At 40.6% G+C, this 70,738-nt stretch overlaps 6 protein-coding genes across 13 annotated transcripts in view; 4 read left to right on the top strand and 2 right to left on the bottom strand.

The window, feature by feature from the left end:
* Positions 1-10,383: 10,383 nt before the first annotated feature.
* Positions 10,384-12,299, top strand: LOC307026644 (complement C1q-like protein 2). Its single transcript, XM_079662196.1, has 4 exons — positions 10,384-10,657; positions 10,778-10,831; positions 10,939-11,067; positions 12,007-12,299. The coding sequence occupies exons 1-4, from the start codon at positions 10,594-10,596 to the stop codon at positions 12,288-12,290; spliced, it is 531 nt and encodes a 176-aa protein (XP_079518322.1). The 5' UTR covers positions 10,384-10,593; the 3' UTR covers positions 12,291-12,299.
* Positions 12,300-16,752: 4,453 nt separating this feature from the next.
* LOC307026432 (inactive pancreatic lipase-related protein 1-like) lies at positions 16,753-29,264 on the top strand (the record flags this gene model as incomplete). Its single annotated transcript, XM_079661819.1, has 12 exons — positions 16,753-16,759; positions 16,912-17,063; positions 17,574-17,693; positions 18,695-18,829; positions 19,680-19,788; positions 20,019-20,138; positions 21,067-21,183; positions 22,913-23,031; positions 24,454-24,496; positions 25,665-25,779; positions 27,978-28,145; positions 29,147-29,264. 12 exons carry the CDS (start codon positions 16,753-16,755, stop codon positions 29,214-29,216), a joined length of 1,275 nt encoding a protein of 424 aa, XP_079517945.1. The 3' UTR covers positions 29,217-29,264.
* Positions 29,265-31,678: 2,414 nt separating this feature from the next.
* On the bottom strand, positions 31,679-32,589 carry LOC307026194 (complement C1q-like protein 2). 2 transcript variants are annotated; one of them, XM_079661384.1, is made up of 3 exons: positions 32,568-32,589; positions 32,329-32,457; positions 31,679-31,977 (listed from the first exon to the last, which is right to left on the bottom strand). In XM_079661384.1, the coding sequence occupies exons 1-3, from the start codon at positions 32,584-32,586 to the stop codon at positions 31,694-31,696; spliced, it is 432 nt and encodes a 143-aa protein (XP_079517510.1). In that variant the 5' UTR covers positions 32,587-32,589; the 3' UTR covers positions 31,679-31,693. The 2 variants fall into 2 exon arrangements, with proteins under 2 accessions (XP_079517510.1, XP_079517511.1); XM_079661385.1 differs by having other exon boundaries at positions 31,679-31,965.
* Positions 32,590-34,950: 2,361 nt separating this feature from the next.
* On the top strand, positions 34,951-62,966 carry LOC307025932 (polycystin-1-like protein 1). 4 transcript variants are annotated; one of them, XM_079660936.1, is made up of 10 exons: positions 34,951-35,394; positions 35,584-35,677; positions 52,399-52,505; positions 52,632-52,731; positions 53,309-53,482; positions 53,572-53,606; positions 53,688-53,806; positions 60,259-60,363; positions 60,728-60,864; positions 62,268-62,966. In XM_079660936.1, the coding sequence occupies exons 1-7, from the start codon at positions 35,066-35,068 to the stop codon at positions 53,752-53,754; spliced, it is 906 nt and encodes a 301-aa protein (XP_079517062.1). In that variant the 5' UTR covers positions 34,951-35,065; the 3' UTR covers positions 53,755-53,806; positions 60,259-60,363; positions 60,728-60,864; positions 62,268-62,966. The 4 variants fall into 4 exon arrangements, with proteins under 4 accessions (XP_079517062.1, XP_079517061.1, XP_079517063.1 ...); XM_079660935.1 differs by having other exon boundaries at positions 60,728-62,966; XM_079660937.1 differs by lacking the exons at positions 60,259-60,363; positions 60,728-60,864; positions 62,268-62,966 and adding an exon at positions 53,939-54,641.
* LOC307025931 (uncharacterized protein) lies at positions 38,204-52,304 on the bottom strand. Of its 4 annotated transcripts, XM_079660931.1 has the most exons (13): positions 51,817-52,304; positions 51,561-51,623; positions 51,334-51,375; positions 51,037-51,099; positions 50,811-50,852; positions 50,531-50,593; positions 50,324-50,386; positions 40,332-40,373; positions 40,036-40,098; positions 39,842-39,883; positions 39,246-39,308; positions 38,938-39,066; positions 38,204-38,531 (listed from the first exon to the last, which is right to left on the bottom strand). In XM_079660931.1, exons 1-13 carry the CDS (start codon positions 52,061-52,063, stop codon positions 38,248-38,250), a joined length of 1,206 nt encoding a protein of 401 aa, XP_079517057.1. In that variant the 5' UTR covers positions 52,064-52,304; the 3' UTR covers positions 38,204-38,247. The 4 variants fall into 4 exon arrangements, with proteins under 4 accessions (XP_079517057.1, XP_079517058.1, XP_079517059.1 ...); XM_079660932.1 differs by lacking the exons at positions 50,531-50,593; positions 50,811-50,852 and having other exon boundaries at positions 38,233-38,531; positions 51,817-52,078; XM_079660933.1 differs by lacking the exons at positions 38,204-38,531; positions 38,938-39,066; positions 39,246-39,308; ... (1 more) ...; positions 40,036-40,098; positions 40,332-40,373 and adding exons at positions 47,816-48,153; positions 48,463-48,591; positions 50,104-50,166 and having other exon boundaries at positions 51,817-52,268.
* Positions 62,967-66,016: 3,050 nt separating the features above from the next.
* pdia4 (protein disulfide isomerase family A, member 4) overlaps positions 66,017-70,738 on the top strand; it is a 10,395-nt gene continuing 5,673 nt past the window's right edge. Inside the window, exons 1-5 of the mRNA XM_079662276.1 lie at positions 66,017-66,289; positions 67,367-67,556; positions 67,652-67,857; positions 67,951-68,089; positions 69,640-69,845. Of these exons, the coding sequence (XP_079518402.1) occupies positions 66,214-66,289; positions 67,367-67,556; positions 67,652-67,857; positions 67,951-68,089; positions 69,640-69,845 (817 nt within the window). The 5' untranslated portion in view covers positions 66,017-66,213. The remainder of the gene's footprint in view (positions 66,290-67,366; positions 67,557-67,651; positions 67,858-67,950; positions 68,090-69,639; positions 69,846-70,738) is intronic.

The following is a 70,738-nucleotide window of genomic DNA, read 5'->3' as shown; positions in this document are numbered from 1 at the left end:
CTCTGGAGCAGAGAGAGGAGCTGTGGATTATTGTTATGGTTATCATACAGTAACAAAGTATTTGTACATTAAAAAGTATTTGTACATTAAAAAGTAATACAGTACAGTGTTACACTGTAATGAAAAAAAAAAATACCTTGAATTTCAGGCGGGGCGCGGGGCTCCGTTGGCAGGGCGCAGCGCACCGCCAAGACAATGGTAGGGGAAACACTGTGCTTGATAGTACGAACTGGCCAGCATGGACTCAGCCGACCAGGATTCTGTGCGGGCTGCTCTTCAGAGTCAAGGGAGGAGGATTTACCACCAAGAGGAGGAACTTACCGGGCTTCGCCAGGAACTAAAGTTGATGGCCGAGAGACAGGAGTCGGTTTTGTCGTCTTTTGGTGGGCAAGTCTGTTATTTGGTCGAACATGTCCAAAAACTATTACTCCAGCCAAGTCCTCCAGCTCCCCCATTGCCTGTTTACCCAGTGGATCCTACTCCAGTCCAGTCTCCAACTCCGACCCTGTCCCCTCACCTCTCCTGACCAGAGCGTTTTTCTCGGGATTCCATTGATTGTCAGGCTTTCCTGGCTCAGTGCGCCCTCCACTTTGAGCTCCAGGCTGCATGCTACCCATCTGAGCGCTCAAGGGTGGCATACATTATCTCCCACCTTTCTGGCCGAGCTGAGGCTTGGGCGACGGCAGAGTGGGTGCGAAAGTCTCCTGTTTGTGACTCCCTCGATCTCTTCTCTGAGACCTTCACCAAGATCTTCCAGCACATCCCACCAGGGCGGGAGGCCGCCAGAGCACTCGTTGGATTGCGCCAGGGTAAGTAGAGGGTTTCTGACTATGCTATAAAGTTCCGTACCCTGGCAGCGGACAGTGACTGGAACCAATCAGCATTGTTTGATGCTTTCCTTTATGGATTATCACATTAAAGGATCAGTTAGCTCCTCTTGAGCTTCCAGCTGATTTGGACTCCCTAATTTCATTGACTATTAAAGGTCCCATGTCATGCTTTTCCGGATATTACCCGTCCCCTTGTGTGTTATGAAGGTTTTTATGCATGTAAAACCCTCAAAGTACACCCTGTAGCGAGTAAAACTCTAACACAGAAAATACCTCCCCAAAACGCCTCGTTGGAGATACGTCACTATCCATTGATTCTTCCGGGTAACTCATGATGTCATGCGTTACCCGGAACCAAATGGACCAATCCGTGGAGCCGTTACGTTAAGCCCCCGCTGATTGGTCCAAATTGACCAATCCACGGACTTCCTCACACACACACACACACACACACAGTGCATGCAGCTCTGCTGATCTCTCCTCCCTGGCTGCAGGCTGATAACAGACAGTTGGGATCGTGGCGAAATTCTCTCTGCAGACCCATTCTCTCTGCAGACCCATTCTCACAGCGTTTATCAACCTTTTTCTTACTCAATATCAAGCCACACTTATTGTTTTTACTTCGGCTGTGTGCTCAGGGTGAGTTTGGCTGTGTTTCGCTGTCACTAAACAAGGAAACCACACCTCCACGGAGCTCAGCGCAATTCACAACGTCCCGACCAATCAGAGCACACTGAGCTCACAGGGAGGGTGGGGGCTGGAGCTATTGGAGCTACAACGAGCCCTTAAAGGCAGAGAGTGAAATTAGGTGAATACACGTAGTTTACAGAGATGCTGTTTGAGAAACCAAAGTGATTTTGGAAAATTGCACAATATAAATCTATTCTAGTAGACCTCAACAATGGAATTATGATCAGTGGAAATGGCCATGACATGGGACCTTGAAGATTGACAAGCGACTAATAGAGAGGAAGAGAGAGAGAGACACTGCGATTCTCTACATCCTTTCCTCAAGTAGAAGTACAGATACTCGTGTTTAAAAATACTCTGGTGAAAGTAGAAGTACTGACTAAACTTCTTTACTCAAGTAAAAGTAAAGAGGCTTTGAAATGTACTTCAGTAAAAAGTACCCATAGTTAGCAGCTGTTTTAAAGAGTACCTGACCTCCCTTTCTATTAATAGAACAATAATGTCATTGTTAGCTAAAGAATGTTTCCATGGTGAACAACGGTAACATGACAACGTTTCCATTGGTCCCTCTTCTTTAGAGAAGACCAGGAAATGATGGATACACGGATCGTGTTCAAATCAATAGGCACGCAGTGACTCTAAATAATAATGATCACGCCACCAAACACACATTCAGACTAAAGGAACCAGACTGTTTGGAAAATGTAAGAAGTAGAAAGTACAGGTATTTGAGTTCAAAATGTAAGAAGTAGAAAGTACAGGTATTTGTGTTCAACATGTAAGAAGTAGAAAGTACAGGTATTTGTGTTCAAAATGTAAGAAGTAGAAAGTACAGGTATTTGTGTTCAACATGTAAGAAGTAGAAAGTAAAGGTATTTGTGTTCTAAATGTAAGAATTAGAAAGTACAGGTATTTGTGTTCTAAATGTAAGAAGTCAAAGTAGTCCGAAAAATAAGTAGTGGAGTAAAGTACTGATACCAGAAACATGTACTTAAGTACAGTAACAAAGTATGTGTTCTCCAATACTTCCCACCTCTGCAGTTCAATCATCTATCTTGAGACTTTCATCCATGCATTATGAAAATGTAAATCAAGACTGAAGACTTTCATATCTCACAATATAACATGTATTTTATATATGAGCTTGTTTTATGTTTATTTTATTCTCTTTGACTGTTTTTAAATGCCATTTCATGATGTGTTTCTGCTGCACTATATATATTTTTGTATGTTGTTCATGTTTGTAGAGCACCCTGTGTTGAAAGGTGACCGTTAGTCCGTTCTCCAAACCTCACCTGTTATTTGGTCACGTGTTTTCTCTCGGGTCACAGAATATAACGGGTGACAGAACTAATCAACACACCTGTTAGCATTAGCAGCGTGTTCACCATAAGCCTTTTTAATCGTTTTCACCACATCTAACCGTTAACTGACAACACCTGGGGCCTGTACTACGAAGCTGGTTCAACCTAACCTGGATATGTTTGAGTTAGCCGGTTTGCCTAATCCAAAACATACGCACTGCCGCTAAACTGTAGCTACTACGACGCTGGTTATCAAGTGGATCGCTCAAGCCAGCCGTGCCCTATCTAGTTACTGTAGGTGCGCGTGTAAATATATGAATCATATATTTCCTTATCTGAGTCAGCTGAGCCGTATCTGGCCGAATATATGAATCATATATTTCCTTATCTGAGTCAGCTGAGCCGTATCTGGCCGAATATATGAATCATATATTTCCTTATCTGAGTCAGCTGAGCCGTATCTGGCCATGCAACACTCACAATGTCACATACTGTATGCAGAAGTATTATTTTAAGCAACACATTACAAAACACCCGAGTCAAATGTAATTAAAGTCAGATCGTGTCTTAGACGGGGCATATCATAAACCTGTTAATGTACGCGTTCAAACACTTTTTCTTGGACCAGCTGTATTCACCTTGCAGGTGCAACAGTACAGTCCGCGGCATATCACATCATAATGTATCATATAATGTGATACATTATGATGTGATATGCCGCGGACTGCACTGTTACTTTGATCCGGTTATTTATGTTGTGGCAGATATTTAATTAAGCTTTCTTAACGCTAATGTTATAATAGTCAGATTGCGCTGAAGATGGGAGGTGATATTCTATTCAATTTCACGTTCACACAGTCTGTGATTTTTGCCGGACGTAAAACGTTAAAGGAGCGAAGTCCTCCGACTCACACACACACACACACACAGATATATTGAAACCATCATCTTGTGATCCACAATGAGCAGTAAAATCTGTCCTCTTCGTGTGTGTGTGTGTGTGTGTGTGTGTGTGTGTGTGTGTGTGTGTCCATGTGTGTGTCCATGTGTGTGTCCATGTGTGTGTGGCTGTGTGTGTGTGTGTGTGTGTGTGTGTGTGTGTGTGTGTGTGTGTGTGTGTGTGTGTGTGTGTGTGTGTGTGTGTGTGTGTGTGTGTGTGTGTGTGTGTGTGTGTGTGTGTGTGTGTGTGTGTGTGTAACATGTATTTTATTTGGAACTTTTTTCAAGGGAAGCTCCTTTTTTCAAACTAAAGCAGGAGTAGCAGTGAGCTGTTTTCTCAACATTAAATATAGTTTTTTCCGTCTCACTTGTTCCCATGTTGCCAGGAGGCTCACATCCACATGCCCTCTGTAGCTGTGTTTGAGCAGCAGCTCCACAACCTCCAGGACGATAACGGAGCGATGTAATAAATATAGTACATTAAATACACAGTCAGCAAACTGACCTGCAAACAGAGAGAGAGAGAGACTTATATTTCTACAGCAGTCAAAGCATACACAGGTAGATTATTTTAAAGTAGAAACCATGCTGTGGCCTTCCACAGGTATGTTGGTTTAAGAGCTGCAGGTTACTTTACCCTTCATTGTGATCTTGTGTGCATTGGTGTGCGGCCAAGTGTGTGTGTGTGCATGTTTCTGTGTGCTTACTGTATCTTAAAGTTGTGCGCACGCCAAAAAGAAATCATATTATGTTGATAGTTATATAAGACCCCCGCTTGTGTCCGAATTAGATTAAGTACCTGCTAAGAGAATGATTTATGACCCCCATAAACCTTAATCCCGCCTCCAAATCCCTTTGAAGTGGCACCTGTCACTCTGACATCTGACCTTTGACATCTGACCTTTGACCCTCTTATCTTTTACGACTTGTTTGTTTATAACTCTGATAAGGATATTGCACTATAGGGGGGTGATAATACTTTATCACCCCTTTGATGTGAAACCTGTTAGTATCTTAGTAGTTCATTATTTGTCAATGATAAAACCAGATAGTATGACTTGTTTTGGTCACCTGTGTTGGTTGTATGACCTTCTATAAGATATTGTTCTTTAATAGGGGTAAATATTACTTAGTGACTCTTTTATGGTAATTACATTTTATTGTTTAATTACTTTATTAACTATAAGGAAGCCCCTTTGAAGTTGTGTTTCCCTGGATGATGGAAATAGTCTAAGTGCCATGTTAGGGGGACATTACGGAGCTCAGGAGTCCGCCCTTTGAGGCTCTTGGAGCGGGCAAAGACAGGTGTATTTACAGGTGTGTTTCCTTGGTATTCAACTCAAATTCAACAAGGTCCAGTTAGAGAACATCTCCCCATGCAAAGGCCAGGAACATCAAAACGTCTAAGTTGCTTTATGAATTAGTGTGATATATATTGAAGTAGCCTGTAGCTTTATCAACGTATGCATGTAATCAACAACTGACTGCCAATCAAATAAAGAAAGTAAAATTCAAAAACAACAATATTTATTGTCAATTAACATTGAACTATACAGATATACAGTAAATACTGTGGATATGTGTAATGTTCCTCTCGGGCTGCATTTAAAAATAAAATAGGAGAAAATAAATAAAATAGCTTTTGAAAATGTGTGCATCTTAAAAGTGATTAATTTTAGATAAATCAAATAAAGTGTAGCAGCAGCTTGAGTTTCCCTTTTTCTTTGTTAATCGTTTCACATCATGACTTAACTGTTTCAGCCGATTATAGAACAATATCAGTCTTTACACATCATAACAATTGAACAGTTTTAAAGTTTCTCTTTCTTTCCCTCTTATATTGCAGTCCCTCACTCACTTTTTTTGTATTCAGTGCGAGAATTGAGTTTGAGCTTGTCCTGCCAGGACTTTAAATCTGGGCTGAATCAGGGCCATTCTCATACACACATGCACACTTGCTCATTGGTTAGCCTGGAACAATATTTAGTTTTGAGTTTTGATCCTGGTTGACTGATCATATTGGGCTCTGAGACTGCTTATTTGTTGTGACCTCAGTTCTGACTTGAGAGGGAATGTTTGTGTTTTGTCTCACAGTGGCGTTTTGGCACTTTTAATGAGCGCCACGGTCTCTGAACAAATGAGACACACTGGCTCTGTGCTCCCAGTGGGCAGCATGAACATGAATGAGTCTGTCCACTCAGGGTTAAAAGCTCTGTTCTCACTGTCCACTTTCCTCTTCTTGGAAAGCGCCATGTGTCATTATGTGTCTCTCCCTGTCTGCCTCTAAGACGCCTGTTCACTCTCCTCTCCGCTTCTCTCTGCCGCGCGGCACGCTCTCGTCTCTTCTTCTGTGTTTCTCTCCCTGTATCGCTCACTCCTCTCTTTCGCCCCCTGTCGGCGGCGGTTAAAATAGAATCGCCCCGTCAAAATTGAAATCCCCTGTTAATGTATTGATTATAGGTCCGGCCGGGTCCGTATAGGTCAGCGTCTGGATCCGGACCGCGGTCCGCCTGTTGCCGACCCCTACACGGTATAAGTGTCATGTTAGGGGGACATTAAGGAGTTCAGGAGTCAGCCATTTGAGGCTTTGTTAACATTAATGCTTTTCTTGCTTTTGATTGTGTTACTAAGATACTTTTAAATACACTTTGCTCTCAGCAAACGGCTCTGCTTCTGTATGGCGGGGTCTAAGACAGATCACAAACTACAAGCCAAAAGCCTCCCCCTCCATGAACGACCGACGCCTTGCAAACGATCTGAATGACTTCTACTGCAGATTTGAAGACAAAGAGTTCAGTCCTGACACCATCCCCCATGACACCTGGCAACAGCTTCAGTCTCACACCTCCACATCCCCCTCCCCTTCAGTATCTCACTCCCCCACACCGCTGACCTCCCCCGACACATCAGACTCTCTCTCAATCGATGAAAGGGATGTAAACAGACTATTCAGAAAACTCAATACCAGAAAAGCGGCTGGCCCGGACAATGTCTCCCCCTCCACCCTGAAGCTCTGTGCTGATCAGCTGTCTCCTGTGTTTACTGACATCTTTAACACCTCACTGGAGACATGCCACGTCCCAGCATGCTTCAAAACCTCCACCATCATCCCGATTCCCAAGAAAACAACGATCAGTGTGGGAGAGGTGCTGACCATAGTGGAAATAAAACTGTGAACCAAGGTGTAGTCATGAAGCTAAAAAGTTATTTATTTACCAATGTTTAACTGAATGAATGACATAAAATCAAACAATAACAAGATTTTTATATATGGAATAAAACACGCAAAAGTAATTTCTAAAAGAAGAAGAATAACATTTGATAAAAGACATGTTGGAAATAAACTAGTGTGCTCACATTAAGAAGCTTTTTAATGATTTAAAGGATTCTACTGACTCAGTGTTACGTTGTGTTTTGTTTCACAGTGTATTCGATCTCTGCGTGGCGTTACGCTCGTCCTCCTCACCATGAAGAGTGTCACCGTGCTGAGAGTGAACTCCTCTGACTCACTCCTCACCCGCTCACTCTGCAGCCTCCTCTGGCCAACGGTAAACACAGAGAGCAGAAATACCAGCAGCATTTCAGACTAAACACTTTACCTTTACACTTTATCCTATTAATCCACGGCATTTCGTGTTATAGTCACAACATTTAATCCATTGATTCGTGTTCACGGGTCGGGTCTTCGCGTACGCAAACTGAAACAGATATGCTCAAATCGAAAAAGAGTTGTTGGCAGTGGTCTTTGCATGTGTAACGGGTCACAACCGTAAGCGACCTATTATTGATCCGGAAACGACAGCGAAGCATCTGGGTGTCTTTTCTGGCATTTATTCTGAGAACAAAAACAATATGCTCTTTACGTCCGCGTTGCACATCCTCAGCAGTGCTCACTTCAATGTGTCTCTAGTATTTATTTATACATACTAGTTTATTTATGCAATGAGAAATTATTAAATGACCAAGAAAATCTTATTTTTAAGTAACTACACAAAATACAAACATACCTGAGAACAAAAACAATATTCTCTTTACATCCGCGTTGCACATCTTTACAAAAGAATAGAAAGTACAGTCAGAAAGTGTTTACATATAAACAAAGACAATGACGCAGATCGCGTCTATTTCACGCCAAAACCACACCGTAGATATCACTCAAAAATACAATTTCTTACGGTGGAAACTTAACAAAATGGGTTAATAATATACCCAAATTGACACTTAACAACATACATCACTTTCATAAACTCAAATAGCCGGTTTACCACACAAAATTGTAATGAACTACTGTATAACCCAATTCGGTACCACTTTACAATAAGACTACCCTTATAAAGGGTTTACGAATAGTTTGTAATTCATTTATTAATTAGGTTGTGAACACGTTATAAATCATTAATAAGCTTTTATAAGACATGAGATAAACAGGGCAACTGTGACCGGTTGCTTGCCAAATAGTGAGCCCACATTTATCTGTTCTGCTAAGCCTTATATTGGCTACTTAGCTTAACTCGTCTTCTTCATCAGCCAGCATCCTTGGTATCTGTTGCTCACTGAGTGGATTCTCCCCCCTTCCATCTTGATGTTTCTTGACATCTCTTATGACCATTTATGAATGAGTTACAAACATTTATAACTGCCAAAAGGGAGACTTATTGTAAAGTGTAAAACACATTCCCATTTATTAATGAGTTACTAACATTTATAACTACTGAAAGGGTGCGTTGTTTTTAAGTTTAATACACATGTCCATTTATGAATGAGTTATAACATTCACGCTTACCTAATACACATTTTTCACATGAAATGCAAAGTAAGATGCAAACGAGCCAAGCAAAACATTTTATTCACACATGAAGAAAATCAGGACTCAAAAGAATGACTATTTAGTATGACTGATACACATATTTAAACATAAAAGCTTTTCTCAGACATAAATGAAAGACTTGGTAAGACATAATGGTACTCAGACTGGAAAGACTTTGTGTATATCCTTGAACAAGCGTCCAAGCAGTCCATCAGGGTGAGCAGAGCCAAGATAAGATGACCATTCAAGAACCTTGAGGTGTTCCTCCAACAAACTCTCTGTACGGTTTCATCTCAGTCTACAGACTTGTCCTTTGACGGTCGACCAAGGTCTTTCTATATGTTGGGTATGACTGCCAGTCTGGGGGTTCACAAACCACCTGCTGTGGTTTATGGTGTAGTGGTTGTAACCCATGTTACTCAGCACTCTCCTGTATGCCCCCCACTCATCACTAATAATGCCACTTCCTGACTTAACATGCCGTCTAATCAGAGGGACAAGTTGGCATCTTGATCGTTTCTCCACTAGTTTCAACACTAGTCTCCGCCTTTTGTCTTTAACTCCCATCATTCCGAAGACCCATTTCTTTCTTCTCCAGGTATGTCCAAAGCATCCACACAAAAAATAAATCATAACATCATCTTAGTTAGCAACAAAATGCACACAAATTACAGTAAAAATTGTTGCACATCATGTTTCAAAAGGCCATACTTGTTTATTAGGTGCATTGTATAACATCATTTAAGGATAATTATACAGTAATGGTCCATATGGCTATTTGTTTGGGCTTTCTTATACAAGAGAATACAGTCTATAACTGCCGAACATAGGAACTGGGTACAGTACCTTCTCCCAGATACAAATACTCAAATAAAATAGTTTACTTTATTGGTGTTAGCAATGCTTACTATTTATTTGATACCAATTTGGTAATACAATTAATAAAAAGAACAAGGTTTGGGTTCGTTCTTCAGATATGACTGTCACGTTACACTCCCAGTCTCGATGAAGCTGCTTGAGCCAGACATGCGTCATCCACAAGAGGTGAAAGCCCAGGCTGTATCAAAAACAGTGCTATGATAAGTCAAGCCGACCACTACAACCTTTGATGGTAAGCTGGACAGAAGGAATCGTAGGCACATTCTGCCTGTAGCTGAGCCTGTCCCGTCACACCCCACTATAAGTGACACTGATCATCAGGACACAGGACTTGAGTTTATAGAATGTAACACACACACACATGAATCACTGAACAGTGAACACATGAAGGATGATGTTCACACAGCTAAACTGTTTACAGGACACGCTCAGGCCGTGCTATCAAGCCTAATCCCAACTACAGAGACTGAAGCTTTGTCATGTATGCATAAGCATACCACTCGGAGAACAATGACTCTAAACTGTTAGTTCAAACAGTTATGCTATATTGAGACTTAAAGTTTTGTTTCACAGTGCAAATGTATTCTATTTTAGTAACTTACTTTGTTACTGTAGTAATTACTCAGTGAATTGCTCCACTTATTCTTTGAGATAGCTTTTGTGTTTATCAGTTACTAAATGCACACATAGTTTTATCATGGGTACATTTGCAGCACTTTGTAAGTTCTGTCATATGTGCTCAGTATAACAGTTGTGTTTACTACTGTAGGAAGAGCTAAAGAAAGGGGATGAAGAGTATTCACATTCGGTCTCTGGTGTCCTTCGACAGACACGGTACCTGAATGTAGGGACCTACAGGGGTTGATCCCGTACCCAGGGGGTTGTCTAGTTATGGTTCTGATAACTGCCATGTGTATGTAGTATGCTCCGTCACTATCAAGGTTATTAAACCAAGTTCCAAGATAAACATGACTTGTTTATGAGAACATCAAACAATGTCCAAGGACGTTTGGATTATTTTGATATGTGTTATCAAAGAAATCTGCTGGATTCTCATGGCCTCGTCAGCTGTTTAACGTGTATATAAAGACGGGAACAGAGCGAGACGTGTCACACTTCTCTGTCTGAACAGCGATATTTCAGAATGAGGAAAGCTGCAGTTTTGCTGCTCTGTCTGCTCTGGACCGGGGCTCAGGGTGAGGATGGAGGTAAGCTATCTGATTTAAAGTGAACTCTTTAGTGTGGTAGAAAACAGGTGTCAAACTTTCTAATATGTGATGACGGAAACTGAAATAAACTGAGGATGAAAACCATATTTTACTCTAAAGATTGGATGAGCTCCAGTGAAAAGCAGGTGGTGGAGTTCCACGCACAGAACTCAGGTAAGAAACAGAAACTATTATGAAGAGAAGTATTGAATAAGAATAGAACTGGTGTACTGATATACCAGCAAATATCAAACTCTGCTGCATCCTCCTCTTTCTCACAGCCGGTCCTCAGGTGGCGTTCTCAGTCGGTCTCAGTGACGCAGGAGTAGTCGGACCCTTCGGCACTAACAGTATACTGAAGTATACTAAAGTCTTCACCAATATCGGCCAGGCCTACAGCCCAATTACAGGTACTGAGCACACACACACAAACACACGCACGCACGCACACATTCCTTTACAGTAGATGTGTGACTGTAAGCTTTCTTAAGAGTTTTCTTAATGAAACCATTAAAACATCTCTTAGTTTTCCTACAGTTGATCATGGTAGAAAATAGAACAAAGTCAAGAGGCGCATTCACACCGCAGTGCTTTTTCCACAAAGGTTCATCAGAACTTAGTTCATCAGAACTCTTTAGTTCTGATGAACTAAGTACAGATCGCGTTCACACCGGAATAAGTTCCTGGGGGTGGATTAGGCAAATGAAGCCGCTGACGTCACTTCTTCTTCTTCTGCTTTGGGTTTACTGGCAGGTCGCAAACAACTTCACGGCGTATACTGCCACCCGAAGTCCCCGGCCGGAAGTCCCCGGAGTTGGGGACTGGCTTCAGTAGAAGCTGCTGGGACTCCCAGCAGCTTCTACTGAAGCCTTCAGAGTAAATAACCAGAACGCCGACACCTCCTCATCTCCACCGCTCCCATGTTTTATTTTGTGTTGCCATAACTTAGTCTCTCTGCGTTGGGCTAATGCTAATGCTAATAATGCTAATGCGAGGATAATAAAATGGCGGCTTCACAAAACTTTTTGGGAGTTTTACGGGGCGTGGTGTGCATTCCGCCCAGCCAATCAGACACAGGAACCTTTTTCTCCCACGAAAGTCCCTGCTCTCTAGCAGGGATGGAAAAGGGGATAAAAAAGGTTCTCATTAACTCATTTTAGTTCCTGCTCTTTTTGGTGTGAACGCGACATTTCTGAACTATATTGGAACTAAAGTGGGAAAAGTACTGCGGTGTGAACGCGGATAATAGCTCCTACATGCTCCTTATTTAAAAAAAAATAAAAACATCCTTAAGTCCTGCTGGAGCACCAGAAACAATCTCTCCTCACTGATCTTCTCCTCTGATACAGGTATCTTCACAGCCCCCGTCAAAGGAGCCTACTACTTCAGCTTCAACATGTGGGGAAGCCGCTTTGTATCAGATACCGCTCTTGAATTCGCTCTCAACAACGTGATGAAGATGAGGCTTCAAGATTACAATGATGCCTATGGCTTTGTCTCTGCGTCTAACTCAATGGTTCTTCAGCTGGAGAAGGGAGATGTTGCCAACATCGTTCTGCCCTCCAGCTTCAGCGTTTATGATGAGTTGTTTAATCGCATGGTTTTCAGTGGATTCCTACTCTTTCCTCTGTGAAGCCCACTCTAAAACAACCACTGCATTAAGTTTCAACATGACATATTAATAAATAAGTGTGTTGACTCAATTGATATAGTTGTTTGTATTGGGGAATCTTATGTGTGTTGTGATGTTTGTGCTGGAGCCGCTTTATCCAAAACAGCACTCCGGTTAGAGAGTTGACACGGAGACAGCTTCCTGTCTCCGTCACACAGTCGTTGGACTTTATATTAGCTTAGTTTGTTCTGATCATCAACACAGAATACATCATGTTTAATATGGAATCACATACAGGATGTCGAATGGGTTTGATGAGGATGATGATAATGATAATGACAACGTAGAGTAGAGAATGAATGGTTTCTGAAAAATACACAGAAATTGAAATAAGGTTCACATTACAGACTCTGGTTATTAATAATAAGCAACAGCAATGCTAATTGTTGCTGAAACACATTAAACACGTTGCAAACACACACATGGCTAATAAAGGCTAAGTTAGTATCTCATCCACACACTATCACTGAATAGCTTAACTTAGCTAACTAGCATTAGCTCAATTTCTGAACAACATAGCAGCTAAAAACGGGACATCAATAGACTCATCAACACACTGACTCAGCAGGACACTATGCATACAATCTTATAACATTACCAACACTAAAGATCTGCATGCTCACATTCTTCATGAATGCACTCTCTCTGTGACGGTGATAATTATGCATGTGACGATGCGACCGCAATAATGTCCTGTAATGAACGCACATGTGCAAACAGCTTGAGGACCCGCAGCTACTTTAGCTGTCCCTAAATGTGCCTGACTAAAACATGAACGGCATAACGCAGATCAAGGAAAACAAGGGGAATTTACAACAGCCGCCCCCAGAATAGCATAGCTATTATGTAAAACAGAATCAATTCCCTAAGGTGCAGCAGAAGTCCCTGGATCAGCATCGTCGTCCGGCAGAGCTGGTGGCTGCACAAGGCGTGCCACGGGTCGCAGGTACTCTTGTCCCCAACCTGAACCTCAGCCGACCGGATGCATCCATCAGCACTGGCATTCAGCTTGATGACCCTCCCCACTGGCCAGTGGGCACGTGGAAGCTGAGGATCAACTATCATCATGACAGTACCTTGGAGAAGACCATCAGTGTGCTGCCGCCACTTCTGGCGGACTTGAAGGGATGGCAAGTAGCTTCTGATGAACTGCACCCAGAAGTGGTCAACCATCATTTGACAATGACGCCACTGCCTCTTGCTGAGGGTGTCTGTAGCGTATGATACTTGTTGAAGGGAGGTATCCCGCCGCCCCATCAGCAACATGCTTGGCATCACAGGATCTGGATCTGCGAGGTCTGATGACACACAGCCTAAGTGTTTGGCATTTAAGATACCTTCCACCTCAACTAACAAGGTGAGGAGGAATTCTCCCTGGAGAGACTGAGTGCCGATCGCCACTTGTAGAGCCTTCTTGACCGATTGTATCTCGCGCTCCCTGGCACCACCAAAGTGGGGAGATGCTGGAGGGTTAAAGCGAAACTTGATCTGTTTCTTGGGAAGTTCCTCTTGCAGTTTGGGAATCATTCCAGCAAACGCCTCCTCAAGCTCCCTAACTGCTCCCCGGAATTTGTCCCCTGATCTGAGAGAATTTCGAAGGGGGTGCCTCGCCGAGCGATGAATCGCCTCAAGGCCAAGAGGAAAGCATCTGCATCGATGCTATTAAGCAAATATAACGTGCAGCTGAAAACGTTTTAAAGTTGACCTATCATGCTATATTTGAATAATATAGTGTAGGACCATACCTATATATTATACTTATATATTTATACTTTTTATTTTTCAAAATACCAAACAGATCATGCATTTTAGCCATTCCTCATTTCGCTCAATTTAACACTGTCTTTTCATGGGCTGATTCTGTGAGAACAGCACCATCTACAGGCCTGGCATATGTACTACAGCGTCTCCAGCGCTTTTGAACGGCAATGTCCCTGGCTGTCTCCTCCTGATTGGTGGAGTTGGCCCAATAGCCGTAGCGCCACTTCTGTGACGTCATAGAAGTGTTCAGATCTGGATCAGTCTGTATCAGATCCGTTGCAGCCCCTTTTTAAGAGATTTGGGTATGGAGGAAAATAGAGAGGGTTGTGTTTTCTGACACTTGGTGAGTTCCCTGACACACCGGGGACACATGTTCATGTATAAAAGACGTACAAAAGTGCATTTTGCATGATAGGTCACCTTTAAGAATAGTAGGGCACAATGTTTTAACAATGTTATGAAAAACATTTAAAAAAGGTTATTACCAAGCATTTTAAGAATGCTTTTAGAGAACGTTATCCTAGCTTTCAGAAGAACATTCTGGGAACCAAAATAAAACGTCCCGCTGAAAACGTTTTAAGAATAGTAGGGCATAATGTTCGAACAATGTTATCAAAAACATCTTAAGAAGGTTGACAAAAACATCTTAAGAAAGTTATCACCAAACATTTTAAGAATGTTTTTAGAGAACGTTATCCTACCTTTCCGAAGAATATTCTGGGAACCAAAAGAAAACTTCCCGCTGAAAACATTCCTAGAACAGTGAATGGTAACATTCTAAGAATGTTTTTAGAACCAATGATTTCTAGCTGGGGAGCCTCTGAATTAGCCACGAGCGAAAAAATCCTAAGGCCGTTAGCAAAGAACTCTAGCTATACCGATCGATATACTTATTGGATCTGCACAAACACGCTTAGATAACACCCTGAGAGTCCACAGATTATAGAAATATAAGGATCATCACTGAGCGTTCAGAACTCGTGAGAGGGGAAGCAAATACAGACATCACACGACGTAGCTTAAGGTAGCAAAACACGGAGATATGCTCACCTTAGCTGTTATTCTGATCAAAAGTCGTGTTCAATGGCATTAAAACGAGAAAAAACGCGGCTGAATGTTAATCCATAGGTTAATCCAATATGTCTGTCACTTTGAAAAAAGTATTGATAATCCATAATTCAATTTGTATGCAAAAATCGGAGAATAAAAATTAGCTGCTAATGGTAGCCACCAGAGTGTGTCGCAACAACTCCGGTTTTGGCTACGTGTCACTCTCACTCCTTATTTGGTAACCTTTGTGTGTATGTGGAACTTTCCCTCGATTCCATTGGCTCTAGCGATTAAAAAGAGATGTCAATCCAGAGATATGGAAAATCCACCCAAATGACCCCAGAAGTGGGTTTGTTTTGCTAAACCACTCTAAAAAGGTCAAATATCACTTGTTTTGCATCAATCTTGATACAGGGTACTTATTATATGTTGTACTTTGGATTCCTAAAGCTTTTAGTCTACCATCCAATAATTTGTGGTTTTCACTATAAGTAAAAAATAATTTTTGGACGGACACTATAATTTACAGTATTTGACTATGTTCAATCGGAATTTTCTTTAAAATAAAAAACGTCTATATTGATTCTGACTTTTCTACATCCAACTCAAAGGTTTATCATTACTTTGAGAAAAAAGATTATTAATTTTCCCCTTTTAGAAGTGTAGTTAGTCATTTGTTCTGGAAATGTCATTTTCGAGCCTGAGACCTGAAAAACAGGGATGGGGTTCAACAGGTTAATGAGTCTGCGCTCGGTGCTGCAAAGCATTGGCATAATTGTTTCAGGAGTGGCCATTAAGGGTGGAGCGTCCCTGACGCGGGGAAGAGGTGTAGCATACCAATATACACATCTATCAGCAGTCTGTACAAAATAAATGATACAAGTAAAGGTAAATAGATGTTAAATCTATAAATAAGAATAAATACACTGAGCGTAAAAACAGTATATACAGCAGTGTATACTGTATTTAAATGAAAAGTAAAAGGGGTCTTAGAGTTTGATTGGTTCAATATAAGTAGCTCTGCACTGTGGTGTTGTTGTGTGCATGTGCTGTGTGAAGTGTTTGACTGGAGAACCATAATGGAAAAACGCCTTCAGACTTTCATGTGTTTTTATTCTATGTAATGAGTTTTGTCTTTTTTTGATCATGAATAAATTCAATCAATCAAAGCTTCACGATGTCAGACACAAACTGCAGCCTGGTCACTTCTTTATTAAAGCTATATGACAGTTCAATATGCAGGCCTAAGTGACCATGTTCCTTATTGATACAATATTCAATCAAATGCAAACACTTAAATGTCTTAAGGATTCCTTTTACACGTTCAGCCTGACACATTTGGTGTGTTTCCCAGAAAACTGGATGCAGTCAAAATAAATCGATTCTTTAGACTGAACATGAAATCTAATGTCTTTGTTTAATGACTTTGAATTTGTGATGTGTTATAATTTGTGTTTTTGTTTTGTGTGTCTTGTAAATTGTTTTTACTTTTTGTTGTTGTGCTTTCTTAATTTAGTTTTAATATATTTTATCGTAAAATAATCTGGTAAAGTGCATATAATAAGTTTGAAACTTGTCCCTTTTAAATAAAAATATATTAAATGTTTCCAAGATGGATGGTTTGCAACTTTCATCATCTGTCTTTTTCCTAAAGTTCTGTAGAAAAAGTATTTTCTGATAAAAACAATGTGTCCGAGGTGTCAGGATGCATGAGGGGTTGTGGACCCTCACATGTGGTCAGGTCTCAGTTCTGTGTCCTGCGTGTCCTCAGCGGCTGAGGTCTGTTTCGATAGGCTTGGCTGCTTTGATGACCTGCCTCCGTGGGGGGGCACCACTCAGAGACCATCCTCCGCCCTGCCCTGGCACCCTGAGGAGATCGGCACCCGCTTCCTCCTCTTCACCCAGAAGGACCGTTACTACCAGGCAAGAGTAGCTTTCATTTCATTTAGTGTGTTACAGCTAAGAACGAGCTGCTGTCTCTCATCCTGTGTGAGTATGGAAACACTATCTGTGTATCCTCTGTGGATCAGTGAATCAATACAGAGGGTTACCATTAGTTTTAGATATTATATAACAATTTCACCATATCCACATGAACATTAAAATGGTTAATCAGGGCTAAAATGTCTCCTCCTCTAAACTGGCAGCCAATATATCCTCTTCTATAATGATGTCAACATCAGTGATGGATGAAAAAACACATTATTTGGAAGATATCGTTAGACGATTAAAGTGGGTTACATTCTCAAGCTTCACATCAACTTCAATCAGTAGTTCTTTTCAAAATATTGCTGTGGACTGTCCACTTCCTGTGGATTTAAGGGATCTATATGGATACGTTAATATTGGGCAAGTGAGTATTGTGTTAATGAAGAGTAAAGCTAGATAAATCTTTCAATTAGTTTACCTTTGCTTTTCTTTTGAAACTGTCAGGAGATAAAGGCTAATGAAAGCATCCAGGTGTCAAACTACAGCGGGACGAGGAAGACCCGCTTCATCATTCCTGGGTATCTGAAGGAAGGAGACGAGGACTGGCCCCAGGAGATGTGCAAGGTGAGCATGCCCTCCATATCAATATTATTCCAGCTTGTTAGTCATCATTTGCACTTGACACTGAAATCCTCTTTCATACGAGGGATATTTGTCTCTTTTGCCCGTACATTGTGAGTCTGGTTAAACCAGGTTGTTCTTGTTGTACCAAATAAACCCTTCATACCAACTTACTTTGAATTGTAAAGAGGATTTTCCAAAAGCGAAAACATGAGAGCCCATTCTCACATGTGTGTAGTCCTCTCAGACAGACAGACGACCCAATCACAGTGTGTGGCAGCAGATTCCAAACTTATGGAGTGTGTCTATAAAAACCAAAGGGCTTCAGAGCCTACCAGCTCTATTTGAACTCACCTGCTCTAGTGAGGCCTTCAGGGTGAGGTCGCACTGCAAAACAGACTTTCCTGATGCAAACAGTATAAACAGTGTTTGCAGTGGTTGGCAGTGCATGAGGTCAGGGCAGGAAAATAAGGAACTGATCCCAAAGGATTGATTTTGGGACTCAAAACATTTACAGCACTGATATAATCCACAAAGTGCTTTCTACCAGAGAAACAGTCCCTTTGAAAACATTCACACACGATCTGTGTGATAGAGTAACATGCTGTGAACTCCACACACACAATCACTTATATTGTATTTTGTTGATAACGGAAAAATAAGAAACTGATACTCACATCCAGTGCTGCACCTGGGCTGAATGCTATCATGGGGGAGGGGGGACCGCATGTGGTTAGAGAGTCCCTGCAGATGTGTGGGTTCTCAACTCGAAGCAAAGTGAAGCCACTGAGCACATTTCTGAAAGGTTGTGGACAGCTTCATCAACTAGTGTTTGTAAATGAAGGGAATAAATACATGTAGAGTATTCCCTACATTTTCTATTAGTTCCCGGTCACTATCAGATCATGCGATTTAACTTTCTATTTAAACTACTTTAACTCACTTAGTATTCCTCTGCTTTTATTTACCTGATGCTCACACACCTCTGCTTCCGCTGTCTCCAGACCATGCTGACCTGGGAGAATGTGAACTGCGTTGCTGTGGAGTGGAAGAAAGCCGTGAGGACTCAGTACGTGCAAGCTGCCAACAACGCCAGGGTGGTGTCCGCCCAGGTGGTCTCCATGATCACCTTCCTCAAGGTAACCTCAGAGAGCCCCTCACTAACTGTGCCTAATCCTTCTGAAAGGCAGAGACATGTTGGGGGATACTGCTTGTTGCTGTCTGACTCTACAGAGGAACAGTAAACATGTTTTACAGATGACAGGGCTTGGTTTAGTCCTAACCAAGGTTATAAACATCCTGGACTGCACCTTAAATGGGCATTTACATATTAATATTTGCAAATGTATTAATTGCTTTTTTTTGTATTATACCCATATTATACTGTTATAACAGCCATATTACACATAGTACACCATTATTACACCTTTATTATACCAATTTTAAACAATTATAACACCTGTACTCATAACACCCATAATAGACTGTTAATTCAACCTCATTCACCCCCGTTATTACACTGGCGTTACACTCATATTACATATTTATAAACCCCTATTACACCATTACACCTCTATTACGCCCACGTTACACCCAGGATATACTGCAGTGTCATATAATGCACCCTATTAGACGAGTATTACACCCATGTAAGACCAATATTTCACCCATATTACACTGTTATTACACCCATATTATGGGTTAAGGGGTAGAGGAGTATTCCAGCTGAGTTCAGTAGAGACAGATTTTAGTAAAGACTTTAATAATAGTTTTTACACATATATACATTCATCCTGATACACAGATGCTAAACTGTATGTGAAACATTTTCATGCTGCCTCAGCTAAAAGTGTCATCCCTATATCTAAAAAATAAATTTTAAGTTACACAACCATGGACGAGGAAAGACAGACACATCTGGGGGCTGAGGGGTTATTCTCAGGGGGGGGCGTGTGTACAGTGTCTCTGAATTGAACACACATGTTACAGAGCGAGTACAAGCAGAAGGCTGATAAGTTCCACATCATCGGACACAGCCTCGGAGCTCACGCTGCAGGAGCCGCCGGCAGCAGGATCCCCGGCCTCGCACGCATCACAGGTACACACACACACACACACACACACACACACACACACACACACACACACACACACACACACGCATCACAGGTACACACACACACTGCACACACACACTGCAAACTTGCTGCAACACGCATCACAGGTAACACACACACACACTGAACACCTTTTTAGCCATGTGCTGCAGTGATAGAGTCTGATAAATGACAGGGAACCCTCAGTGATTGAACTCCTCTCTCTGCTCAGGACTGGACCCAGTTGAGCCGTACTTCCAGGACACTGATGCGTCTGTCCGCCTGGACACCAGCGACGCCACCTTTGTGGACGTCATTCACACTGATGGACTTCCTTTCAACTCCAAACATGGTACACATCACTTTTCATTATGATGAATGAGATCAATGCGGGCAAAATTACTAAATGTTTCTACTTTTTCTCCCAACATTTTTTTTTTTCAACTTCAAGAGTGTTCCCCTTTTAAATACAAATATTGTCTACTTAATAAAGAGGATAATGTACAGATATGAAGACTTTTTTTCTATGAAGTCTTCGTCAAATATATGTAATGTTCTCTTAAAGGTCCCATGTCATGCTTTTCTGGTTCTTACCCGTCCCCTTGTGTGTTATGAAGCTTTTTCTGCATGTCAACGGTCTGCAGAGTCACAAATCCTCAAAGTACACCCTGTAGGGAGTAAAACTCTAACACAGAGAAGACCTGTCTATGCTGCCCCAGTACCCAATCCGCGGAATTACACACACACACACACACACACACACACACACACACACACACACACACACACACACACACACGGCGGGACGCGGCAAGGCTGTGAGTCATTGTGTGAGCACACACACAAACTCCCAGCCAGGCTGCGGGTGTTGGGCTGGGTTTCGCTGTGTCTCGCAGACAGCCAATGGGCTCACAGGGAGGGGGGGGCAGGAGCTCCAACAAGCCGTGTAGGACAGAGAGGGAATACACATACTATACAGAGATGCTGGATGAGAAACCAATATGATTTTGGAAAATTGCACAGTATAAATCTATTTTAGTAGAGCTCAACAATGGAATTATGATCAGTAGAAATGGCCATGACATGGGACCTTTAAGTTCCTTAAAAATATGATTATTTTAAAATGTACCTCTTAGTTGTAAGGCCACAGATAAATGCAGCACGATAACTAATTGTATTGTAGAGTAGGCATTAAGGGAACAGTGTGGCCTTATCATCTGTGTTAAATCTTGATCAAATCAATAAAAGAAACATGTGTCTCTGTAAAACCATCCCATAAGGTCTGGGGATGTCCCAATCTGTCGGCCACATCGACTTCTACCCCAATGGAGGAGAGCTGATGCCTGGCTGCTCCGCCAACAAAGGCCGGACCAAGGATCTGGACGCCATCTGGCAGGGTGAGATCAACACATCTCACTAAACATGGAATCAAAATGGGAACTCAATGATCACAATGATAATTTTAGTATAATCTAATTTTTTTCTGACCGTCAAACCAGGACTGTAGCACTTCAATCAAAGGCTAGGAAAGTGATATATAAATATATTATGTCATGTTGGCTATTTCACTTTTTTTACATTGTTGTGTGTGTGAATGCTGACTCAATTAAACCTACATAAGCTACTGTCAGGAAAGAGAAACAGTGCACCCCTCCCTGAGCCAGACCTGGGAGAAGAGCCAGACAGAGAGCAGGAGCAGGTAGCCGGGCCTTGACACAGGGGGCCTGGTCTTGGCGTTCCCCAACAACTATTCATACTCAGTACCCCCCTGGCCGATTGTTGGTGTGCTGGAATCGCCTATAGATGAGGTCTCTGACAGGTTGTTTGAACAGCAGTTCAGAGTGGCTGGCCTTCTTGGAGTCTCTGAGGCAGGGTCTCATGCTGGAAGGGAAACCAAAGGGGGACTCTAGTTGTGTTCAATGCTGACATGGGCAGTGATGGAGAGAGCAGGGTGAAGGGGGGTTGGAGGCATGGCCGTCCTAATCTGAAACCAACTGCTGCTTTGTTGTTGGACTTCTGTGCTCGACATTGATGGACCATTAAAAGCACCATTTCTGTGCGAGTGTACGAGAGCGACCTAGGCCAGCCGGTATTAATGGACTGTGTGGTTGTACCATCAGATCTGCCGCCACTTTAGCAAAGTTCTCAACAGATCACCTTATCAAGTTCGAAGAACATTTTATGCATTGAGTGGGGGCTGTTGCAATACGTTTTGGACTAAAGGTTGTGCATAGTACCAGCAACCCCAGAACCCGCTGGTGGACACTGCGGTGAAGAAGGTGTCAGGCTGAAGAAGGGGGTCTTTCTGGCTGCAGGCCCCTGATGAACAGAAGATATTGGAGGGATGGATGTATCAAAGGAGTCTCAAATTGTATTGAGGAGACTCAACTAATTTAAGTAAGCTTCTAAAACAGGTTACCTTTCAGGATTTTTGAGAGTTTTCCGAGAGACCCCTCATGTTAACATCATAACCTGTGTTTATAAACCATGATAACCCTTGTATGCATTTTGAGGTGCTGAGCTGTTTCTGTTATTCAGCATACCCTGAGTACATACAACATAATGCATTACATTACTTTTCAGCACCATAAATAACATCTTCTAAAAGGATCATACAGTTTAAAAAAACGTTTGGCACAGCTGAATACCACTTTTGATCCTATAGATATAATGGGGAGAGGGGGGGGGGTGCATAGCTGGAGGTGTTGGAGCGCCTGGAGTTGGCCCTCACTGAGAAACAACAGAAGCTGTGACCTCTCTGTCTGTCTGCCTGCCTGCCTGCCTGCCTGCCTGCCTGCCTGTCTGCCTGCCTGTCTGCCTGCCTGCCTGTCTGTCTGTCTGCCTGCCTGCCTGTCTGTCTGTCTGTCTGTCTGTCTGCCTGTCTGTCTCAAACTGATTCATACTCTGACATTTCTTATACTTTGTTATACTGGCATGCGTACTAATCTTCCTGAACTTTTTTTTACATTTCTGAAGGTCATGAGTTCATAAGTAGCTATCTGAAGTTCAATAATTCTACATGTACATCTCTTTTCTTATTTTTCTGTACCTCACCCGCTTTTACCGCACTGTCCATCTCACTTTTTCTCTTCCTCCCTTTCATCACCTGTTCCAATATTTTGCCAGGCACCACGAAGTTTGATGACTGCAACCATGTCCGATCCTACGAGTACTACATCGAGAGCATGGTGAAATCCCAAGGCTTTGTAGCATTCCCCTGCTCCGACAAGGACAGTTTTGATGATGTAAGTGATAGTTCAAATAGTCTATTTACACATATACACATATATTCTTATTTATTTTATCCCAGACCATGATCTTTTCCTGTACCTAACCAAGCACTTCAATTGAAAACATGTTTAAATCTGCGATTATCTGATGGTCAAATTTAATTGGAGATGATTGTCCAACAACCTTCCATGTTGTTTCAGTACAGGGACACAAACACAAGACCATACCTACAACTACTAACATAAATCTGGTTTCGATTACTTAGGGTTTTGTTCTTCCCAATGTATTTTTGGATTGCATTTTGCCTTGTCTTTGATCTTTGGAGGAAGGATTGTAGAAATATTGTAAGTAACAGTAGCAGTACCAACTGTAAAAATACTTTTAACATTTTAAAACCCTTCCTTCACTCCTATACTTTATTTAAATTTGGTAGCTAAATACACTAACTCTAGAAATGACTAAGGCAGATGACATCTATTATATTGTGAAACTTGTATGTAAGTATGTTGTTTGAAAACTCTATCTGCGAAGTCAGAGGGTCAACTCCTCTCAGACAAATGGCTCAGCAAAACTGCAATATTCCCTACTTAAATGTAGTGTGGATGTATACAAATATTTAAGTAAAACAAAATCAGTTTGAGTTCCTGCAGTTGCCTACATACTTGCACCTCAGGACAAATATCTCGCACAGGAAAGGAACAAGGAAATAATTGTAACGTTGTAGATCCAGCCTCAGTGCCTGGTCAGAGCAGAGGATTAGCTACTTATAGCTAACAACATGCTAAGGAGCTGCCTACATCCTAGCACTCGCCCACCACAATAGCAAACTGTTTCAGTCAGTCGCTGCATTATTGACATCAAACCACACCACACCATATTCCAATATCCCCACCACCACAGCATGTGTATGGGCTGACACCTGTTGCTGTATGACAGTGATATGGCTGTGAACCATTTCTTTGGTTTTAGAAGTTGATTCGGCAAGATTGGATTTTTGTTGCAGCTGAGGGGGCGATATAAATGGGCTTTCCTCATGTCTTCCACGGGCAGCTGTTGGTGTTAATGACAGTTTATCCCTGCTTTGGACACATGTCCGGATCAAAGGAGGCCGGGGGAGTGCCGAGCATGTCCTCATATGACTATGTCCCCGTTGAGAGATGACAGCACCTCCTTGTCGCTCACCTCGTAAACGCTCTCCTGTCTGCTGTTGTTCCTGCAGGCGGGGCTGACAGCCACAAAGTCAGCCTGTTCCCACACACTAACTTACCGAGACCAGCACCTCTCTCCACCTTCATTTATAAGCTGGCAATCTGTAGCATTTTGAAGGAGTATAAGGGGGAAAATCTTGTTGGGTGTTAATTGACAGGAGAAGAGTGATGCGCTGCATGACGTGGTGAGCTCATTCTTCATACCTCACCGTGTCGTTGTCTCCACAGGGAAAGTGTTTCCCATGTGCAGACAACAAGTGCCCTATGATGGGCAAGTACCCTGCCCCCCCACCCCCCCCCCCCCCCGTCACTGTGCCTCACACACAGGCTCTTAAAGATAGAAATGTTTTCTTTAGGCTCCATTTTTTACTTGACTAGTTTTAAAAATCCTGTTCGATCCAACTTGGACACTGTTAAAAATGCATTGTCATCTATTAAAACAGAACCAACGCCCTGAAAGCTTCACATGTATAAGTGCTTGGAATTTCAATCAATATAAATCCATCTGTGATATAGTATGGATTTCAAAGTTTACAGATTTCAGGGTTTTTACACAGTTTGTGCCAAGATATTGAGGGAAATGTTAAAATAATGAATGTTAATAGAGAGCACCTACAGCTATAGTTAATCAGGGGGGAACTAAACTTGATCTTGTTTGATTGGTTTTAATGCAGGCACAAACACTATGATGTCATGATAATATTATCTCGTAAAAAAAGCATTCGACAAAAACTTAATGACACAACAGACAAGATCCAATTACTGATTCTAATCTAATCATGAGGCCGTTGCATGTTATGATCTACATAATGATTGATTGTTCCATGTTAATGCTTAATGGTTTTGTTCCTGCAGAAAACTTGTAAAATATTTTAATTATTCAATACTACTTTTTAATTAAAATGTTCTGGAGTAGGAATCTGTTGTTTTGTAAATTGTTCTGAACATTCTTTGCAAGGGATTAAAATGATCTTCCAGGAAGGAACAGACGGTACGAGCTGCAGTGAGGCCTCTGCTCTGTAAACTGAAATATTAATTATTTTATCTTTTTAGTTTTATGACATCTGTTAAGAAATGCTGAGATTGTTGTGTTTGTTTTTAGTAAGTAGAGACAGCAGTAACTTATTGAAATAAAAAATGGATATATTTGGGGGTGTCTTACCCTTACTCTACTTTAAAAGGCATTTCAAAGGGGGGACATTTTAATTCACACTTAATGTTTAAAAACACTTGAGTTTGTAAAATAGTTGTAACACCACTTTGCTCTACCTGTGCAGATATGGTACATTCCAAACCTGAGCAACATAAGTAACACTGAAAAGAATTTGAATATATCTTCTCACTGTGTTTTTTTCAAACCCGGACCCACGGAAAAGGATGCATGTGTCATGTGACAGTATGCTGGAGCCATGGTGACAATGTGACTCTTCTTCCTATAGGTTACAGCTACAGGATGAAGATGACCCTGGACGGCCCCATTTGGCCCAACCCTGGCTTCATGTTCATGGCCCTCACTGGGGACAACGACAGCACCAAGGAGCACCAGCTTTTTGTGTAAGCTCATTCTAACATGTGATGTCACTGATAGTGGTAGAGTTGCAGAAGTGGGCCTTCATCTTGAACAGCCGTAGTTCCTCTTAGACCATATTACTTTTTTAGTATTGTTTTTACAATCACTAACACACATTTCTCTTTACTTTTTTAAAAACAAACAGTTTTCTTTCTTAACATTCAGTTAAAAGTTACTCTATCACCCAACTAAAATGCACTACACTACAGGATCGACTGCAAAAACTAAAACGTTGACTTTAATTAAGTGTATTATGTCAGCACATTTCACTTGACTGTATTAGTTTAGGTAAAAGCAATAATATTAGGTTGAACATATTTAAACTTAATATTATTGACTTTTGTTGATATAATACATTTAATTAAAAAAGTTTACCTTAGTTTTTCCGTGTAGACAGATGGGTAGAAACTTTCTTTATCCCAATAGAGAAACAGTTTTGTCACAGCAGCATTTTGACAGTCACTGTAAAAATAATTACACCATTTCTTAAAATAGAACAATATTTCTTCGAAATAGAATAAAATACAAATGAAATAAACATTAAAAGCAAAAAAATATAAACATACAGTATAAAAGAAAGACGTCTGCCTACTTGCTGGTTGTTTGTTGGCAACCTCTTGGGAACATCAGCAACACAACAAACAAACCAAACTCTGCTCAAAGGTCTCAGGCCTCCAGCTGGCACTAATTCAGCTTAATTAACTTGTTGGCCTCCTGACATACTTAAAAGACAGGAAAAGCTTTGTTTCTCTAGGTGACTACACATCGTATGACATGTGGGGTTCCTCAAGGCTCCATTCTGGGGCCTCTTCTCTTTAACATCTACATGCTACCACTGGCTCAGATAATGAAAACAAACCTTCCAGTCGGTAATGTTCAAACCATCAGGAAAAGCAAGAAGTCTAGGTGTAGTCATGGACTCTGACCTGAATTTAACATTAAAACAGTTACTAAGTCAGCCTTTTATCACCTTAATAATATATCTAGGATTGAAAGACTAATGTCACAGCAGGATTTGGAAAAACTTGTCCATGCTTTTATCTTCAGCAGACTCGACTACTGTAATGGTGTCTTTACAGGTCTCACTAAAACATCTATCAGACAGCTGCAGCTAATGTGTTTCGAACTGCCTTGTGTTGAAAGGTTCTACTCTTCCTCTACCAAAGAAATTCAGACTGTATTTCCCCTCTGCAGCCCCTCCACTGCCCTCTAGCTGCTGCCTACTGCAGGGAGAAAGAGACCAACCTTTAACTGAGAGTAATGTCAGCTTTAAAAGTCCAGAAGGGAAGAAACTCGTGTTCTGCAAAGTGCCTTAAAGTTTCTGGGCTTTTGTCAGCATCGATCAAATTTCCCAGTAAGAACGAAACAGAAACCAGATGAACCCAATAACAAGAAACTTGAATACTATGACACCAAACTCTGCTCTGCTGGAGAGGTCGGTCACAGAGGAAAAGGTGTTACTCTCAGGCTTGGGGAGAAACTGATTACTTGTAACGGGATTACGTAATCAAGATACCAAAAAAAAGTATTCCCTTACCGGTACTGTAAGAGAAGATGTAATCAGATTACTCTTACATTTTTTGAAAAACCGGGATTACTCTCAGGATAACATAACAATGTAAGATATATATATATATATACACACACAGTATATATCAATATATTATAGGCTGCCTGAATTCTCTTTTTGGTTTTCATCAAGGCTACTTTTATTCTTCTTTATTTAAATAAAAAAGTGTTATGTAGCTGATTTATTAATACAAACATAAACTAAAACACTTTTTGTAAGAAATCTTAAGCTTAAAAGCTGCTATTCTGTAGGTCTAGCCCACATTTTTTATCTTAAATATCTTGATTTCTTCTTTTCTAAGGTCACATTGTCTTACATAATACACTTAATTAAAAAACATCTTGATGATATTCCTTTAATTTATTTGCATTACATTTAATATTGAGGTAATCCAAAAGTAACGGAAAGAAATCCGGTAACATTACTTTTAATACTCAGAATAGGTTACTGATTACATGTTCTTGCAAGTAACTGATAATTGAAACAGAAGACATTGTAAAAGTCTCCCTCCCAACCCTGCCTACTGTACAACAGCTCCACTGCCCGCTCTGTGATGGTGTTCGAGGAGATATATTTCAGAGTATGTTTTGATCTGTTGTGACCTCTCTTCAGGGGCTCGTTGGTGCCTGGACGGACCTACGAGGTGCTGCTGGACGCAGAGTTGGATGTGGGGGTTGTCACAGAGGTGACGTTTCGCTGGAACAATCACATCTTCAACCCCATGAATCCCCGGTATGGTGCGTCCAAGGTGGAGCTGCAGAGAAGAAAAGACAACATGATGTAAGTCAGATTCTTCTATCAATACAAACCTTCAGGTGGCACTCCTCACACTTTGAGAGGAAATCAAACACACCTACACAGTGATATAATGTCAAACATCAGACATGTTATTCAAATGGTGGCTGTAAGGAGATGGTAATAAAGGCTGTATATTACATTTTGATTAGATACATATCAAATGTTTTTAATCAACTCCTTATTAGTTTGTCAAATTATTTGTATGAGTTCCTTTAGAGCTGTGCTATCTGGTTAAATAAACGGCTAGTAGGTATCAAACTAGCGACCCTCCAATGAATTAACGAGTGCATCCACAGCTCATCAGACCAGAGAGAGGTTCAACTCCCAATTAACTCTACAGGAGGAATTCACTCAGACTGAACTGGATTAGAGTTACGTCAAATCTATCAAGACACAAATAACAATCTAATGTATCCATGTCTACCAGCTGGAGTCTACCCAAACAGAACTCATTGTTTTTTAAAAACATGTCATCGATGTGAAATCCAGTTTATTAGCAATTCTCATGACATCAGGGAAATGTTACAGTACAGCAGTGGTGCTGTGCTACATTAGGTGTCAGGGACTGCCTTTAGCCACTAGAGGGCAGCATGAGAATGTGTGTCAGGTTTTCCAGTGCTGGAGAGAGTATATAGAGAATAATTCTCCTCCATAGTCTTTACTTTCATATCCTTTCATTTATAAATAAACATATAGTGATGGCAAACAGATTTGACTTTGACTTTAAACTTTATATACAAACCAGATGTTTTTATCATTTTTGGAATTTTACGTTTTAATATAGTTTCCCTTGTCGGCCGAAACAGATTTCAAACAATCAGTGTTTACTAGGATTTGAGTAAGAGGAAATTCTGCTGTTTTGACATACTTGTATGCACTATGCAGTATATTCAAATTGATACTTAAACCAATATATGTATTCACATTGTGTTCTATAATATTTCACTCACTCTCTCTATCCTTCCTTCTTTGCTTCTTTACAGCGTCTCCTTCTGTGGTACGGAGAACGTGAAGGAGAACGCCGTTCAGCGTGTGCTTCCATGCCAGGCCTAACCAGGCAGGCTCTCTCAATAAAGATACTTTATTCTCTGATTCACTCAGACCTCTGCACGGCTCCTTCCTTTGTGCTGCTGTGCAGACTGTCATATTGTTCTATTGAGATCACACATTGAAGGGAGCGGAGAGAGGCAGAGGACGGTGCAGATCAACTGGAACTCTTTTAAATAAAGAGACTCAAATGTAAACTGAGTCCAAGCGGTCATGGGCCGATTTAAAAACCCAAACTGAACTAGTTTTCTTACAGCACATTTGTATTGAGATAAGATAAGTGGACCTTAATTCATCCCCGTAGGGACATTCAGGTGTCACAGCCACAACAGAATAAGACAGAAACACAGATAGTACACATGGAATATATATACACGGGCATAATAAGAATAAAAGTAAAAAAAATAAAAAAAATAAGAACAAACATGTATTAACAGTATAAATAGAAATAAGAAAATAACTTGGTTAAATCGTTATCCGGTGAATGTACATGTATTCAGATGAGTGAGCATGGTTAAATATATATACATTTAAATGTATTTTCCTGAGACATAAGAACTTTTGAAAGAATCAAATATTTAAAGTTACGGCCTTTACGCAGATAAAATACTTGGTATTATGTACTGAGTAAGAGTCAGTGGTGTACTGGGTAAGAGTCCGTGGTGGAAAGAAATGAAGTACATTGACTCAAGTACTGTACTTCAGCATACATTTGAGTGTACTTAATTTTTTTCACTTCACTACAATTCAAAGGGACTTTTTGTAATTTGAGAAATGTAGTTACTAGGTATTTTATACGTAGATATTTTTCTTACACACAACACTTGTGTAACATGATGCCATCCAACATTATATTAAAATACCTAAAACAATTCAACTCAACATTAATTTGCAGCAATTTTGCACACTTTTTGTGTCATTTTTTGTTAAGTAACATTTCACAGTTTCAACTTCTCAAAAGTGAGACTGAAAATATTTTAATATTTTGGATTTTATTTGAATAATTTAAAGTTTTTTCTTCAATAAGTAATTTTACTCCTAATCAGTGGCGTTTCTATATGTACAAAAGTGGTGGGGCACAGAAAACTTAGATGTCTATATATACGCTTCTGCAGTGAGGTTCATGGCTGGCGAGGTACTGGCACTGACTCTTCAGGTTTACAAATATAATATTTTGACCTAAATCAAAATATAATATTTTCAAAAGCTTTTTTTGTCTGATGCTTCGATTAATTTTAATCAGACAGTTCAACAAAAGGATACCCAAAAAATGTAATGTTATCATTTAAATGTTGAATTGTTCTCTCTTAGTAAGATCCCATTTTCAATACAATTGCGGTCTTACCTTGACTTGAAGATGAAGTCCATTTGCCTATCCTTCTGGACCAAAATCTCTATTACTTGTTTGTAAAAGTCCTCCTTATCTTCTTGTAGTTTCAAAAGTCCATCATAAATCTAATCTATAGATTTATGATTCGAAAATTATAAAAGTAGGGTAGACATGTGGTTATTTACCGGCTGAACAAAACGTGCATTTATCTAACAGGTACGTTTCCCACAGATCTTATTTTGAGCTATTTTCTAAAATCCTATGGAGAAATCTCATTGCTATTTGTGGAGGGAACCCATGCGCAGCTCTGCCCCTATGGTCATTATTTTTTTGCCATTTTTTTTTTGCCATTAAATAGGACAATACTCTGAGCATGCGCAGTGTAGTTTTTACAGTCACCGTTCACTTTGACAGTGAGAGGGAGGGCATGATCGGGTTTTGTTCCACATGGCTCTAAACAGCTCAATAGGCACTGACTGACTGTAGACACTAATTAGAAGAACACAGACTAAAACAGCAATGTACAGACGAATCAGATGATTAAACATGATCTTAAAATATATTTTATATTTTTGAATTTTTTTGTAATCATTATTTTTAATACTTAATGATGACACTAGGTGGGGCTGTGCCCCACCTGCCCCTAATGACCAGTCGCCACTGCTCCTAATACCTAAGTCCTCTTCATACTTAAATATCTTTACTTACGTACTATTCTCAATGCCGTGTAATGAACTGTTTTTACAGTAAGGTTATTAGTTATTTTACTTAAGATTAACAACTGTATGTGACCAGCATGTTTTTCTGGGATTGTGGATTGACAGATCATTTTGAGGAGTGTCTCTGTTTTTAATGTTATATATTTTTCATATCAGTGTCATGCAGTGTGGGTCTCACTTCTGTCGTCAGGGCACAGACTGTAGAGGGCTCTTTGGTCTTGACTTGGTCTCGGTTTAGGGGGTTTGGACAACAACAGCACTGCTAAAGTGTTTCTCTTATATTGTCCGTAGAAAACGTTGTTATGGTAATGAATGCCTCTTGTTCATGTAACCAAGCACAAATAAACACAAACAATTATATAAATTGAGTCAACACACTTATTTATTAATATGTAATGTTGAAACTTAATGCAGTGGGTGTTTTAGAGTGGGCTTCACAGAGGAAAGAGTAGAAATCCACTGAAAACCATGCGATTAAACAAATCATCATAAACGCTGTAGCTGGAGGGCAGAACGATGTTGGCAACATCTCCCTCCTCCAGCTGAAGAACCATTGAGTTAGCCGCAGAGACAAAGCCATAGGCATCATTGTAATCTTGAAGCCTCATCTTCATCACGTTGTTGAGAGCGAATTCAAGAGCGGTATCTGATACAAAGCGGCTTCCCCACATGTTGAAGCTGAAGTAGTAGGCTCCTTTGACGGGGGCTGTGAAGATACCTGCATCAGAGGAGAAGGGAGATTGTTTCTGGTGCTTCAGCAGGACTTAAGGATGTTTTTTTTAAAATAAGGAGCATGTAGGAGCTCCTAACTTTGTTCTATTTTCTACCGTGATCAACTGTAGGAAAACAAACAGATGTTTTAATGGTTTCATTAAGAAAACTCTTAAGAAAGCTTACAGTCACACATCTACTGTAAATGTGTGTGTGTGTGTGTGTGTGTGTGTGTGTGTGTGTGTGTGTGTGTGTGTGTGTGTGTGTGTGTGTGTGTGTGTGTGTGTGTGTGTGTGTGTGTGTGTGTGTGTGTGTGTGTGTGTGTGTGTGTGTGTGTGTGTGCGCGCGCGCTCAGTACCTGTAATTGGGTTGTAGGCCTGGCCGATATTGGTGAAGACTTTAGTGTACTTCAGTATTGAGTTAGTGCCGAAGGGTCCGACTACTCCTGCGTCACTGAGACCGACTGAGAACGTCACCTGAGGACCGGCTGTGAGAAAGAGGAGGATGCAGCAGAGTTTGACATTTGCTGGTATATCAGTATACCAGTTCTATTCTTATTCAATACTTTGACTCTTCATGATAGTTTCTGTTTCTTACCTCTTTCACTGGAGCTCATCTTGGCCTCATTTTAAAATTGTAAAAAATAAATGATGGTCAACATTTGTCTTCAGTGTTTTATATTTTTACAAACCGCGCATTCAAGAATTGTTCTACCAGACTAAAATGTGCACTTTAAAATTGTCTCTAGACCGCTTTTTTGCCTTTTAAAAATGGGAACAGATTTACAGTTTTTACGAAAAAAACAACTTTGTATTTTCTCAATGTTTTCTTTATTTACTTTGTAATCCTGTGCTCGTATTCTCACTTGCTGTGACTATATACAGTACAATACAAAAAGCAGCTCATTATCTGACAAACAACCACGATGATATCTTATCAGTATGTTAATCTGATTTTGCTCACAACTCTTTTCTCACTTTTGTATTTGACACAAAATGATGTCTTTGTATCTTAATATTCACAACATTTCCCTTTTTATGATGTTTTTGTTTCTTACCTGCGTTCTCTCTCTTGAGCTCCTACACCTCCTTCTCACTGGAGCTCATCCTGGCTTCTAAAGCTGAACACATTTTAAAATTGTTATTAGTATTATTGTAGATGTCACTGTGGAGCTCTGTCACAACTGTACATCAACATATAAGTACGCATATTATGTAAATATTTACCTGCTTTCACTCCTTGGATATCAAACTCCCCCTCTTTCTTCCCTGTCCCCCCTCCATCCTCACCCTGAGTCCCCGTCCAGAGCAGACAGAGCAGCAACGCCAGAAAAACTGCAGCTCTCCTCGCTCATTCTGAAATATTGCTGTTCAGACAGAGAAGTGAGACACGTCTCACTCTGTTCCCGTCTTTATATACACGTTAAACAGGTCACAAGGTCGTGAGAATCCAGCAGATGTTCTTGATAACAAACATCCAAACGTCCTTGGAACATTTACCAGATTGTTGTTACGCTCTCAAAAAGCCACTGGAGTGAAACCGCAATGCTGAACACTGGGAACGGACACAGAAGTTATGTTGAACAAAAAGGTTTATCTCAAATCAGGCAGGGTCTGTGGGTTGGAGGCTGTAGCAGGGGACAGAGCAGGGGGGAATGTGTGAGTATAAATATATATGTGAGAGTGAAAATGTATGAATGTAAAAGGAGAATGTATGTGTGTGAGAGGACCAGTATGAATTACGGCCTGTACGGCCCCTCATACATAAATGTAATCTATTGCAGGTCACCCTTGAAAAATAGATATTTTGATCTCAAGGGGCTTTCACCTGGTTAAATAAAGGCTACAAACAAATTGATTTGTGTTCACCAACACGATTTTCCCATTTTTTTTGCTTCACACGGAACGATTTTAAAAGCAATGTATTTCTATTGGTAGTATGTTTTGTACCTGCACCATGTCTTTTTGTCCGGTCGGGTCTTGGAAGACCGGAAGCTGCGGGGTTCATAAAAACATTTTCTTACTCAATATCAAGCCACGATTATTGTTTTTATTTTAAATTCTATGTCGGACTTTTTTTGCCGTCCGCGAGGAAAAGAAATGGGGCTCAGAGCCTCAGAATACTGAAATCTGTATTTGTTGTCATCTTTTATTCCTTCTAATTGTTATTATTTGGTGCAGGCACGAAACATACTACCAATAGAAATATATAGCTTCTAAAATCGTTCTGTGTCAGAATACTGAAATCTGTATTTTATTTAAATCTTTTTTTCCTTCTAATTTTTGACTATTTACATTGCTTTGAAATCGTTCTGTGTGACATGAAAAAAATGGGGAAATCGTGTTGGTGAACACCAAGGGATGGGTATCGTTAGGATTTTATCGATACCGTTACCGGTACTGCTTATCAGTATCGGTATTTTTCGATACTCTTATCGATACTTTTCAATGATTTGCTGTTAATAAACTAAAAAAAGACAAGGCGATGTGCCTGCAAGACTGCACCCAGGTAAACAAAACATATTACCCGTGCGCAGCAGCTAACCTGCCTGCGAGCCTTCGCTCAGGTCACATTTACACACGGCGCGGCTGAAGCCCGCTAGCACTATTAGCACTATTAGCACTAGCAGTATCGCTAGCACCGTTTAAGATTCAATGAGTGTCTCGTTTGCAAATGCTTCATTAAGTTGCTTGTGTTACCCCCTTTACAAGCAACTAATTGAGTACATAGATTGCACCTTGCACTATCGCCACTACATTTTTTTAAAGTGCATCCAGACCATCCAGGGAGTCTCACAACAAAAATAAGAGCGCTGTTGAGAGAGATGAGGAGTGGCATTTACAGTGGCCAATCAGAGGGGTCTTAAACCGGATACATCACACGGGATGAGGGTTCCCAACCAACCAGAATGGTTTAAAGTTAAACTAAGGAAGTAGACGTAACAGATATACCGATAGCAGCACCGTTTGTCCAGCGGCTTAACGATACCGTCCAATCAGGTACCGGTATTGACTTAGTACCGGTTCTCGGTACCCATCCCATACATTTTTTGACTATAACACGAAATGCCTTGAGACTGGGTTAACGCACCAATAATGTGCATAATTTGGTCCCGAAACATATGTCATGCACAGATAGAAGCCTCTCAGCTTAAAGATAGAAAAATAAAAGAACAATCAGAGCATAAAGTAGAATTTATTTATCTAAAGACAGTTCCAATTTATATCATGCCACCCGGCCCGTCCACACGGCGGCGTGCGTTGAAGCTTCAACGCTTCTGCCCATTCACTTTGAATGTGGTGACGTCACGCTTTGCCGAACTGCATTGTGGTTCCGTCGCTTGGCTTTACTCGCTTCAAAAGTTGAGCAAAGATCAACTTTTGAAGTGCAACATTCTAGTTGCAGACATGATGGAGAGTGAGGGGTAAGATTCAAATGTTTTATAGTTTTGCATGAAAGTGTCATGTATGTATAGGTTAAGTGTGGATGAAGTTGGTGCATTTGTATTTCTACACAAATTGAGTTCATTAGGTTTATAAATGATGTTCTAAAACTAAGTCTATCTTAGACTTAAATGAATGAAATGTAACCACTGACTGTTTTTGCTCTACAGGAGAATCCCTCAGCGACTGACCAAAGAGAAGTATGCACTGGGGATTGTTACCCTGTTTCCCTCGCTCCAAGATCCACATGGGAAGAGAGGATATGTGAGTTATTCTTGATTATGATCAAAGTTGTTTTAGATGGCTTACATGGTTCTTTGAATGCTGTGGGATTTCTATAACATGCCACTGAATTTAAGAATTCCTGTAGTTGTATGCATAGGGTAGTTTAATTCATTCGGGCGGCTTGGTTGGTGGTTCGAATCCCGGCTCCTCCGGTCCACATGTCAAAGTGTCCTTAGGCAAGACACTGAACCCCGAATTGCTCCCAATGAGCACGCCTGCACCTTGCATGGCAGCTGCCACCATTGGTTATGTGAATGTTTGTGTCAATGGGTGAATTGTCAATTTTATCCAAAGCGCTATATACAGTAAGTGCAGTCCATTTACCATTCCTCTTATGTCCTTTTCGGAGCATTTTTATGACGGTCGGAAAGGCGGTGGGTTTCTAACATGGCGACTGAAGTCCGTTCAGAGAGCCACGTGACTTCCTGTGAGGTCCAAGGATTCAAGAATAGAAGAGAATGGAAGCCCCATGCTAATGAGAGAGATAGGCCACTGTGATGATCATCCAGATGAGCAGAGATTTCAAGAGCTCATATCTGTGAGTGTGTTTTCAGGGTGTCTGAATGTTTTTTCTTTTTGAAAAAGCACACAGTCATACATACATACATACATACATACATACATACATACATACATACATACATACATACATACATACATACATACATACATACATACATACAGTCTTTAATTAACTGTTAGTAGAGAATAGCGAGTAATGAATATACTTTATAAGGATCCTATTAATATCTAATAGTAAAAATAATAAAATTCAATAACGTGCTTTAACCACTAGGTGTCCCTTGATATCAGCTGTGCACCGTTATGGTGTAAATACAGCCTATCTACCAATTGGATCAAATATAAAAGTCAGCCGAATTAGTGTTGATCCTGCGAGGAGACGTATTGTGTGAAAAGAAATGTAAGATGTTGTTTAATTGCTGATATATTTATGATCCACGTCACGTTTTGCAGTTTTGGCGGCAGTTCCTCATGTTTGTCTAGAAGTCTTCTCATCAGGGCTCTATAAATAGAGAACTACGGCAGATGTGTAATATTTAATGCAGCCGAACCGTGTATTACAATGGCGTTATGTGATGACTTTCAAAGAGAAAAGCAAGCACACTCGGAATAAAGTATTATTTTGTTTTTAAAAAATGTTTTCGGATTTTACATCGCATAAACACCATTTCCCAACGTGCATTGCGGCTAAACAATCCAATTACCGAGCTGAGGATCTTGCCTACGTCTGTTTCCGGTATTTGTTAATGACGATGTGATGTGAGATGTGAGACTGGTATTGCACAGGGGAAAATAACGTATCTTTAGATGCGGATTTTGTTAAACTAATATGTTTGCGCTTTGGACCAACACTATACATTGACGGGGAAGGGGGTACCAATAAAGATAACACCATTAAACAGTTACACAACATAACAGAAATAATATCGATAGCAGCATCCCTAGCAACCAGCTTGGTAACAATGAAAACGTTGTATGGACACAATTTCCTGAAGTATTCTTCGTAATAACTAGCAAACTAAAGATCATGTACATCCACTGCACACATAATCTGAAATAACAACTCATATTTCTCGCATCAAATGACATCAAAACGCATTTTAATGGCCAAACTAACCTTAAAATAGGCATTTTCCACCGAGAATAAAACGAAGGTCGGCCATTTTTTTTTTTTTTTTCTGCGGGGAGAAATTTGAAGATCATGTGACATAGACGCCAGCCATTGGAAAAAAACGTGTTTTTGTAGAAATACTACGTCCCAAGTTGTGGACCAACGTAGTTATTACACCTTTAGATGTGAGACTGGGTTGAGCACCCCCTGCTGCTCCTTTGTAGTCTGTCATTGTGCCAAAAGACAATGCGGCCATCTTCACCGGCGCATAATCCACACTAGGGACAGTGTAAAATTGAAGCTGCAGCCTACATTGTTAGGGTTGTTCTTATCGGTGTTGGTGTTCACATCTTACACTCTTAGTGTTGGTATAATAACACTGTGATAGTGTTATATTGTCAACACTTTGGAAAGTGTTAATTTAATACTTTGCTCGTGGTTTCTATATAAACTCTTTCATAGTGTTAAAATTAACTACATGGGTGTTGAATTTTAGATTTCAAATTTGCTGTGTAATCAAACAGGTGAACCTAAAAATGTAACATATGACTAGAAATATACTTCAGTTAGATTTTAATCATAGGATTTTCTAGGGGTGCCAATAATTGTGGCACATATGTTTTGGAGAAACATATTTAAAGTCAACATTTTTCTTTGTTTCAATAATTTTACTTCAGTGAAAAGGTTAGATTTTTGTGAATATTTTTTAGAGAAATATCATGAGGAAAAAGAATAAAGAAATGTTTTGCATCTTGTTTTGCTCATTTTTACTAAAGGGGTGCCAATAATTCTGGAGGGCACTGTAACTATGTTCATGTAACCAAGCAAACACAAACATTATATTAATAGAGTCAACACACTAATTTATTAATATGTAATGTTGAAACGTAATGCAGTGGGTGTTTTAGAGTGGGCTTCACAGAGGAAAAAGTAGAAATCCACTGAAAATGATGCGATTATGCGAATCATCCCGAACGCCGTTGTTGGAGGGCAGAACGATGTAGACGACATCTCCCTTCTCCAGCTGAAGAACCATTGAGTTAGACGCAGAGGTCACGCCAGATCTATCAATGTAATCTGAAAGCCTCATCTTTCGCTGGTTGTTGTGATATAATACAACAGAGGTATAAGTTGATCTGCGGCTCTCCCACATGTTGAATCTGAAGTAGTAGACTCCTCCGACGGGGGCTGTGAAGATACCTGCATCAGAGGAGAAGGTCAGTGAGGGGAGATGTTTCTGGAGCTTCAGCAGGACTTAAGGATGGGTTTTTTAAATAAGGAGCATGTAGGAGCTCTTGACTTGGTTCTACTTTCTACCATGATCCATTGTAGGAAAACTAAGAGATGTTTTAATGGTTTCATTAAGAACGTGTGTGTGTGTGTGTGTGTGTGTGTGTGTGTGTGTGTGTGTGTGTGTGTGTGTGTGTGTGTGTGTGTGTGTGTGTGTGTGTGTGTGTGTGTGTGTGTGTGTGTGTGTGTGTGTGTGTGTGTGTGTGTGTGTGTGTGTGTGTGTGTGTGTGTGTGTGTGTGTGTGTGTGTGTGTGTGTGTGTGTGTGTGTGTGTGTGTGTGTGTGTGTGTGTGTGTGTGTGTGTGTGTGTGTGGTACCTGTAGTTGGGCTGTAGGCCTGGCCGATATTGGTGAAGACTTTACTGAACTTCAGTGTGAGATCAGTCTTGAAGGGTCCGACTGATCCTGAATCAGTGAGACCGGCTGAGAACGCCACCTGAGGACGGTCTGTGAGAAAGAGGAGGATGCACACAGAGAGATGAGAACTCATTAACAAACTGTCTATTAAACTAAAAAAGAATGGTTTAGATGCTGACAGCCAGCAGAGATTGATATTTAATATTCTCCTCAGTATACCAGTTCCTTTCTTTAAACAACATTTTGACTCTTCATAATCTGTTTCTTACCTGCGTTCTCTCTCTGGAGCTCCTCCACCTCCTTTTCACTGGAGCTCATTCTGCCCTCTAGAGCTGAACAAATGAAAAAGTTTAAAAATATGGTCAACATTTATTTTCAGTTTTTGTCACTTTTACACATCACACATTTTTATGAAAAACAACAACCTTGTTTGTCATTTCTCCCATCGTTCTTTTAACATATTATATTATAATAACATTAAAATATAGCAATATTTACATTAAATGTACATATACCCGTATAAATAACATAGAATAAAATGAAATATGTGCAGTGCAGATATAAGAGGTATCTTTGTGTGCAATGTGCAACCTTTAGACGGCTGTGCAGGACTAACGGTAATGAAAGGAACAACATATTGTTTGCATTGTGTGGAGTAATGTAATGCATAGAGTCGATGCTGAGGGTCAGTGGGGGTCCCGGGCCTTGCTAATGAGGCAGGGGAGGGGATCCTACCTGTGCTCCTCTTCTCATTATCAGATCAAAACCGTACGTTATATCTTATCAGTATGTTCATCTGATTGTCTCCTTTCTCACTTTTGTGTTTTATTTTTTTAATTCTTATTTGGTTACTCTGTGCTCCTACCTGTGCTCTTATTCTCCCTTACTGTGACTCGAGCCAGAAGATCTGCAATAAAGAGAAGGAGCAGGTTAACAGCTAACCACAAAATATCTCATCAATATGTTGAATTTGTTTCTGTGAAATATATCTTTCACTTCTCTTTTCTCTCTTTTTGGTTGTACACAAAAACATTTTATTTTTTAATAATAGTTTCTTACGTGCGTTCTCTCTCTGGAGCTCCTCCACCTGCTTTTCACTGGAGCTCATCCTGGCCTCTAAAACTGTTTAAAAAGTTTAAAAATTGTAAAAAATAAATGATGGTCAACATTTGTCTTCAGTTTTTGTAATTTTTACAAACCGTGCATTCAAGAATTTTTCTACCATACTGACATTTTCATTTTAAAATGTTCGCTAGACCGCTTTCTTGCCTTTTAAATATGGGAACAAATGTACAATTGTTATGAAAAGACAACAAATCTTCTCGATGTTTTCTTTGATTACTTTGTGATCCTACCTGTGCTCTTATTCTCACTTGCTGTGACTCGAGCCAGAAGATCTGCAATGCAAAAAGCAGCTCATTATCTGACAAACAACCACACATGATATCTTATCAGTATGTTCATCTGATTTTGTTCACCTTTCTTTAACACTTTTGTATTTTACAAAAAAACATGTCTTTGTATCAACATGTCCCTTTTTATGATGTTTATGTAACTTACCTGCATTCGCTCTCTGGAGCTCAGCCCAGACGTCAGTGCTCATCTGGGTCTGACTGCTGCTCTGATCGAGGGCTGCTTTCACTCCTTGGATATCAAACTCCCGCTCTTCCTTCCCTTTCCCCCCTCCATCCTCACCCTGAGCCCCCGTCCAGAGCAGACAGAGCAGCAACGCCAGAAAAACTGCAGCTCTCGTCATTCTGAAATATCGCTGTTCAGACAGAGAAGTGAGACACGTCTCACTCTGTTCCCGTCTTTATATCTGCGTTAAACAGGTCACTGGCAAGGCCATGAGAATCCAGCAGATGGCTTTGATAACAAATGTGAAATACATCCAAACGTCCCGGGACATCTTACTGATAGTAAAGGGCAAACAACTTGAATTCTGTTCTTTTAAAACAAGTGTATTATTCCTGATTCTTCTATATCGCTTTTTTTTTTTGCCTATTTATTTGAAAAATAATTGTCCACAGTAGAGGTTATAATTTCCATCTTGTGCTCTGTACATCCAATGGTGGCAACATTACTTATGGTAGTCAAAATCAGCTCACCAAGAGAGCAAATATGGCCACTTTCTGGTTAAAACTGCCATCATTGATTCTGAAAATCCCCCCAAAACCACTACAAATCGGCCACATAATTGTTTTACTTTTGTTTACATATGCTCTTAAGCCCCACGGACCCGGTTCCGGGGCCGAAATCGCTTCATTTGCAGGAAACAACGTCTAAGGAACCTTAATATTGAATAAACTATGAATATTTTATATCCATATAACGGGGAAAAACTCATTTAACTGATCTTTTTCACTTTTTTTTTTTTTAAAACACACAATGCTAACACTGACCCTCTGAATTAGCCCCGAACGAAACATGCTAACCTATTACTGCACCGAAAATCACTCCTAGCTCCCTTATTACTTATCCTAGCTGAACATCCAACACATTGTTTATGATTGTAAAGACACAGAATCTAACGGTGCCCACCTCAACACTGAAAGATACAAACTTGCGACGTTATCAACAAAAACGTACAAATAACATGTGATAGGTAGCCTAAAATGCTAACATGGCTTACCTTTGTCTTTGTCTGGTCAAAACTGGTCTTCAATGGCATTAAAACGATAAAAACGATGCTTTAGTTAATCCATAGGTTAATATCCAATGTGGCTGTTTCCCCTTTGAAATGTTCTGATAATCCATAAGCAATAAAACTGCAATTCCGTTTTCAAATATCAGAGCAGGGATATTCCTACGTTCTGCAGAAGATTGCATACGAAAAGACGCAATCTTTTTTTTTAACATGAGTGTGTGCGGGACGATTTCCCTTCGATTTTATTGGCTCTAACGGTCAGGAAGAGATGTCACATGTCAAAATCGAGCAAGGGGGGCCAGAGATAAGGAACATCCACCCAAATGCCCCCAGAAGAGGTTTTTTTTGCTAAATCGGTCCAAAAAGGTCAAATTTCACTTGTTTTGCATCAATCTTGATACAGGGTACTTATTATATGTTGTACTTTGGATTCCTAAAGCTTTTAGTCTACTAACCCATCATCCATCCAAGGTTAGTTTTCCCTATAAGCACAAAATATGTTTTGGACGGACACTATAATTTACAGTTTTTTACCATGTTCAATCGGAATTTTCTTTAAAATAAAAAACATCTATATTGATTCTGACTTTTTTTAATCCAACTCACAGGTGTATCATTGCTTTGAGAAACAATATTATTAATTTAACCCTTTTAGAAGGGAAGATATGGTCATTTGTTCTGGGAATGTCATTTTCGAGCCTGAAACCTGAAAAACCTTCTTGGGGCTTAACAGGTCACCAGCATTTTACTGCAAATACTGTTACCTACGTCACTACTTTAAATAAAGAGATCCTTCACCTTAATGTTCGTGCAACCTGTCAATGCAAGCATGTTTTTTAGTTCATGCATCACATTTGCCTATCTGTTTTTAAAAGCATTTTGACAAGCAAGTCATTCTTGTCTAATAACTTAAGAGCTATTTTTATACTTGTTTTTATTCAAATGTCAAAAATAATAAACCAATAACAGACATAAATATTTAAATAAAACAGGTTGCTTAAGAAAAATACATTAAATTTGTCAAATAATTTCTAGTTATATACAGTATAAAGATACTTGGCGCATCTCATTAATTTCAGGGACATTAAGTGGAGTTTTTATGGAAGTAGCATGTGAGAATAGTTGAGGGCTTTTTTTGTGCAAAAATGTGCTTCATTTGAGAGTATATAAGTTTAAGGGAATACTATGGATGTTAGTTTCCAAATGCTAGGTATCTAACATTATATAAACACAACATATTGACATTAGGGGTACATATACAGAGTTATACAAATATAATAAAGTAAGGAAATAAAACAGGTTTAATTTCAAGTAAAATATTTATCAAACACACACTTGGTTTGTATTGCCTTTTTATTTTTAATATGTAATAGTGCTGCATTAAAACTCAGTCCAGTTCTTGTGAATGTGACATTTTCCCAAAAATAAAATTAGTTTAAAGTTTATTAAAAAGTCCTGAAGACCATGGCTGAAGTCGAATAGTCCAAAAATCAGCTCCTATCGTCTATTCCTTGACCTCTGTGTGAAACGTCACGGGGTTAAGGGATAGTGGATAGGAGAATTCAAAAGGACTTAGGAGAAGAGTTTGAGAATCCGACTGCACTTACACTATCAAAGTATTTACGATGCGCCAGCGGACGTCATGAATGTGTGTCTGCTGCTGTGGGGAAACCATAGATATATATAAACATTTATGTTTCATATAGCCTATATATATCTATGGGGGAAACTATGGAAACTACAGTTTTCTATACAGCGGAGTGAACGTGGATGTTTAATAAGAACGACGGACTACTGTAAAACGCATCTAGAGACTTTGGACCATGCTTTATGAGCGGGGACAACAGAGAAACATAAATTCTTCATGGCCAAAGTTGCAATTGAAATAAAAAAGGAAAGTGAAACTTATGCTCTTCACCCTCTCCCTCCGGTCCACATTAATACAAATGATCCCAATACGTATGATTGTATGAAAAGATCTTAAAATCAATACAAATGCATTTATTATAAACGTTAGTCCTTAACATCTATCACTGTGTATATGACCATTAAACATCTTTTAAAAGTTGAACAAACCCCACACAGCTCAGTAAAGACTGTGAAATGTTGACTTTATTTGATGATTTCAGTAAAAACTAACGTTCATATTTCTCTTTTTGATTATAATACTGATGAACGTTCAAAACAAAGCACTTTGGAAACTTACCACATACGTTTTAAAATGCTTAATAAGCACCGTAACTTTCATGATATCATTTCTCGGTCATAATTGGTTGTTTCCGTGAACGGCCGAATATCCCCTTGCAATAAATGCTGCGGCCGCAAGGCATTGTGGGGCAGAATTTTCAAATTGATTTCGTAAAGGAAGATCCAGTGTTTCCTAAGCTAAAGGAGGTTACAAAGGAAGCTACACTGAACATCAACTTTGCCTCCTTATTACACTCACCCCTACTTTAGTGGGAACAATGAGTCTGCGTCTTTGATGCGCACAGGCGGATGATGCGGGGATCAGAGTCCTGCATCGGGTCGGGTACCCGACGGGTGACCTGCAAAAAAAGTGATTTGCGGGTGGTAACAAAATAAATCTGGGTTCGGTTCTGGGTAAAGCAAAGAAGATGCGGGTCGGGTCGCAGGTGTTGCATAATAAATATATTTAAATAATAATAATTGAATGTTTAAAGATTCCTCAGACCTCTCCCCCGCGGGACCGCGCATAATCATAACAACTGCACCGCATCAATCTGCTGCTGAGCGCGCTACATACGAAATGGCTGAGGTGAAGCTGTCTAGCGGAGAAAACAGCATTGTAAACATTCATACACAAACATATACTGTAAGTATATATGGCAAGCAACCAGGTGAATGAAGACATTTTATTTTTTTCTGGGATTGTGGATATGACAGATAATTTGGAGGAGTGTCTCTGTTTTTTATGTTATATATTTTTCATATCTGTGTCATGCAGTGTGGGTCTCACTTCTGTAGTCAGGACACAGACTGTAGAGGGCTCTTTGGTCTGGACTTGGTCTCAGTTTAGGGGGTTTGGACAACAACAGCACTGCTAAAGTGTTTCTCGTATAGCTGTGCAATTAATCATATTTTAATCGCAATTACGATTATGGCTTGCAACGATAACGAAAACAGCATAATTGACAAAATACGATTATTTTTGCTGGGTGCGCATTCGCCCCTCCCTAAAAGCCCACTCGGCCACGTGGGAGTAACATGTGTTGGGATTGTTCAGCGCAAGCGAAGATGTCAGAACAAGAGCAGCAACTCGTTAAAAAGAAGGATAAAACTATTTCCACTATTTGGAAGTACTTTGGCTTTCAGGAGTCCGACGTGGAGCAAAACAAAGTGCAGTGCAGGATTTGTTACCAGGTTGTGTTGGCACCACACACTAACACAACCAATCTCTTTAATCATCTGAAATACAACCACAAAGTGCAATACGACCGGGCAATAATACAACAAAAAGCAGACCAAAAAGCAAATGCTGGAGATTGGAACAGTACTTCGGCGGCACTCGATGACGTAGCATCCTTGAAATACTGGCTTGGAAGCCAGTATCCTGGAGATTGAGAAACGGCCACAGAGATATTACAGGTGCCATTACATTTCACATCGCTAAAGATATGTGCCCAGTTAGCGCCGTTAGCAACCAGGGCTTTAAGCAACTTGTCAACACATTGGACAAGCGTTACGCGATGCCGTCTCAGTATTATTTCAGCAGGTCTGCGCTGCCTGCGCTATATGACAAATGCCGTGGGGAAGTTGAGAGAGATGTGGCTTCAGCTGACTACTTTGCGACCACAACGGACCTATGGTCTAGCCCAGGGGTGCCCAACCAGTCGATCGATCGCAGGGAGATTCCCAGTCGATCGCGAGATGTGTCTAAAAATAGAACAACAATATTCTGTTTTATCGTTAATGTTGTAGTGCCGAGAGACGGGAGTCGGAGGCGGGGTATCGAAGGTACAAGCTAGACTTTTATTAAGCATCTGCAAACACATGTAAACACTTCAAGCCCGGGAAGCAAAGACCGGCGGAAACAGGAAGTCCGGCTCACTCAAATGTCCGTGCAGAACAATACCCCAACCCATAGGTCCGTGGGTGAATAATGTCAATCACCACAATATCCTGTAACATAATCTTCCTGTGCCAGAATAATGCACTTGAACGCATCGAAGCTTTGTGATTGGCCGTCGTCACCCCATGTGTCGGGGCGTGGATGGTGAGCAGTGGACACTAGTTAGCTGACGTTGTCCGTGTCAACAGGAGTGACAGGCCGTTTCTCAATCTCGAGGATACTGGCTCCCAAGCCAATATTTCAAGGATGCTACGTCATTGAGTGCCGCCGAAGTACTGTTCCAATCTGCAGCATACTTGGAATTCCACCGAGGCCGCATCCATGGTTTGGGGGAAATGTTTAGGCTGCACATGGTTAGACTTCACGTCCTTAAAATCCCCACAATGCTTTGCGCACGGACCAATTTCAAAAACCCTTGCGGAGAATGGCTGAACCGATGCAGCACACATGTAAATGTAAGTATGTAGTGGCGTAGAACATGTGTTGGTAAATATGTTACTTTGTTACATTTGTTATCACCAAAAATGTGTTCCGTGAAAGTAAAACAAGTTCATAATTAGATAGACATCGTGAGGTATTTATTTTCGGTACAGTTTATGTTGAAACCGTTAGAGAGAGTGGCACACTTGTTAGCCTGTTCCATTCTTCTTCGTTTTCCGAAGCCGTGGCTTGGAAGCATACTTGCTTCATTTCTGAAGGAAGTGACTTGGAAGTACGCGACTATCAAGCCAGCATCCTCGCGATTGAGAAACGGCCACAGTCCGCACACACACAAGACCGCAATTATAGCAGAAGCAAAAAAAAACTAAATATATAATTTTCACTCCGAGTGGGAGGATGATTATTCATCTATTTATCTATATTATCTATTCCAATTCAAAGTCCATCTGTCTCATCTGCAATGCGAGTGTGGCTTTATCGAAGAAGGGTAATTTAGGAGCGGTATTTCAAAACAGTGCACAAACGCTACAAGACGGAATTCCCTCCTAATTCTGCCCTATGCTCCCAAAAGGGGAGGGGCCTGAAAGGACAGCTAGGGTCTTCAGTACAGGTGGCAATATTGTCACCTGCCTGCGCTCAGACCATGTAAACAGGCTGGTGTCTCTTGCAAAAAATCTTTAAGAGATGACATGAGCAGCCCTACCAGCATTTGCCATGGTGGCCAGAACATTTTTATTTGGTCTTAAATTGTAGTTAAACATTTATTTCCTGTTATTTCTGGACCATGACGGTTGGCCAGCCTTCAACGTTTAACTGAGTGGAATATGTTGAATATCCATCCATCCATCCATCCATCTTCTCCCGCTTATCCGTGGTCGGGTCGCGGAGGTAGCAGTTCCAGCAGAGAGCCCCAAACTTTCTTTTCCCTGGCCACATCAACCAGCTCTGACTGGGGGGTCCCAAGGCGCTCCCAGGCCAGCGAAGAGATATAATCCCTCCACCTGGTTCTAGGTCTACCCCTCGGTCTCTTCCCAGCTGGACGTGCCTGGAACACCTCCCTAGGGAGGCGCCCAGGTGGCATCCTAACTAGGTGCCCGAACCACCTCAACTGGCTCCTTTCGACGCGAAGGAGGAGCGGTTCAACTCCGAGTCCCTCCCGGATGACCGAACTTCTCACCTTATCCCTAAGGGAGACACCAGCCACCCTGCGGAGAAAACCCATCTCGGTCGCTTGTATCCTCGATCTCGTTCTTTCGGTCATGACCGTTCTTTCGGTCATGAAATGTTGAATATGTTTTACCAAAATGTTGGAGTTGCAGTGCACTGCAACATATTTGATTTAATTTATTTTGGTCTAATTTCTTTTATTTATCATATTAATATATGTTTAGTATGATTTTGGAAGTGCGCTCCAACATATATGTTGATCTTGTTTATTGGTAAAATATTATTTGTTTTAAAGTTCAATAAATGGTCAATGAATAATCGTCAAAATAATCGTGATATCAATTATTGACCCAAATAATCGTGATTATGATTTTTGCCATAATCGCACAGCCCTAGTGTCCGTAGAAAACATTGTTATGGTAATGAATGCCTCTTGTTCATGTAACCAAGCAAACATAAACACAAACAATTATACAAATTGAGTCAACACAGTTATTTATTAATATGTAATGTTGAAACTTAATGCAGTGGGTGTTTTACAGTGGGCTTCACAGAGGAAAGAGTAGAAATCCACTGAAAATGATGCGATTATAAGAATCATCATAAACGCCGTAGCCGGTGGAGAGAACGATGTAGACGACATCTCCCTTCTCCAGCTGAAGAACCATTGAGTTAGACGCAGAGGCATAGCCAAGTTTATCATTGTAATCTTGAAGCCGCATCTTTCTTTGGTCGTTGTGATAGAAGTCAACAAAGGTGTGTGTTGAAGTGCGGATCTCCCACATGTTGATTCTGAAGTAGTATACTCCTCTGACGGGGGCTGTGAAGATACCTGCATCAGAGGAGAAGGTCAGTGAGGGGAGATGTTTCTGGAGCTTCAGCAGGACTTAAGGATGGGTTTTTTAAATAAGGAGCATGTAGGAGCTCTTGACTTGGTTCTACTTGTGTGTGTGTGTGTGTGTGTGTGTGTGTGTGTGTGTGTGTGTGTGTGTGTGTGTGTGTGTGTGTGTGTGTGTGTGTGTGTGTGTGTGTGTGTGTGTGTGTGTGTGTGTGTGTGTGTGTGTGTGTGTGTGTGTGTGTGTGTGTGTGTGTGTGTGTGTGTGTGTGTGTGTGTGTGTGAGTGTGTGAGAGAGTGTGGTACCTGTAGTTGGGCTGTAGGCCTGGCCGATATTGGTGAAGACTTTACTGAACTTCAGTGTGATATCAGTGTTGAAGGGTCCGACTGATCCTGCATCAGTGAGACCGGCTGAGAACGCCACCTGCGGACGGTCTGTTAGAAAGAGGAGGATGCTCACAGAGAGATGAGAAATCATTAACAATCGGAACATCTATCAAAACCTGTTGAACCCCATCCTCCCGGCGAAAAACGCATCATCTGCAAGCAACAGTGTCTGAGGGCTTCTTAATATTTAATAAACTATGAATGTGTTATATCCATGTAACGGGAAGAAACTCAGCTAACTGATCAATTTATTTATTTTTTTGCAAAAAAAACCACAAAGCTAACGCTGAGCTTCTGAATTAGCCACGAGCGAAAAAATGCTAACTGTGGTTGCACATAAACTCACTCATAACACTCTTATTACTTAGCGTAGCTGCACATCCAACATCTCGACTAGCATCGTAAGAAGACACAGAATCGATCGGTACCCACATCATCACTCCATGATAAGAACTCGAAACTTTATAAACAAAAACAGACATCACAACACATGGCGCTAGGGTAGCAACAATGGTAATATCTCTTACCTTCGTTGTTGTCTGATCAAAAGTTGCCTTTAATGGCATTAAAACGATAAAAACGCTGCTGAAGGTTGATCCATAGGTTAATCCAATGTGTCTGTGTAACTTTGAAATGATTTCTGATCATCCATAAGCAATAAACCTACTTTTCCATTTTCAGATGTCAGAGCGTGAGAGACATCTGAACACACACACACACACACACACACACACACACACACACACACACACACACACACACACACACACACACACACACACACACGGAGATGTGTAACTCTTAGTTTTCCTACAATGGATCATGGTAGAAAGTACAACCAAGTACTCTGGGCAAAACTGCATGCGCAAAGCCCCCACTTTTTTTTGCTAACGTGTGGTGTGTATGTGGAAATTCCCCTTCGATTCTATTGGCTCTAACGGTTAAAAAGAGATGTCAATCACCAAAATCGACCAATGGGTTCCAGAGAAACGGCAAAAACGCCCATTTCCACCCAAATGACCCCAGAGGTGGAGTTTTTTTGCTAAACCTCTCTCAAAAGGTCAAATGCCACTTGTTTTGCATCAATCTTGATACAGGGTACTTTTTATATGTTGTACTTTGGATTCCTAAAGCTTTTAGTCTATCATACAATCATCCAAGGGTAGTTTTCACTATAGTAAAAGATATTTTTTGGACGGACATTATAATTTACAGTTTTTTACTATGTTCAATCTGAATTTTCTTTCAAATAAAAAACATCTATATTGATTCTGACTTTTCTACATCCAACTCACAGGTTTATCATTACTTAGAAAAAAGGTTATTCATTTCCCCCTTTTATGGTCATTTGTTCTGGAAATGTCATTTTCCTGAAAAAGACCTGAAAAACAGGCTTGGGGTCTAACAGGTTAAAAAAAACTCTTGACAATACTTAACCACACTGCATAGTTTCAATGCAGTCATTAGGATACTGATAGCCAGCAGAGTTTGACATTTGCTGCTATACCAGTTCTATTCTTATACAATACTTTGACTCTTCATAATAGTTTCTGGTCTTACCTGCGTTCTCTCTCTGGAGCTCCTCCACCTGCTTTTCACTGGAGCTCATCCTGTTCTCTAGAGCTGAACAAGTTTAAAATCTTTATAGTAAAATATAGTTTTCATCCTCAGTTTATTTCAGTTTCTGTCATCACATATTACCTGTTTTCTCTTTTAAATTCACCATCTGTTTTTTACATCAAGCCAATCTATATATTTTTTGCGAGTTTCTGTTTCTTACCTGCGTTCTCTCTCTGGAGCTCCTCCACCTCCTTTTCACTGGAGCTCATCCTGGACTCTAAAGCTGAACAAATGTGACATTTTTATAGTAAAATATAGTTTTCATCCTCAGTTCATTTCAGTTTCCATTATTCACACATCACATATTAGAAAGTTTGAAACATGTTTTCTACACACTAAAGAGTTCACTTTAACTCAGATAGCTTACCTGCGTTCTCTCTCTGGAGCTCCTCCTGCTCCTTTTCACTGGAGCTCATTCTGGCCTCTAGAACTGAACACATTTTAAAATTGTAAAAAAATAAATGATGGTCAACATTTGTCGTCAGTTTTTGTCCTTTTTATAAACCTAAAACATTTAAAAATGTTCAATTTCAAATTTTCTCTGGACCACTTTTTTGACTTTTAAAAATGGGAACACATTTACAGTTGTTGTGAAAAAACTACTTTTAATTTTCTCCATTTTTCCTTTGATTACTTTGTACTCCTACCTGTGCTCTTATTCTCACTTGCTGTGACTCGAGCCAGAAGATCTGCAATCAAGAGAAAAATTAGGTTAACAGCTGATAAACAACCTCAAAATATCTCATTAATATGTTAGTACTATTTCTGTTAAACATATAATTGACTTCTCTTTGCTCACTTTTAAATTCACCATCTGTTCTTTTACATAAAACAGCCAATCGTTATGTTATTTATGATGTTTCTGTTTCTTACCTGCGTTCTCTCTCTGGAGCTCCTCCACCTCCTTTTCACTGGAGCTCATTCTGGACTCTAAAGCTGAACAAGTTTAACATTGTTTCAGTCAAACAAAGTTATAGTCTCTTATTTTCAATTGAACTATTGCAGATCTTATTTTAAAAGACTGTTCTACCATTCAATAATATTCACTTTTCAAATTCACTGGAATATTTAGTTGCCTTTAAAACTGCAAACAAATCCAACGTTTTCATAGAAAAATACAATTATATTTGTAATTTCTCCGATTCTTCTTTGATTACTTTGTACTCCTACCTGTGCTCTTATTCTCACTTGCTGTGACTCGAGCCAGAAGATCTGCAATAAAGAGAAAAATCAAGTTAACAGCTGATAAACAACCTCAAAATATCTCATCAATATGTTAGTATTATTTCTGTTAAACATATAAAGTACTTCTCTTTTCTCACTTTTAAATTCACCATCTGTTGTTTTACATCAAACAACCAATCTATATATATATTTATGATGTTTCTGTTTCTTACCTGCCTTCTCTCTCTGGAGCTCCTCCACCTCCTTCTCACTGGAGCTCATCTTGGCCTCTAAAGCTGAACACATATTGAGTTTTTTATTCGGATCATACTAAATGTTACTCTGGAGCTTGACCCAGTAGGGAAACTTTCAAACATTAACTGTATATCTAAATCTAAGATATTATCATCATTGGTGTCAGTGATGATGATTGCATGTATCAGTGCAGCGTGAGGTGGCTCTCAGTGTGTGTTACGTCAGCTGTGTCACCTGTGTTGTCTTGCTCCAGCCTCTGGATCTTGATCCTGTGTTCGATGGCCATGTCTCTGATCTCCTTCAGCTCAGCCAAGACGTCAGTGCTCACCTGGGTCTGACTGCTGCTCTGATCGAGGGCCGCTTTCAATCCTTGGATATCAAACTCCCCCTCTTTCTTCCCTGTCCCCCCTCCATTCTCACCCTGAGCCCCCGTCCAGAGCAGACAGAGCAGCAACGCCAGAAAAACTGCAGCTCTTCTCATTCTGAAATATCGCTGTTCAGACAGAGAGGTGAGACACGTCTCGCTCTGGTCCCGTCTTTATATCCACGTGAAACAGGTCACTGGCAAGGCACGTGAGAATCCAGCAGATGTCTTTGATTACACATATAAAAATAATCCAAACGTCCCTGGACATCTTACTGATAGTAAAGGGGAAACAACAACTTGAATTCTGTCCTTTTAAAACAAGTGTATTATTTCTGATTTTTCTATATCGCTCTTTGATTTGTGATTAGACCTTGTTTTCCTTGACTTGTATTAAACTAAGCTACCCCAAATGATCTGATATTTAAAGGAAACCTCTATGTGTTTAACAGGTGTACATGGTGCTCAAAGGGGAAGATGGTTTCTCACAAACAAGAGAACTCCATGTCCCAGGATGCACTCTGTTCAGGAGGAACTCTCAAGACACCTTTATCATCAGGTGAAATCCAAAGTCTCCACATAAAGTCAATACACAGATGCGTTTAACATCAGTCTCACATCATTATTGAGCTGCTTTGAATTGTTTTTGCTCATTTAAAAAGGCGGTCTGTCTCTAACCCCACAGTGCAGCCGACAGCCTGGGCCCTGTGTGGGGGGTGCACATCTGGCACGACAACTCTGGACCCTCCCCGAGCTGGAACATCAAACACCTGGATGTGTCCGAGGTAAATAATTTTTCTCTGTGAAGGTATAATCCAAAAAACGGAGAAAAACTCTCGACGTATTTCCTGTGGGTGAATTACGGCAGTATGTCACAACAGTAGAACTACAGTATATAAACATCAGTTTACAAACTGTTGCACAATTTAATTTATCCTGTAACTGCTTCACAAACACGTGCAATTTCTCCTCACTATTTTAGACCGTTCTGCATGAACAGTTCTGACATTTTTGCAGTCGTGTTTGCAAAAATATATATGAGCATACGACTGGATAAATAAGAGTTGGATTGTACCGCAAGTTTGTTGAGAGGTTTTTTTTAAATCATTCAATAATTTTTTTTAATGTTCGAAATGGATTTGTTTTGGACTTTCCTTTTGAATATGGTTTGTTTTCCTTCTGCTTCTTAATAACCCAGTTGAGCAGACGGCAGCTGAAGGGACGTGCGTGGCTCTTTGTGGCGGGTGGAGAGGATTCTGGGAAAATGCACTCGTGGTGGAATAGGCTTTTTTAAGGTACAGGGTCCTCATACACATACACTCAGATACAAAAAACAAATATTAATATCTTCCCCCCTTGCAGACGCTGAGTCTCAAGCTATCAGACTATTTGGCCGATTCCCACATCTGGATATCTTTGTACAGCTGCCCCTACCCCAACGCGTTCACACACACTCAGAGACTGTGTGTGTGCCTGCTGCTTCTGCTGGGATATGCATGTGTCAGCACACTGATCATATCACAAATGGATGACCAGGTTTGTTAATAAAACCTATAAAGGTTCATATTTAGAGCCCCAAGAGTGTCCAAAATATTTTAACGCTGATCCGTTGTTTGCCCTTCCAGTTTGGCTGTGTAGAAGAGGCTCTTACCTTGAACAGGTGATAGTCCGACTCTATTTTATTCTCTTTTCATTTATTCTTTCTCTATTTAAATCTAAAGGCATGATGTGTGTTTAACAGCTGCTCGGAGCTCGGCAGCGAGTCAGGTTTCTCAATCTCGTGCGCCCGCCGACTCCAGCAGAGCTGAGGAAAACCAGAGGGAAGAAACGAAGAGAGACACTGATCCAGAACTCTCTCAGGTTCGTCTTTGTTTGCAACCGTTTCTAAGGGATTTAAAGGTCTTCTATTATACTGTTTCTCATCAATGTATTATAGGTCTCAGATATATACAAAACATGTCTCTTACCTCATTCACACCAACGGTGTTTCAGGGCCGGTTCGGAGCTGGAGCTTGAAACGGTTACGTCATGACGCAAACAATGACGCAATGACGCAGCACCAGTCGGACTCTGGGCGGTGTGAAAAGAGCCGGAGTTAAACCAAAGAACCGGTTCTGAACCTGAAAAGCTCTAGCACGGAGCTTGAACCGGAGTGGTGTTGGTGTGAATGAGGTATCTGAAGTGTTTGGCTCCAAATACCAAACAGATCATTGCAGCATCCCATAATCCCCTCTGTTTCAGCTCTGTTTCTAAAGTGCTGGACAAAACGTGTGAGTATCATCAACATTTGTTTGCCACAGGTCTGATTTTCTGGAATAGGTCAAAAGCCAATTTGAAAAATCCCTTAGACTTTTATTTGAGGGAACCATTGCGATGCTAACATGCTAACATCCCAGTTTGCTAACAAACAGACGTCATCCCTGCACCGCTCTATTACAAAAGGACCTATAAGGCTTGTTGTCCTCTGTCTATAACCCGTAATGATTCAATATAAACTATACCAGTAATTTCAATCGTACTAACGGCCCGTCCACACAGCGGCGTGCGTTGACGCTTCACCATTCAATTTGAATGGGGTGACGTCACTTTTTGCCGAACTGCATTTTGGGAAGCGACGCGTTGCTGGCGTTGCTGGCGTTGCTGGCGTTGCTGGCGTTGCTGGCGTTGCTGGCGTTGCTGGCGTTGCTGGCGTTGCTGGCGTTGCTGGCGTTGCTCGCTTCAAAATTTGAGCAATGTTCAACTTTTGGCGCCTCGGCAGAAGCGTCAGCCAATGAAATCCCGTTTATGCAAATCTGCCAGTACAAGCGCTAGCCAATCAAACCACGTGTATGCTGGGAGAGACTACGCAGGTCATTTTCCTCATATTCCCAAAAATTGAGGAAAATTCATTGTAGCGGTAGTGAATCACCCGGTGCTGTATGATCAGTGTCTGTTCATCTACCGGGATACAAACCGGAGGAGCCAGGCATGGAGGGAGGTGGCAGAGACATCGGGTGAAACTGGTAGGTTTTCGCCTGTTTGGGGATTTTATATCCAGTTTACTTCGTTTTAATATTGCTATTGCTTTGTATGTCGGGGGCGGGAGATTCATGTGATTGGTTGTTGGTCGCGTTGCTCACAAAAAATCCCCAAGTTTCAGATACGCCCACCGCCAAGCGTCAACGCACGCCGCTGTGTGGACGGGCCCGTAAGGGTGTGTTTTATTTCTAGTTACCTCTTAATAACAAATGTTAATTACCCCCATACGTCCCTGTACTTCTTCCACTCTACCAACCAGTAGCAGGTATTTCTAATTGGTACCCAATATGTACAAAACATTTACAAACTGTTATTTGAAATATGACTAATTCAAAACGTTTGATAGTGATGTATCAAACCAAATAGCTTTAATATTGGAGCATCATCCTTCAGACGCCTGGTGTACCACAACGATGTAAAACGATATAGTGATATTTAATGCTTCAAACACGATTATATTTGAGTGAAATAGTGCAAAAATTAATTAAAATCAACTGATCCGTATATAATGTCAGTATTTTTTAAGTGTGTCTAAGTAGAAACAAACACACAAATAAGGCACTTATAATAAAGAATTATATATTTTATATTAATAAAGACAGAAAAGACATAAGACAGAAGCGTGTGACTTTGACTCAAAACAACATCAGGAACAATTAAAACAAATTAAATGTTTGCATTGTGTAACTGTAAACACCACAAACAGCACAACATTTATTCTGCCTATAAAGTCATAAAGTGGGACAAATTAATTACATTTTACTACGAAATCACATGTGACCTTAACGGAATCACATGTGACCTTAACGGAATCACATGTGACCTTAACGGAATTACATATTCATAGTTCAGAGTAGAATCTATGACCTCATCACATGACATCTCAGTTCAGAGTAGAATCTATGACCTCATCACATGACATCACAGATGGCTTTCAAGTTGACATAGCGAGAGCTCTGAAGTGCAGGCATTCTTCAGTTCTTCAGTTCAGAGCGGTGAGTGGTACACGTATTCAGTCGGAGCAAACTAACTTCACAGTTTTCTTGACAAAACACGTATTACGTAGATTTGTATTCCTACGCACAACACAAGTCCACAGACAGCGCCATGGATAGAACAAAGTCAGACCAGAGCAGCAAGGAGACATCCCACAGCCAGGACGATGAGAGTCTCCTGCAGTTTGACGCAGAGACCGTCAAACTGCTCGTGATGAGAGGAGATGAACTCTTTGAGTGTGTGACAGCCTGTGAGGAAAGATACGGCGCTCTGGAGGAAAGCTACAGCGCTCTGGAGGAGGAGATGGAAGCTAAAGAGGCTCGACACAAGCAGCAGCTGGACGAGAACCTGGTGACCATAAACCTGCTGAAAAGAAGAGAGGAAGAACTCCTTCAGAGCCAGGAGAAGTCCACCAAGGACCTGGCTGAGAAACAACAGAGCTGGGAGGGTGGAAAACAAGGCATGAAGTATGTAGTGGACGAGAGAAACTACCATGCCGCTAGAAACCACACCTTGGAGACGGAAAAACAAAAGATGGAATGGAAAGTGAAAGGGGTGATGAAGCACAACAGTCAGCAGACCTTTCGAATCCACACCTTGGAGAAGGAAGTCCAAAAGTTGGTGCTCCAGTTGAAGAAGCAGGGAGAAAAGATCTCTGAAGACCAACAACCGATGGAGGCCAAACTAAAAGAGGTGTCTCAGGAAAAGGACGACCTGGCTAAGAAGAACCTGAGCTGTGAGACTGAGCTCAAACAGGTGGAGGCCAAACTAAAGCAGGTGGAGAAGGAGAACGAGGATCTGGCAAAGAAGAACACAAGCTGGGAGACGGATGTCCAACAGCTGAAAGACCAGATGAGAGAGAAGGAGGAAAAGTTCTCTGAAGATTTGGCCAAAAAACACCTGAGCTGGGAGACTGGGTTAAAACAGGTGGAGGCTAAATGCAAACAGGTGGAGAAGCAAAATAATCATTTGGCCAAGATCAACAAAAGCTGGGAGACGGATGTCCAACAGCTCAAAGACAAAATGAGAGAGCAGGAGGAAAAGTTCTCAGAAGACCTGGTCGAAAAACAACAGAGCTGGGATACCAAGGCCAGTTCGATGGAGACCGAAATAAAAGAGGTCGCTCAGGAGAAGGAAGACCCGGCTCAGACACTTCAGAGCCAGGCGACTGAATTCAAAGACATTCAGGCTCAGTTACATCAGGCCGAGGACGAGAACAACCTGAGCTGGGAGACACAAGTCCAGCAGCTTGAGGAGGAGATGAAGGAGAAGTGCTCCAAAGACCTGAGCCAGAAACACCAGAGCTGGGAGGCCACGGTTCATCTGATGGAGACTCAACTGAAGGAGGCGAAGGAGGAGAGGGACGACCTCGCTCAGACTCGACTGAGCTGGGAGACTAAAGAGAAGCAGATGGAGGACGAGAGGACACTTCTGGAGGACCTCTGTCTTCACATGAAGAATAAGAGCAGAGGATTCTTCGCTCGCAGGAGGGCGACTGAGGAAAGGGACGCCATTTTGCAGAAAATGCTACGCAAGATGCAAGAGAAGGAGATGAGAAAGAAAGCAAGGGGGGAGAAAGAGGAGAAGGAGGAGGCTGGACGTCAGTAGCTGCCTTTTCCTCTCCTCTTCTCCTCCTCCATTTCCCCTCACCTCCTTCCTCCTTCCTCACCCCCTCCTGCCTTCCCCTTGTCATACTCAGGGTTTTCTCCTGGAGCTCAGGTTTTCCCACAATCTGTATAATGGATGTAAAAAAACTCACTATTAAGTCCCTCCCCCTTTTACTGTGCCTCCTTCCTGCTATCTCACCTTACTCCATCCTTACCTCCTTCCTCCATACTTCCCCTCACTTCAGCCCAAACTCTCTCCTCCATTTCACTCACCTCTTCCTACATCACCCTCTCTTCCCATTTTCATATTTAGTGTTTTTTAGTTGTATTTAGACTTCATTTTAAAATAAAATGTTGATTAAATGTATTCTGTGTGTGCCTCACTGTGTAAACGTATACAGTATATATTCATTACTGTATGACATGTTGGTTACTAAAGTACCAGTATCTGTTCTATTTGTGATTTAAACAACTTTGAATTTAATAAATACAAGAACAATAGAAGACGTTTGTGCAGATTGTTCTTTCATTTTGGGGTTCAATTACATTGTTTTGTTTTTGTTGTTTTTCAAAAATGTGTTGATTTCATATGAGCTCTTAAAGTGTTCAAAGCTCAGGGTTTACATTTAAACGTTATTTAAAGTTCCCCTATTATACTGTTCTTCAGGTCTCAGATATATACAGAACATGTCTTGTAATGATACAGAAACAGGAAGAGTCTGTTGAAGACTCAGGAGAACATTGAGGAAGCTGGTCAGGAGACTGAGTCTGAAAAGGGAGTTGAGGAAACTTGCAACATAGTGAGCCTCCTTCTCCGTCCCCAGTAACTGAAGCACCAGATCTGAGAAAATCCACAAGACATAGAAAACCACCTGACAGACTTATAGAACAATAAACTGTTGACATGCAGTTATAAGTGACTTTAATAAAAGAGCATGGTTGACATTTATTTGATATGTGTGTCAAAGGTTTTGTTAACAATAGATCTTTTATTTAGAGTAAATAGCAAGTTAAAAACTGCTATACTTTCTTTACAGTATGTTTAGACATTTTGAATGTTTAAAATGTTTACATTTGAAGACTGTACGTTCCAGAAGCTTTATAATTAAGAAATGTGTTATACTGACCTGTTTGGAAAGGGGATGTAATGATAGGTGTTTATGCCTCGTTACAATGCATATATGTTAACACTAGGCGGCAGTATAACATCTATGGACATAGATGTTAGCAGAACAAGAGGTGAAGTGACTCATTAGCATGTTGGCTAATAAAGTTGGCTAGTAACGCTAGTCTAAAGATTCAAGAAGATGTCTTATTTATAAGAACATTACATGTCTCTGATTGGCTGAAACACCAAACAGAAATCCCATAATCCCCTCTGTTTCAGCCCTGTTTGAAAAGTGCTGATTCTCTGTCTGTTACTTTAGATGAAAATAAGGAGCCCCTCCCCACGCCCCTCTGAGAGAGATTTGGTTAAAAAGAACTCAATGGTGCTCTAGGAGGAGATTCAGGTGATAAGGTGTGGGGGGGGTTACCTTGGTTGCTGATAATGGTTACTCAAGCCAAAAAATCGTCATGACATCATAAAGTGGCCAAAATCTGATCAGCTCATTTTCAGACAGGTTTTTATCGAAATGGATCAGTACAAAAAGAGATAGAATCTTTGACCCTGAAACTTTCAGAGTCTCTTTACACAGAGGGGTCACATGTTGATGTAGAAGAGACATGAACACGTGGATTTTGCATAATAGGTGAGCTTTAAAGCTCTTGCACCAACTCCCCCCTAGAGAGTGCTGTTTTAACACATATTGACCCATACTGTATGTGTCCAGTAATGCAAAATGTGTCAAGGCTCTGAATTATTACCTTAAGAGATTGATTAATTGTTCATCATCGATTTTAACCTTTAGTTTATGGTTTTGTTCTGACCGCTCAGGTCTCCAGTGTGACTCTCGTACCAGAGAGTCTTCTCTCGTTCTGGTCTGGGATCAGATCATCCTCTCACAAACAAACCAAAGACTCGGTGCCTCCAGGGACTTTTGGTCAGAGTGCTTCATTCGGCTTAGGCCACACAAAGTGAGAAACAGACACATGGTGGGGAGGACACTGGAAAGCATGCTGCTCCAAAAACAAGTTGTTTTCACCTGAAATAACTACAACAATCTGCCAATAGAACAAGTGTAAATTTGCTTGGTAAGATTTCTTAAAATAAGAAGGGATATTTAGATGAATCAGATCTTGTAACAAGTAAGAGTACAAAAGTATTATCATCAAAAATATAGCTAAAGTATAGCGACAGTAAAAGTAGTCATTGTGCAGATTGGTCCATTTCAGAATAATAGATATGATATGTTTTATAATGATTGATCATTAAAGTGTTCTCAAAGCTGGTAAAGGTGCAGCTAGTTTGAATGACTTTGTATACTAAGCTTGTGAATTTACTCCAGGTGGAACTAAAGTCTGATTTAAGACCTGATTATATTTCACATCATTCATCCACATCTGTAAAGTAACTAAAGGTATTAAATACATGAAGTGGAGTAAAATTACAATATTCACCAGGTGTCCAATTTCTTTCTATAACGAGTAAAACTGTGGCTGGCGTTCGCTCACTGGTGAGAATGAAACCCTTGTCGAGCTCGGGAGGATCTTGCTTTTAATTTTCATCATGTGCTTCTTCCTCTCCTCCAGCTCCTCTTCCTCGTCCTGTTTCTGCTGCAACTCTGTCGTCAAGTGTACGCTGTAGGGGAGCAAGGGCTGATGGGATACTGGAGGACTCCCTGCAATTGGCTGGAAGTGAGTCTACTACATAAGCATTAACACACACAGGCAAACATATAACAATCAACACAGTATGACATTTTTTTGGCTTGCACACAACTTTAAGACACAGTAAACACACAGAGACACACACACACACACACACACACACACACACACACACACACACACACACACACACACACACACACACACACACTTGGCCACACACCAATGCACACAAGATCACAATGACCTATCTGACAGGGTAAAGTAACCTGCGGCTCTTAAACCAACATGCCTGTGGAAGGTCACAGCATGGTTTCAACTTTAAAATAATCTACCTGTGTATGCTTTGACTGCTGTAGAAATATAACTCTCTCTCTCTCTCTGTTTGCAGGTCAGTTTGCTGACTGTGTATTTAGTGTACTATATTTATTACATCGCTCCGTTATCGCCCTGGAGGTTGTGGAGCTGCTGGTCAAACACAGCTACAGAGGGCATGTGGATGTCAGCCTACTGGCAACATGGGAACAAGTGAGACGGAAAAAACAATATTTAATGTTGAGAAAACAGCTCACTGCTACTCCTGCTTTAGTTTGAAATGAAGCTTCCCTTGAAAAAAAAGAGCCTCATCTTTAGGGGGGATAATCACACTTTACATAATTACAATGTTACTTTAAAGGTAAATACTGAATGAAAGCCCAACTTTGAGGGTTAGAAATCCCTAACAGGTCATGGTGTCAGATATTAAAATGAAAGTAATTATTGAAAGGCATTATAATCCAAGTTATCAAGTGCTCTACATGGCTAAAAAGAGAACAGGAAGAGAGGAGGAATGCACTACAGTGTGGGAGAGGTGGCGACCATAGTGGAAATAAAACTGTGAACCAAGGCGTAGTCATGAAGCTAAAAAGTTATTTATTGACCAACGTTTAACTGAATGAATGACATAAAATCAAACAATTACAAGATTTTTATATATGGAATAAAACACGCAAAAGTAATTTCTAAAAGAAGAAGAATAATATTTGCTAAAAGACATGTTGGTAATAAACTAGTGGGCTCACATTAAGAAGCTTTTTGAGAAGTGATTTAAAGGATTCTACTGTTTTGCTTCACAGTGTATTCGATCTCTGCGTGGCGTTACACTCCCCACCCAAAGTCAAATGCTTCAATCTGGTGCACTTTGAGCAGAATTAGACTAGATCTAGGGGGTACAACTCTAAAACACCCATATTAAAAAGATCGGTTTACATTTTAATTACAAATAAGTATGTGAACATAACCAATAACCTACCATAGCCAATAACAAATACATGTAACGTATTTTATTTTTGTTGTTCATTCATATCTTATTTTACCAGTTAACATTTATTTATTCATGAATTTTTTTTAATATCTCCAGTTTTAAAGGATATTTTTGGTTTACTAGTATACATTGGAATGATTTCAAACCTGTCGTTATTTATCCTAATAATTATAAAGGAGTGCCTTGGAAATATTTGTTTACATAAATTGTGACCAAACCGTTTGAGACACAGTGAGATAACTTAGACTAAAGTGAACTAACTGATCTAAACCCTCAGAGTCCTTTACCGCACTGAGCTGTAGTTATCAGCCTAAATCCAACAACAATCCGCGGTACAGATGCGCGCCCTCTCTCTCTCTCTCTTGCTCGCTCGGAGGCTCGATCGCACTTCGGCTGTGAGCTGCGGGCGCCTGATAAGTCAACACCCCCCACTTTCATCACTTACAGCGCCCATCGTACAGGGCAAATGCAAAATGTTGCCGGCCCGGCGTGCAAAGGCTGTTTACTTTATTCAATTATTAATGTAAATGTATTACATCAAGGGCAAAAAATTAGGCAGAATAAAAAATAATGATAATATCCGGCACCGGCCCACCGGGAAAACTTTTGCCTGATTCTGCATCACCAGGTCCGAGCTTGAACTGGAGGACATGCCGTTTCTCCAGCAGAGAAACCAAAGGGGAGGCTGTCCCTTCTCTGACGTTGTTGTGGGATTGGATAATTCACAACAACCAGGAACAAGAGCCGGAGAAAACGCAAAAGACCAAGAGCTCCAGACTTATTTAAAGACACAGAACTACCCGTCCCGCCCAGATGATGCACGTATCATCAGGGTTTGGACAGAAGATGTTCTGCAGAAGCAAAGTGAGCCATGGATAGAAATCAATGATACAACTCAGGCCCCACAGACTGAGATGGTGGTGGAGGTGCTGGTCCACGAGGAGCCTGGCAGGGTAGAGCCAGATCAATAAGTGATGGAGATGTGGCTGAAAATCTGCAAGTATTACAAGAAAACAAGATCTACGGGGTCTGTATTTCCTGTTCTGTTAAGATTAACAACTCTATGTGACCAACATGTTTCTGCAAATACTGTTACCTGGGTCACTAGTTTAAACAAAGAGATCCTTTAAGGTTCGTGCAACCTGTCAATGCATGCAAGTATTTAAGCATCACATTTTCCTGTATCTGTTTTTAATAGCATTTTGACAAGCAAGTCATTGGTGTCTTACTATATTATATATATATGAACTCAAGACCTATTTTTACTTGTTTTATTCAAATGTCAAAAATAATAAACCAATAACAGACATACATATATAAATAAAACAGATTGCTTAAGAAAAATACATTCAATTCGTCAAATCATTTCTAGTTATATACAGTATAGAGATATTTGGCACATCTCATTAATTTCAGGGACATTAAGTGGAGTTTTTATGGAAGTAGCATGTGAGAATAGTTGAGGGCTTTTTTTGTGCAAATATGTGCTTCATTTGAGAGTATGTAAGTTTAAGGGAATACTCATTTCAAACCTTTATTTATCCAGGTGTATCCCATTGAGATCATTGATCTCTTTTTCAAGGGAGACCTGCTCAAGTAGGTTCCACATGAAACATAAAAATAAACAGTACAACAAAAGGACATCTTACAGCATCATTACAGGGATTACAATTTACATAACTATCCACATGAACAGGTACCAACAGCTTCCGATTGAGTAGCATCCAACCGAGCTTTAAAAACATTTAGTGGCACCAGATTGCTCAGCTTCCATTCCTTTTGCAGACTATTCCAAGACAGTGGAGCTACGCATCTAAATGCTATCTTCCCTAAGACAGCCCTAGCAGTTGGCACATTTAATAAAAACACAGCATGCGATCTCAGGCAGTAGCCACTTACAATTCGTCGTGAGATCAGGGAGCAGATGTAGGATGGAAGTTTCCCTAACATGGCTTTGTATATGGGTTAATGCTTTACAGTTTGTCACAAATCTCAGTGCACTGTGATACGCAGCATCTAACTTGACCAGGCAATTGGCAGGTGCATTCATATACATCAGATCACCATAGTCCAGCACAGGTCAAAAGGTCACAGTGACTAGCCTTTTCCTGGCCTCAAGTGAGAAACAGGACTCGTTCCTGTAGAAGAAACCTAGCCTAACCCTCAGCTTTTTAAGCAGGTTATGGACATGACGTTTAAAAGTGAGACAATCATCAAGCCAGATACCAAGGTATTTGTAACAGGTAACCACTTCAAGTTTTATTCCTTGCGTAGTTACGATATCTACAACAGGCTCTGGTGTCTTTTTAGCTTTATAAAAGAGCATTACCTTGGTTTAACAACATTTAAAAGAAGCTTTAGTTCAGAGAGTTGATTCTGAATAATGTTAAAAACAGCCTGTAATTTAACACAAGCCTCCTTAATGGAGGGACCTGCACAGTACATCACGGTATCATCCGTATAAAATTGTAAGGTTGCTCCATCGACATTTTCACCTAAACTGTTGATGTAGATGGAGAATAAAAGTGGACCTAAAACAGAACCTTGAGGAACACCATTAGCAATGTTTAACCACTCAGAAGACAGCCCATCAAAATGAACACATTGGGACCTTTCAGAGAGGTAGTTCACAAACCACCCCACTGCATGGCTGGACATGCCTATACTGAGTAGTCTCTGCTTTAAGATGCGATGATCGACGGTATCAAACGCTTTGGACGGGTCAATAAACAGAGCTGCACAACTCTGCTTATTATCTAAAATACTCGCCACATCATTCACCACTTTCATTGTGGCAGTGATGGTGCTATGTTGCTTTCTGAAGCCTGACTGATGTTTAGACAGGATGTCATTTGTACATAAAAACACCTTTACCTGTTCACTCACTAGGCGTTCAAGAACCTTAGCCAGAACTGATCATTTAGAGATGGGCCTATAATTATTTAATAAAGTGGCCTCCCCACCTTTTAGTAGAGGCAAGACATAAGCTGACTTCCATACTTTTGGAATTGTGTTTGTGCTGAGGGAGAGGTTGAAAAGAGAAGTAAGAGGTGGAGCAATAAAATCTGCAGCTATCTTTAAAAAGAAAGGTTCCACGTTGTCCGGGCCAGCCGGTTTCTTAGGATCTAACTTGGTTAAAGCTTCACAAACAACATCAACAGTAAAAGGAGTCAAACTAAAAGGGTTTTCCAAAACACGTTTTTCAGAGTCACAGACTGTAGTGTTCACAGAAGCAGAGTTAGTGACAGAATCAAACAGAGAACCACAGGACACAACATGCTCATTAAAACTATTTAACATAGTAGCCCTGTCCGACATAGAGCCAGATGCTGTGGTAATGCACGGAGGTAGCTCATTACGGATATCACCGGTGGATATCAATTTTATGGCTTTCCAAAATTGTCCAGGATTATTCAGATTCTTTGTGGTTACTGACAGATAGTACTTTGATTTAGCACTTTTGACATGTGAAGTGAAGCTATTTCTTAGCTGCCTAAAACGCAGCCATTCTACCTCTGAGCCTGATTTCCTAGCCTTTGCCCAGGCCTTGTTTAGGAGACTAGATAATTCAGCAGAAAACCAAGGATTGTCTCGTCCCTTTACTCTAAATGTACGCAGGGGTGCATGTCTATCTATAATTTCCATAAAACCAAGATAAAAATAAGACCATGCAGTTTCTACATCAGCACACAGATCGATTTTACCCATGATTTTACCCCAATCAAAATCAAACAGATCATGAACAAAACCCTGCTCCACAAAATGTGTTTTGTCTCTCTTACTGATAATGCAAGGTTTACCCTTTAGGACTTTTGTGTCCCTAATTGTGGCTACAACACAGTGATCACTCAGATCATTTGCAAATACTCCCACAGATGAGTATTTATGGGGAACATTAGTTAAAATGAGATCAATTACGGATGATTTATTTGGGGATTTATTGTTAGGGCGCCTAACCCTAACCCTGACTGTCTATAATCTGAAATGCTATGGATGTTAGTTTCCAAATGCTAGTTATCCAACATTATATAAACACAACATATTGACATCAGCGGTACATACAGAGTTAAACAAATTTACAAATATAATATAATATATAAAGTAAGGAAATAAAACATTTATAAAATACACACTTGGTATTGCCTTTTTATTTTTAATATGTAATATTGCTGCATTAAAACTCAGTCCAGTTATTGTGAATGTGACATTTTCCGAAAAAGATTAGTTTATTAAAAAGTCCTGAAGACCATGGGTGTGAAAACTATGTCATAGATCCGGGAGAGAGCTGTCCAATAGAATCACCCAACGTATTTTTGAGTGGCGAATTGTGATTGGATGGCGGTCGATTACGCGGACCAATCAGAGCGTGGCAAGTCAGACAAGTTGCAGACGGAGAAGGCGTTGTTCGTGTTATTAGAAGTAGTTTGCATGAAAACACACACACACATTATCGTCAGTATTGATCAGGACAGAGTGTCTGTGCAGCAGTGTGTGTGTTGATGACACGTATTAGCCCTTTTATTAGCTGAGTTAATTAGCCTGAGACAAAGAGTTAAAACCCGTCGCCCGTGGAAATGAAGAAGCTTGTGCTGCTGCTGCTCGTGCTGCTCGGCGTTGCACATTTTGCGACCCTCAGCCGATGTGAAGATGGTAAGTGAAGCATTTAACATCTTAATCTGTTAACTGCAACTTAATTAGCTATTCAAGCAAAGCACGGAAGTGGCTGCTGTGCTAATTATTGGACTGCTAACTAGCTAGCTAAGTGAGATACCTTGCTAGTTCTGTTAGCGCGCTAGCTAACAGGACAGGTAAGCTAATGACAACAGGACTGCCTTACACACATGAAAGTACCTGGCCTGAGGGGGTCAACACTAACATAATGTGAATGCAAAAGGTTAATATAGTCTGGTTTGGTGCAGTGTCTGTGTGCAGATGTGGAGCATACACATTGTTATCTCTGTCTACATGCACAGGTGGGAGAGGTACTTCTACTTCTACTGTACATGGGCAATTAAGTTATTGCTGAAAAAAACGAAGCACTTGTTGAGTTCATTTAGGCCTTGTAACTGATTCACCAGCACTAACTATGGTATGATCTAGCTTGAAGTGAATATATCTACACTTTCCTTGTTGTTCAGAGTTTGATTCTTTATGGTTTTTGCACTGATTTGATTTTGCGCTGATTAGATTTTGCGCTTTGGAGAAAAGCGTCAGCTAAATTATAATTTACATGTAATCAAAAAGTACTCCGATCTTGTACTTGAGTAAAAGTAGACGTACCAGAGTGTAGGAATACTCTGTTACAAGTAAAAGTTCTGCAGACAAAATGTTACTCAAGTAAAACTACAAAAGTATTGGGCTCAACATATAGTGCCAAAAGTAGTCATTGTGCAGATCGGTCCATTTCAGAATAATACATATGATGTGTTTTTTAATTATTGATAATTAAAGTGTTATCAAAGCTGGTAACGGTGCAGCTAGTTTGAATGACTTACAGTATATTGTTCTGACAATGATAAAAACATCTTTATAAACTAAACTAAATGCATAAATAGTTCTTAATCTAGGAATAGGAACATACGCATTGTAAAAAACATCGATCTCTGGCTTATTGCCCCTCTTAGTCTTATCTTTTTGAACCTGTCCTGTTTCAACAAGAAGCATGTTGATAAATGAATGCACTCGCCAAGTTTGCACGACTGAAATCCTCTTCTTGTGTGCTGGCAGATGTTACAGAGGAGAAGCAGGAAGCTGACGAAGAGGACAGTGATAATGACGAGGAGGAGGAGGAGGAGGAGGATGATGAAGATGACACGGAGGTGAAGGAAGAGAATGGCGTGACGGTTCTCAACAACAAAAACTTTGACACTTTCATGGAGGGCAAAGACACAGTGCTGGTGGAGTTTTATGCCCCATGGTGCGTCTGTCAGGACATTCTTTATTCACACACTGACAGCAGCTCACTTTCAATATGCCTGTCAATATTGAAGTCTTCTTTGTTTATCTCTTTAGGTGTGGCCACTGCAAACAGTTTGCCTCAGTGTATGAGAAAATCGCTCAAGCTCTGAAGGAGAATGACCCTCCGATTCATGTAGCCAAAGTGGACGCAACAGTAGCCAATGAAATCGCGACCAAGTTCGAAGTGTCGGGCTATCCCACCTTCAAGATCATGAAGAACGGGGAAGCTGTGGACTACGATGGAGAGAGGACAGAGAAGGGTAGGGACATCTGGATAATTTAAGCATCGTTATGCCCCTTCAACAAAACCTGACCTCATTTTTTAAAATATGTTCAACGCCCGTTTGTTGCAGCTATTGTGGCTCGGGTGAAAGAGGTGGCGCAGCCAGATTGGAAACCCCCCCCTGAGGCGACGCTGGTTCTCACCAAGGACAACTTTGATGAGATTGTGAACAACGCAGACATCATCCTGGTGGAGTTCTACGCCCCATGGTCAGTCAGTAGACCATCTTTGATAAAATACAAATTGTTTAATGCCACTGTTGTCAATTTTGTTTCTCAAAAGTGACCCACTAAACAGCCGCTGTGAAGCCTTAAAGGTCCCCTGTTATACTGTTCTTCATCATATCACAGGTCTCAGATATAAACAGAACATGTCTCTGATTGGCTGAAACACCAAACAGATCATTGCAGCATTACCCATAGTCCCCTCTGTTTCAGCCCTGTTTCCAAAGAGCTGATTCTCTGTCTGTTACTTTAGATGAAAATAAGGAGCCCCTCCCCACACCCCTCTGAGAGACATTTGGTTAAAAAGAACTCAATGGTGCTCTAGGAGGAGATTCAGGTGATAAAGGGGGGGAGGGGGGGGGTTACCTTGGTTGCTGATTGGCTAATGGTTACACAAGACAAAACATCGTTATGACATCATAAAGTGGCCAAAATCAGCTCATTTTCAGACAGGTTTTTATAGAAATGGATCAAAAAGAGAGAGAATCTTTGTTCCTGAAACTTTCAGAGTCTCTTTCCACAGAGGGGACACATGTTGATGTAGAAGAGACATGAAGAAGAGGGGACACATGTTGATGTAGAAGAGACATGAAGAAGAGGGGACACATGTTGATGTAGAAGAGACATGGAGAAGAGGGGACACATGTTGATGTAGAAGAGACATGAAGAAGAGGGGACACATGTTGATGTAGAAGAGACATGAAGAAGAGGGGACACATGTTGATGTAGAAGAGGGGACACATGTTGATGTAGAAGAGACATGAAGAAGAGGGGACACATGTTGATGTAGAAGAGACATGGAGAAGAGGGGACACATGTTGATGTAGAAGAGACATGAAGAAGAGGGGACACATGTTGATGTAGAAGAGACATGAAGAAGAGGGGACACATGTTGATGTAGAAGAGACATGAAGAAGAGGGGACACATGTAAATGTAGAAGAGACATGGAGAAGAGGGGACACATGTTGATGTAGAAGAGACATGAAGAAGAGGGGACACATGTTGATGTAGAAGAGACATGAAGAAGAGGGGACACATGTTGATGTAGAAGAGACATGAAGAAGAGGGGACACATGTAAATGTAGAAGAGACATGAAGAAGAGGGGACACATGTTGATGTAGAAGAGAAATGAAGAAGAGGGAACACATGGTGAAGTAGAAGAGACATGAAGAAGAGGGGACACATGTTGATGTAGAAGAGACATGAAGAAGAGGGAACACATGGTGAAGTAGAAGAGACATGAAGAAGAGGGGACACATGTAAATGTAGAAGAGACATGAAGAAGAGGGGACACATGTAAATGTAGAAGAGACATGAAGAAGAGGGGACACATGTTGATGTAGAAGAGACATGGAGAAGAAGGGACACATGTAAATGTAGAAGAGACATGAAGAAGAGGGGACACATGTTGATGTAGAAGAGGCATGAAGAAGAGGGGACACATGTTGATGTAGAAGAGACATGGAGAAGTGGATTTTGCATATTAGGGGACTTTAATAAGACGTTCCTAACAGCTCTCTCTTCTGACTCCAGGTGTGGACATTGTAAGAGTTTGGCTCCAGAGTACGAGAAGGCAGCGAAGGATCTGAGTCAGCGCTCTCCTCCCATCCCTCTGGCCAAGGTGGACGGCACCATCGAGAGCGAGCTGGCGTCGCGCTTTGACGTGACGGGATACCCCACCATCAAGATCTTCAGGAGGGGCAAGATGTTCGACTTCAACGGACCCCGACAGCACCAAGGTGAGTCCCTCATGTCTTTCTATGTAAATAGATACAGAACGCCAAAGTTATCAAATACATGTTATCAAAAAAATCCTGAGAACGTTTCAAAATATATTATATTTACTTCCATGTATGGTTTTTCAAATTTGAATTCTTTGTTTTTACTAGATTTACATTTTTCAATTCATTTTATTGATTATTGATCCGTTTTTCATTGTTAGTTTTCGTCCATAAGAAGTAGGCCGGTCCGATTAAAAGGCCAGGGGTTTCAACCTCTCCTGGCACATTTTTAAATCTTTCATAATCTTATGCATTTTCAAAATAAAAGAAACAAAGGAGAATCTTTACAAGGAGAGAATGTCGCTTCAGACAGAATTAGATTCTCTGTCCAATGGGGACGCTGTAGATCTTCACTTAAAATCTCGCTTTCATTTCTACGAACATGGGGAGCGTGCCAGCAAGCTTTTGTGCCGCCAACTTCAACATTCAGCAACAGCAGGTTTTATATCTGCAATAAAAGATGAGGAAGGTAATATTGTCACAGACCAAAAAAACATTAATGCCCAGTTCCAGTCTTTCTATGAGAATCTGAACACCTCGGGGGCAAGTAGCAAGGGATTAGTAGATGACTTCTTTAGTCAAATTGAAATGCCCTCCTTGGATGAATCAGACAAATCTGGACTGGAGAGAAATATAACTTTAACAGAGATTGACAACGCAATTTAAAAAAAAATAAAAATAAATAAAATTTAAGAAGTTTGCCCCTAAACTACTGCGGCTATTAGTAAAGGTATTCGAGGAGGTCCTGGTTAGGAAGGCTCTTCCCCCAACTATGACGCAGGCCTCTATCTCACTATTACTCAAAAAGAATAAAAATCCGTTGTCGTTTGAATCATATCGTCCGATTAGTC

Source organism: Notothenia rossii (genome assembly GCF_949606895.1).
Source record: "Notothenia rossii genome assembly, chromosome: 12".
Lineage (NCBI taxonomy): Eukaryota > Metazoa > Chordata > Actinopteri > Perciformes > Nototheniidae > Notothenia > Notothenia rossii.
The sequence above is the reverse complement of the archived record's forward strand: the minus strand, read 5'-3'. Positions and strand labels throughout refer to the sequence as shown.

What these genes read in the sequence shown, in the direction of transcription:
- LOC307026644 (XM_079662196.1), top strand. Translation starts at nt 10,594, where the DNA reads ATGAGGAAAGCTGCAGTTTTGCTGCTCTGTCTGCTCTGGACCGGGGCT. An exon ending in GGCTCAGGGTGAGGATGGAG is followed by an intron (nt 10,658 to 10,777) that starts GTAAGCTATCTG and finishes TTTACTCTAAAG; the next exon opens with ATTGGATGAGCTCCAGTGAA. An exon ending in GGCCTACAGCCCAATTACAG is followed by an intron (nt 11,068 to 12,006) that starts GTACTGAGCACA and finishes CCTCTGATACAG; the next exon opens with GTATCTTCACAGCCCCCGTC.
- LOC307026194 (XM_079661384.1), bottom strand. An exon ending in GGCCTACAACCCAATTACAG is followed by an intron (nt 31,978 to 32,328) that starts GTACTGAGCGCG and finishes CCTCTGATGCAG; the next exon opens with GTATCTTCACAGCCCCCGTC.
- LOC307025932 (XM_079660936.1), top strand. Translation starts at nt 35,066, where the DNA reads ATGTGCATAATTTGGTCCCGAAACATATGTCATGCACAGATAGAAGCC. An exon ending in CAAGACACCTTTATCATCAG is followed by an intron (nt 52,506 to 52,631) that starts GTGAAATCCAAA and finishes CTAACCCCACAG; the next exon opens with TGCAGCCGACAGCCTGGGCC. An exon ending in TATCACAAATGGATGACCAG is followed by an intron (nt 53,483 to 53,571) that starts GTTTGTTAATAA and finishes TTGCCCTTCCAG; the next exon opens with TTTGGCTGTGTAGAAGAGGC.
- LOC307025931 (XM_079660931.1), bottom strand. Translation starts at nt 52,063, where the DNA reads ATGAGAAGAGCTGCAGTTTTTCTGGCGTTGCTGCTCTGTCTGCTCTGG. An exon ending in GCTCCAGAGAGAGAACGCAG is followed by an intron (nt 50,387 to 50,530) that starts GTAAGCTATCTG and finishes ACATTTGTTCAG; the next exon opens with CTTTAGAGTCCAGGATGAGC. An exon ending in AAGGGAGAATAAGAGCACAG is followed by an intron (nt 39,309 to 39,841) that starts GTAGGAGCACAG and finishes TCATTTGTTCAG; the next exon opens with CTCTAGAGGGCAGAATGAGC.